The sequence below is a fragment of the Primulina tabacum genome, chromosome 12, assembly GCF_025594145.1.
Source record: "Primulina tabacum isolate GXHZ01 chromosome 12, ASM2559414v2, whole genome shotgun sequence".
In the NCBI taxonomy this organism is placed as follows: Eukaryota; Viridiplantae; Streptophyta; class Magnoliopsida; order Lamiales; family Gesneriaceae; genus Primulina; species Primulina tabacum.
This window is the reverse complement of record NC_134561.1, coordinates 20,805,446-20,877,534: the sequence shown is the minus strand read 5'-3', so window position 1 is coordinate 20,877,534 and position 72,089 is coordinate 20,805,446.

The window sequence follows — 72,089 nt, the reverse complement described above, 5'->3', positions numbered from 1 at the left end:
GAGATTTGCTCCACACATGGCCGAGAATGACGAAGCTGTTGTCGATCAGTTTATTAATGGATTGAATCCTGAGATCTTTACTGTGAGGCCCGGGGCCGAAGAGGGCGGGGGGTGATTGCCGGTGCCATCAGTTGCACGGACAATGAGCGGCTCCTGACAGGCTTCTAGGTGAAGGGAACATGAATGAACCGAACCCACACGGGAATGAGAGGGATTCCGAGACTGTTCAATGTAATGGACTGTACAGTTGAAGAGGGCTTAAAAGATTTGATTTGTACTACTCATATCACGAAGGTGCATCTTCTTTTCGGTAGCTCATCACATAAGAACTCCAAAGTTAAGCGTGCTTGACTTGGGGCAATTTTGGGATGGGTGACCTCCTGGGAAGTTTCCCAGGGTGCGTGTGAGTGAGGACATAAGCACGCTGGAAAGACTCGTCGTGGTACAGTGAGGACAGTCGTCGAATCTGGGGCGTTACAAGTGGTATCAGAGCCGACCTCTCTTAGTACGGTGTGGTTCGGGGACGAACCAAGCGGAAGCTGGTGGGCATGTGAGGCCCGGGGCCGAAGAGGGCGGGGGTGATCGCCGGTGCCATCAGTTGCACGGACAATGAGCGGCTCCTGGCAGGCTTCTAGGTGAAGGGAACATGAATGAACCGAACCCACACGGGAATGAGAGGGATTCCGAGACTGTTCAATGTAATGGACTGTACAGTTGAAGAGGGCTTAAAAGATTTGATTTGTGCTACTCATATCACGAAGATGCATTTTCTTTTCGGTAGCTCATCACATAAGAACTCCAAAGTTAAGCGTGCTTGACTTGGGGCAATTTTGGGATGGGTGACCTCCTGGGAAGTTTCCCAGGGTGCGTGTGAGTGAGGACATAAGCACGCTGGAAAGACTCGTCGTGGTACAGTGAGGACAGTCGTCGAATCTGGGGCGTTACATTTACATTGGTGAACACTGGGCGACCGAATAACTTCACTGATGCGCTAAACAGAGCCAAAGGAGTTGTAGCTGGTCTGATTAGACAGAAAGGAGCTTCGTATGTTCCTCCAGCACCGAGACCACAGCAACCTCATCCCAGATTCGAGGGTGGCAGCAGCATTGGTGGAAAGAAAGATTTTTTGAAAGCTCGAGGAAAGCAGTTCAAGAAGTCAGGGAGCAGTTCCTCTAGCTCTGGTGGTTCCCGACAGAGCCAGAGCTATACCGGGGTCTATTGCAGAAATTGCGGAGGGAGACATCCGACCGAGCAATGCCAAGGAATATCTGGTAATTGCAACATCTGCAGACAGCAGGGACACGTTTGTAGGGTGTGTCCACAGAGAGGTTCCCAGAGATCCCAGGGAGCGGAGTCATCTGGATTAGTGGCTCAGACAGGTGGACGATCGTCAGCTGTTCATTCCTTTCAGCCACCACCGACGACTCCTCAGTCACAGCAGAGGCCAGGAGGAAGCCAGAAAGTGAACCAGCCTCCTAGACAGCAGGCCAGGGTATTTGCGTTGACAGAGGAGCAGGCTCAGGAAGCACCAGACGATGTTGTTGCAGGTAACTGTTCTTTATGTGGTTACCCTGTTTATGTATTGATTGATACCGGTGCTTCTCATACATTTATTTCTGAGAGATTTGCATTGAGTCATGCATTGCCTGTTGAGTCATTATCATCTGTAGTGTCTTTCTCTTCTCCTTTGGGACATGTTTGATATCAGTGAATTTTGTGAAACATTGTATGCTACAGTATGACGGGCATGAGATTGAGTTAGACTGTATTGTGCTTGGGTTGTCTGATTTTGAATGTATTATCGGTATCGATATGCTGATCCAAGTACAGAGCTACTGTTGATTGTTTCCACAAGATTGTGAGATTCAGACCGGATATGACTGATGAGTGGAAATTCTACGGTAAGGGTTCTAGATCTAGAATTCCTTTGATATCCTTATTGTCTATGACTCGGTTGTCACCTAAAGGAGCAGATAGATTCCTTGTCTATTCAGTTGATTTACTGAAATCGAGTCCATAATTGGCTGATTTGCCAGTGGTATGCGAGTTTGCTGATGTCTTCCTAGATGAGATTCGGGTTTGCCTCCGATTCGAGAGATAGATTTCAGCATTGAATTGATGCCAGGTACAGTTCCGATTTCTAGAGCTCCGTACAGAATGGCACCGATTGAGTTGAAAGAGTTGAAAGATCAGCTGGAAGATTTACTGGCCAAGGGTTACATCAGACCGAGTGTTTCTCCTTGGGGTGCTCCAGTGTTGTTTGTGAGAAAGAAAGACAGTTCTATGAGACTCTGTATTGACTACCGGCAACTAAACAAGGCTACGGTAAAGAACAAATACCCTTTGCCTCGTATTGATGATTTAGTTGATCAGTTGCAGGGTTCTTTTGTATATTCCAAGATCGATCTGAGATCTAGATATCATCAGCTGATTGTCAGAGATTCTGATATCTCGAAGACAACATTCCGAACCAGGTATGGACATTATGAGTTTATTGTCATGCTGTTTGGGTTGATTAATGCTCCAGCTGTATTTATTGGTCTGATGAATCGTATATTTCAGAAGTATCTCGATAATTTCGTGATTATTTTTATTGATGATTTATTGATTTATTCAAAGAATATGATTAATCATGCTGAGCATCTGAGAACGGTATTGAGAATTCTGAGAGCTGAGAAACTGTATGCAAAACTGTCGAAATGTGAATTCTGGTTGAGACAGGTTGTATTTCTGGGTCACATTATATCTGGAGATGGGATTTCTGTTGATCCTAGTAAGGTTGAGGCTGTGATCAGTTGGCCTAGACCGACTTCTGTACCAGAGATACGCAGTTTTATGGGTTTGGCAGGTTATTACCGACGATTTATTAAAGACTTTTTGAGTATTGCCAAACCTATTACGCAGTTGACTCAGAAGAATGCTCCATTTATATGGTCTTAAGACTGTGAGTCCAGTTTTCTTGAATTAAAGAAGAGATTGACCAGTGCTTCGATCTTGACTATTCCATCAGGTACTGGTGATTTTGTTGTATATTGTGATGCTTCTCACAGAGGGTTGGGTTGTGTTCTGATGCACCGGGGACATGTTATTGCGTATGCCTCGAGACAGTTAAAGCCACATGAATCTCGCTACCCAATTCATGATCTTGAATTGGCAGCTATTGTATTTGGTTTGAAGATATGGCGACACTATCTATACGGTGAGAAGTTCGAAATCTATTCTGATCATAAAAGCTTGAAATATCTGTTTTCACAGTCAGAGCTGAATATGAGGCAACGAAGATGGCTTGATTTACTTAAAGAATTTGATTGTAAAATCAAGTACTATCCGGGGAAGTTCAATGCAGTAGCAGATGCACTGACTCGAAAGGTATGTTCTTTATCCTTATCGACGATTGGTGTTTCGAGTTTGATTGAAGATTGATGTTTGTCTGGATTGGTATTTGAGATAGATTGTAGAACGCTGAGATTATATGCTGTTCAAGTTGAACCAGAGCTGATTTTGAAAATTAAAGCGGCTGAGAAAGTTGATTAGAATGTTCAGAATTCTATATCGATGGTCGGAGCAGGGCATCGATCAGAGTATCCGGTACGAAATAGTGTATTGTATGTGAAAAATCGTATTGTTGTGCTAGATGTTTCCGATTTGAAACGACATATTTTGGCAGAAGCGCATAGCAGTCGATTCAGTATTCATCCTAGTGGAAAAAAATGTATAATGATTTGAAACGACAGTTTTTGTGGAAACAGATGAAAGCTGATATTGATGAATTTGTATCCAATTGTCTGAATTGCCAACAGGTGAAAGCAGAAAGAAAGAAACCAGGAAGGACTGTTATAGAGCTTATCTATCCCTGAATAGAAATGGGATCACATTTCCATGGATTTTGTAACGAAGCTACCGAGATCCTCCCGAGGTCGAGGTTGCGATGCGATTTGGGTCGTGATTGACAGATTCACCAAATCAACATGTTTTATTCCGTACAAGATGACATACAGACATGACCAAATGACAGAGATCTATGTCAGAGAGGTGGTCAGATTGCACGGAATGCCGAAGTCGATTATTTTAGACCGTGATCCTCAGGTTTACTTCGCACTTCTAGCAGAGTTTGCAGTAGGCTCTAGGTACGAAGTTACATCTGAGTACCGCATATCACCCACAGACCGACAGACAGTCAGAGCATACTATCCAGACACTGGAGGATATGCTGAGAGCTGTAGTGCTCTATTTTAGCACTAACTGGCAAGATGCATTGCCGCTTTGTGAGTTCTCGTACAACAATAGCTATCAGACGAGTATTGAGATGGAACCATTTGAAGCGTTGTACGGAAGGAAATGCAGATCCCCTATTTATTGGGACGATATCTCTGAGGTTCCTGAGATTGGACCCTATATGATCAAAGATATGACTGAGAAAGTGAAGCTGATTCATAAGAGAATGAAGGCAGCTCAAGACAGACAGGCCAAATATGCCAATGTTCGATGTAGACCGTTGGTATTTGAGTCAGGAGACGGAGTATTTCTGAAGATTTCACCTTTCAGAGGAGTTGTCAGATTTGGCAAGAAAGGGAAGTTGTCTCCACGTTATATTGGGCTATATGAGATTCTCGAGAAGATAGGAGATCGTGCCTATCGACTCGCATTATCGCCTTCTTTATCTGGGATACATGATTTCTTTCATGTATCTTTATTGAGGAAATACCTTTCAGATGCTTCACATGTCATTCAGCCAGACGAGGCAAAACTTGACGAGACACTGAGTTACTTCGAGAAGCCGATTCAAATTCTCGATCATAAAGAAAAGCAGCTCAGAACGAAGACTATTCCGCATGTGAAAGTTCAGTCGAGTCGTCATGGCATTGAAGAAGCTACCTGGGAGACTGATTCAGACATGAGACAGAGATTCCCAGAGTTATTTCACTGATGTGAGTCCTTTTTATATATCTTCTATTCTCCATTCCTTATTATATCTGATTTGATTGCTTGTAATTTCGGGGACGAAATCGGATCTTAGGGGGGAGAAATGTAATGCCCGAGATTTTGATTATTGTAATTTGAGATGATTTGTTGATAAATTGAGGTGATTATAGATTGAACGGATCGGACCGGGAAAGCCAAAAAAAAGAATTAATGTTGTGTGCGAGGATGAGCCCTCGCGCATATGCGCGACCCCGCTGGGCGCATAAGCGCCAGGTAGGCAGAATACGCATGGACCGGCGCATATGCGCGAGGGTGGCAGAGAGTTGTGAAGAACCTCACGCATATGCGCCGATTGAGGGCGCGCACATGCGCGAGTTGCTGTGATGCTACGCGCCGAGACATATTGTCTCACGTATATGCGACGAGGTAGGTCGCGCATATGTGCGAGACGTGCTGCTTAAAGAATCGTGCCACGTTTTGTAACCATGCAATGTATATATATATACATGAAGTCTTCATCCGTTTCAGAAATTACGCCTTTTCTTTTAGAAATTTGAAGTTTGCGGAAGATCCGTCAGTCCGATTTTTAATACGACTTCAGTGCCGTATTTCTATCGACGAGAGCTCCAACTGGACGTAAGTTTTATTACGTTTTGTTATGTTTTGAAAATATGATATTGAAGGAATCAGACATGATTAATATATGGTGTTCTTGACATAGTAGAAATCGTATAATCGAAACCGGAGTGAAGAATGGATATCGTATAGAATTGTTATGATTTTTTGAGTTCATTTGATTGAGATTTGATATCAGATTTGTATCGTTATGGATTATGAGTTGAGGGAATTGATATCTGTTGATGTGTATTGCTGGGTATATTGAGATTGTGCAGTTAAGCTGTGAAACATAATTTGATTCAGTTCTGATTATATCAAGTATTGATCTGAGTTGTATATTGATATGATACCCTCAATATTGTCATTGCCAAATTGAGTATTGACAGGCATTGAATCAGAGAATTCGACAGAGTCAGATTGACAGAAAGAAAGGTATTAAACATTGTTGATCCGTGATTGCACAACGCGAGTTTGATTTAACTTGAGTTTCCCAAAATCACATACTGAATTGTCATTGCCTCGATATGTTACAATGTTTGAGATTGATATGCTTATTCTATTGATTTATAGCAAAGCATGAGTTAGAGTCTTGGGCAGATGTGCCTAGTCTTTAGTAGAACCGCCAATCACTGACTTTTGGGTATATATCGAAGTGCTTAGGAGTAGATCAACTTCTATTGCAGATATTCGATATAGATAGCCAAAGTCAGGGAATAAGAACGTACCAGCATCTGGCTAGGGAAAGTATGTGGGAGAACGTTGCGTTCTTATTCAACCGAGATCCCTAGATTAGAGATGAGTCGAGTCTGAGATGACGAGTCCAGAGTTTTATTTACAGCTTTATATCGATACATGTCTTGTGATTTGATACATGATATGGATATGTGTTTCATGCTTTTATATATGCTTTTATATGACTACATGTTTACATTGTTTATACTAGGATGTATTTCTCACCGAAGTTATCCGGCTGTTGTCTAGTTTGTATGTTTGCATGACAACAGGTGGGACAGGATCAGGGTCACTAAGAGAATGAGAGATTCAAGATTAGCGTGGAGATCCGGACTTAGAGTAGATTGACTTTCAGTACTTGATGTAGTAGCTGAACTCTAGTTGCGATAAACATATGTTGTACATGATTTGTACTTTATGTTGATATTTATATCAGATTGATTATTTTATGTTTCCGCATTTGTATATAAAATAAAAATTAAAATTTAGACCTTGATTAATTAAATGATCCTAATAATGATTAAGAAGATGGATTAGGTTTGGGTCCCCACAGTATAACTTTTTGATACCTTCGATTTGATATAAAATTCGAAGTATTTGGATAAAAATTGAGTGAGTTATGGTTATTTTCGTGGGACTGCTCAAACTGCATTTTCTGAAAATATGAATTGATGCGTTCTTGAATTTTTATGGTTGCAGGCTTCGTTGGGGATTGACGGGTGATCGCTGCTACTTTTGGGTATGTGGTTAATGATGTTGGGAAGGTCATTGACGTTTTGTTTCGCGTCTTTAGGCACTTGGGATAGCAAGTAGTCGTGAAAACTATTTTGGTGTTAAAATGTGAGTTTATGGGTTTTATTGCGTTGGGTGTGGTGCGTCGTTTCTTTGGGAACGTTTGGGACGTGTTTCAGAGTCGAGTCAGCGTCATAGTGTCCTAGGACGAGTCTCGATGGATTGGTTCACGAATCGTATTTTTGGTTAAGGGTATTAAGAGGCAAATCGTGAGTTCAGTACACTCGGCGCCCGAGCGGTAATTTCTTACCGCCCGAGCGCCACTCATTCTGTCCGAGAGAAGAGCTTCAGAAAACTCGGGGCCCGAGCGGTGACATTTTACCGCCCGAGCGCTACCGTCTCTGTCGAAGAAATTATTTTTTTTAGCTCGGCGCCCGAGCGGTAATTTCTTACCGCCCGAGCGCCAATCCTTCTGTCCAAATATTTTGTTCCTTTTTCTTTCAGGCTTTAATAGTAAGTTCATGTCTTTTATTTTTGGGAAATGTTCACACATCATTTTAGAGATTGTTTGGTGTTCGATGTCATGTGTTAGTACGACGATTTAACGAGGGCAAGTTCCGAGTGATCTAGAATGTCATAAGCTATTCGTGCACTTCGATGGTGAGCTCGAGTACCTACGTCTAAGTTATGCAAGTTAAGTGTTGAATTCATGTTAGTATGTTGCAGCAACGGCTCCAAGCGAAATCCAACGAATCCCTCAACGCCAAGTAATTATGTTCGACGTGCAAAGAAAATATTTTAAGTTTTTGAGGTATGTTAAATGTCTTGTTACCAATTTATGTATGGGATTGGAAAGCGGTAAAGCATGACCAGGGACCAATCCACCCCGTTATATTATGAACTAGTTTATATCAGGATTGGAAAGCGTTAAAGCATGAACAAGGACCAATCCACCCGTTAAAGCATGAACGGGGATCACATGTATGTGGCAGTGGATTCGTCTCTGTCAGCCCAGTACTGTGGTTTAGTCTGATCAGGTGATTATGTTATGGGATCACTTGCGTTAAAACATGCATCTATGCAAAATGATGAAGTTTAAGTAAGTTCAAGTATGTACAAGTATGCAAGCACGTTTAAGAAATTTTTCATGTTATGGCACGTCTATGTATGTATGTACGTATGTTCAAGTTTATTTATGCAAGTTCAAGTTCCCGTATGTATGTTCTATTTTAAAGCTGCATTGTGATTTTCTTACGTATTACTCGTTATTCAAGTTTATACGTGTTGAGTCTTTAGACTCACTAGACTTAATCGATGCAGGTGAGGATGACTTGAAGGAGACTAGGGGTGGGGACCAAGGAGCTGGCTTGGACTGAGTGGGAGGCTAAACCCGAGGACCGCCATGTTTTAAGCTTTTTGAAATGATCAAAATACTCTGATTTATGTTACTGGATATGAGATTTTAATCAGATGCTTTTGGTGAACTTTATTTTTTAGATATTTGGTTGCAACCAATTTTGGAGATGTACAGTTTATTTTAAATCAAAATTGAGAGTTATTCTATAATCAAGAAAATTTTTATTTTTCCGCAAATTTTAATTAGTAAAAATACGGTACATTACAAGAAATGTAATGCCCGAGATTTTATTAGTGTAATCTGAAATGATTTATTGATAATTGATGTGATTATAGACGGAAAGGATTAGACCGGGAAAGACGAAAGAAGACTTGAATTATGTGCGAGGACTAAAACCCTCGCGCATATGTGCGACTGAACTGGGCTCCTATGCGCCAGGTATGCAGAGAACCTCGCGCATATGCGCGAGTATGGCAGAGAACCTCGCGCATATGCGCCGGAAGGGGGCGCGCATATGCGCGAGCTGAGGATATGAAGAAGGCCGAGACCAGTAGGTCTCGCGCATATGCGCCGATGGAGGTCGCGCATATGCGCGAGACGTGCAGCACAAGGATGAAGCCACTTGCCCTCACCATGCATGATATATATATAATAAACTTCTTTTTCTCATACTTCAGAACGAAAAAAAAAAACGGAAGAAGCTCCAGAGAATTAGCCAAGTTCCTTGAATCGTAGATTTTCAATTTTTGCAAGATCCGTCCGTCCGATTTTCAAATCCGACTTCGATACCGTAATTCTATCTACAAAGGCTTCACACGGACGCAAGTTCTATTATGTTTTTGTATGATTTGAAAATATGGTATTGAAAAAATCATGATATGACTGGTATTATTTGTTTCTGAGATTGTTGTCAGTGTATAATCGAAATCAGATTGAAGAACGGATACCGTATGGAATTGTTATGATTTTCAGAATTCATTTGATTGAGATTATACAGATTTGATATCAGATTGAGTTTGTTATCGATTATGAGTTGAGATTGATATCTGTATTGCTGGGTATATTGAGATTGTGTGGTTATGCCGTTGAAACAGAATTAGATTGAGTTCTGATTATATCCAGTATTGATTTGAGTTGTATATTGATATTGTACTCCTCAATATTGTCATTGCCAGATTGAGTATTGACATATTCGAATTCGAGACTTCGACTTCGTCAGATCGACAAGAGAAAGGTATAAATCAATGTTGAATCGAGAAGATACGACTCGAGTTTGATTTGACTTGAGTTTTCAAAAACCACATACTTTTTTTTATTGCATTGATGTTTGCAATTCATGAGATGAATATGCTTACTCTATTGATTTATAGCATAGAATGTATAGATTCATGGCCAGATGTGCCTAGTCTGTGGCAGAGCCGCCAAGACACTAGACTTTTGGTGTATCGATGTTGCTTAGAAGTAGATCGACTTCTATCGCTGAGATTCGATACAGAATGTCAAAGTCTGAGTTAGACCGGGATCCCTTGATTAGAGAAGAGTCGAGTCTGAGATTATGAGTCAAGAGTTTGATTTACAGTTTATATCGATTCAAGTCTTTCAGATGGTGATACATGTTATTGATAACTGTTTCATGCTTTTATATATGTTTATATGATTGCATGTATACGTTTTTTATATTTGGAATATATTTCTCACCGGAGTTATCCGGCTGTTGTTGTGTTTGTATGTGTGCATGACAACATGTGGAACAGGATCAGGGTCGAGAAGAGGATGAGAGATCAAGATTAGCGTGGAGATCCGGACTTAGAAGTAGAATTGGCTTTCAACACTTGATGTATAGTGGTTGAACCTTAGTTTGAAATAAATGTACTTTCTACAAGACTTGTACTTTACTTTTGATGTTTATATCAGACAGATTATCATACGTTCCGCATTTATGTATTTAAAAAAAAATTTAGATCCAGATTAATTAATTGATCTTAATGTTGATTAAGAAGACGAATTAGGTTCGGGTCCCCACAGCTTAATTCCAGTGTTATCTAGAAATTGTGAAAGATTTTGATTGACAAATTCAATCCCTAGATCACACCTTATTATGTCAATTCCAACTAATTTTCATTTAATAATCTTTTGAAAAGCTTAATCAGTTGTGCAGCAGTTTGGTCTTTTGATTTGAGAAACATAACCCAAGTAAATCTTGAAAAATCATCAATAACTACAAAGGTGTATTTCATTTACCCTAAGCTTATGACTGGTATAGGACCAAAAATATCCATATGCAATAGTTCTAAGCATATGTTGGAAGATTTACTACCCGTGTTTTTGAAGGAAGATCTTACTTGTTTGCCAAACTGACATGTTGAACAAATTTTATCTTTTGAAAAATCAATTTTAGATAGACCAGTTACAAGATCAAGGTTACTCAGATGAGCAATTGTGGGGACCCGAACGCTAATTCATGTCTTAATCATTATTAATGTCAAATATAACAATTAAGAAAAGTGGGACTAAATTTTTTTCTTTTTTTTTTAAATATAAATGCGGAAACGTAATAGTAATCCATTTGATATAGACATCAATATCAAAGTACAAGTCATGTACTACATGTCTCTCTCTCAACTAGGTTCAATGATTATACATCCAGTGCTGAATCCTATTCTGCTTCTGGGCCCGGATCTCCACGCTAACTATAATCTCTCATCCTCTTCCTGATCCTGATCTTGTCCCACCTGTTGTCATCCACACATACAAACAAGACAACAGTCGGATAACTCCGGTGAGAATTACATTCCCAGTATAAATCATGTATACATGCATTTCATATAAACAAATATAACAGCATGAAACAAATATTCATAACATGTATCAAAATCAGAAACATGAATCAATACAAACTCTGAATCACATTCCGTGATTCTTAGACTCTGACTCGACACATCCTAATCTAGGGATCCCGATATGAATAAGAACATACACCCACCTACACTCCCGACCGGGATGGTGGTACGTTCTTATTCGCGAACTTTGGCTCTTTCCATATCAAACACCAGTAATAGAAGAAATTCCATATCGAACACCAGTAATAGAAGAAACTCCAACTCTTGGCGAATCAGCCACTAACTAGGCATATCATGCCAAACCTCTGTGACAATGTGCAATGGGCCCAGTGACGATTCCATCACTATCAGGCACCCTTGTCACGAGATCAATCGTCTATGACTAGGCGTATCCGCCTATGACTCAATACATAAATCAATAGATCAAAAATATCAATCTCATTCAATTGCAAATATCAATGCAATAAGGTAAAGTATGTGATTTTGGGAAACTCAATTCAAATCAAACTTGAGTTGTGCAATCCCGCATCAACATCAATTTATACATTTCTCTTATCAGGTCTGACGAAGTCGAAGTCTCAAATTCAGATCTATCCATATCAATCTTGTAATAACAAAGGTCGAGGAGTGTAATATCAATACACCAATCAAATAAATACTTGATATAATCAGAACTTAATCAAATTCTATTTCAACGGCATAACGGTACAATCTCGAAATACCGCAATACAATATCAGTATACACAATCAACAACTCATCTGATCCAAATCTGAATAATATCAATATACCCAGCAGTACAGTATCAATCAGATATCAATCCCAACATCTCGTAATCGATAACAACACAATTCTGATATCAAATCGGTCTAATCAGAATTAAATCAACTCTAAAAATTCATAACAATTACATAAAGTATCTGTTCTTCAATCCGATTTCGATTATACGATGTCTACTATGTCAATAACAGCATATATCAATCATATATGATTCTGGCAATATCATAATTTCAAATCATATCAGAACATAAGAAAACTTATGCCCAGTTAAAGCCTGCTCGACAGAAACTCAGTACTGAATTCGGATTACAAATCAGACGGACGGATTGAAATATAAAGGCGTGAGGATTTTCTTCTTAAGCGCTTCGGTCCTTTCTTCTGAATTCTCCATGGTTGAGAGAATTGATATGTATATATATTCCAAGTTGCATGTAAAGATACGTGTCCCATTTTCACACATTTCAGGCGGCGCTCGGACGGTCATAAAGTACCGCTCGGGCGCCGAACACTCTGTTCGGTTACTCGGCTTGTTAAACATTGGCGCTCGGGCGGTCAAAAACTACAGCTCGGGCGCCAGATGTTCTGTCCGAAGGGTAGACTTATGGTGCATTGGCGCTCGGGCGGTTGTAATGTGCCACTCGGGCGCCAGATGTTTTGTCCACCATCTTGGCTTATGATGCACCGACGCCCGGCTTCTCCTTTCACATCTTATTTTAGCTCCTGAAATCTCAATTCTATAAATTAATCAATGTCTTATTACGGTGATAAAATCTCGGGCATTACATTTCTCCCCCCTAAGATCTGATTTCGTCCTCGAAATCATCGGCAATCAAATCATATCAGGAAGAAATATATCACAGAAGCTAATCAGAAAACTCACATCAGAAAATAATTGCTTGGAATCTCTGCCTCATATCAGACTCAGTTTCCCACTTAGCTTCTTCGATGTCATGACGACTCCACTTGAACTTTTACGAGCGGAATAGTCTTCGTTCGGAGTTGCTTTTACTTTCGATCGAGAATCTGAATCAATTTTTTGAAGTAACTTTGTGTCTCATCCAATTCTGCCTCGTCTAGCTGAATAACATGTGAAGTATCAGACAGATATCTCCGCAATAAAGAAACATGAAGAACCTCATGTATTTCAATTCAAAAGGCGGTAATACGAGTCGATAGGTACGATCTCCTATCTTCTCGAGAATCTCATACAGCTCGACATAACGTGGATACAACTTCCTTTTCCTTGTCTAATCTAAACTTCTTCTGAAAGGTGAAATCTTCAAAAATATTCGGTCTCCTGCCTCAAATGCAAACGGTCTACGTCAAACATTGGCATATTTGGTTTGTCTGTCTTGAGCTGTTTTCATTTTCTTCTGAATCAGCTTTACTTTCTCAGTCATATTTCTGATCATGTCAGGTCCAATCTCAGGAATCTCAGAGATATCGTCCTAATAAAGAGGGGATCTATACTCCTTACCGTACAACGCTTCGAAAAGTGTCATCTCAATATTCAATTGATAGCTACTGTTGTACGAAACTCACAGAGTGAGAATGAATCCTGTCAACTAGTGCTAAATCAAGTATTACCGCTCTAAGCGTATCTTCCTAGTGTCCGGATAGTCTGCTCCGACTATCCCTCAGTCTGTGGATGATATAGGGTACTCAGATGTAACTTTGTACCGAATTCTTGTTGTACACTCTGCCAAACGTGCAAAGTCAACCAAAGTCACTGTCTGATATAATTAACTTTCGGCACTTCGTGCAATCTGATCATTTCTTTGGCCGAAATCTCAGTAATCTAGTCATATCTGTACATCTTCATGTACGAACTAGAACCTGCAGAATTTGTCAGTCTGGTACTCCTAACTCAATCAATGCTCAGTTTCGGGAGGAATGCGGTAGCTTCATCACGATATCCCTGGAAATGTAATCTCATTTCCATTCAGGAATCAATAAGCTATATAACCAATTTCCTGGTTTCTTACTTTCTGTCTTTATCTGTCGGCAATTCAGACATGTCAGTACACATTCTGTTATATCTGCTCTCATTTGTTTCACTTAAAATCTGTCTTTTCAATCATCATACATCTTTCTATCATCAGAATAAATGTTGAATCAATTATTGTGCACTTCTGACAATACCTGTCATTTCAAATCCGAAACATCTGACACAACAAATCAGTTATTCACATACAATACAGTATTACATACCTGATTTTCTGATCGATGCCCTGTATTGACTGTTAATATCGAGTTCTGAATATTATGATCAACTTTCTGAACTGCTTTAATTCTCAAAATCAACTCTGGTTCGGACTGTACAGTATAAATTCTCCACTGTTTACTATCTGTTTCAAACACGGATTCAAAACAACATCAATATTCAATTAGATTCGAAACATCACCCATCGATACTGATCTACTAGACTGATAAAACTGTAATTTCTGACAATGCTATCGGTCTCAGCCAACTAATCACGACTTCAACTGTGCTAAAATCAACCGATATACTATCTTCGGATCTAACATGTTTCGAATACAATCTGTCTCGGCCAAGATTCACATCTCAACGATTTCTGTATACAACATTTCAATTCTCAGAATATTCTATACAATCTTCAAATGTTCGATCTGATCAGTCATATGCTTCAAATATCTCAAGATATCATAGATAAAATAATCATAGATAAAACGAGCATAAAATCATCAGAATACTTCTGAACACAGGGTTCATCAACCCACAAACATAGCTGGGGCATCCCAAATAGAAACACTCAATCAGATGTAACTCTCAGCTAGAAATCTTCTAACTAGTCTTTCAATTCCATCAGTGTCATTCTGTACAGAGTTCTAGAAATAAGATCAGTACCTGGCATTCATTCAATGCTGGAATATATCTTTCTGACTTTAAGCAACTCTGAAATCCCATCTGAGAAAACATCAGCAATTTCATATATCACTGGAAAATCAGCCAATGATGGGCTCGATTTAAGTAAATCAACTGAAAACATAAGGAATCCTTCCGTTCCTTTCCGTAATAATCGAGTCCTCAATATCGTTCATATCCAAGGAATTCTAAATCTAGAATCCTTACCGTAATTTCCATTCATCAATCATATCTATCTGAATCTTTCAATTTTCTGGAAAATCAACGGTAGTTTTGTACTTGGTCAACATATTAGTACCGATAAAAAAATCGAAATCGAACAACCCAAGTACAATATAATCTAACTCAATCTCATATCTGTCATACTGTAGCATACAAGATCTAACAGATGTCACTGATACAAAACCTCTCCCCAACAGAAAAGAGATCAATACTACAGCATATAATAACTCGATAACCAAAGCATATATCAATGCAATTCATTCAGGAATAATCGTATGGAATGCATTAGTATCTAACAATACATATGCAAATTAACCATAAAGGAAACAATTACCTGCCACTACCTCGTCAGGTGTGTCATGGCCTTAGTTGTGATTGAGAAGTCGTCGGTGGTTGGAAGGAGTGAACAACCGGTGATTGTCTATCAGGCGGTGCCACTGATCCAGATGGTTCTGCTCCCTGAGATCTTCTGGAACCTCTCTGTGGACATACTCTAACAAAATGTCCTGGCTGACGACAGACATTGCAACTACCAAACACACCTCGGCATTGATCTGTGGAATGTCTCCCTCCACACGTGCCGCAATAAACCCCGGTATAACTTTGGCTAGAACCACTGGAACTCGATGAACCACTTCCTAACTTCTTAAACTCTTTCTTGCGAGCTTTCAGGAAATCTTTCTTTCCCCAACTACTACTACCACTATCAAATCTAGACAGTGATTGCAAGAATTGAGCTGGAGATTGTTGGTTCTGTGGGTGAGCAACATACGACATTCCTCGCTGTTGATTCAGACTTGCCTAAGCTCCTTTTGCCCTGTTCAAGGCGTCAGCAAACTAATGGGGACGTTCTACATCTACAAATGTAGATATTTCAGGATTCAATCCGCTGATGAACTGATCAACTACAGCTTTATCATTCCCAGCCACCTGAGGAGAAAAACGAAGTAAAGTAGAGAATTTTGCCACGTATTCTTCAATATTTAGCTGGTCCTGTTTAAAGTTGGCAAATTCTGTACTCCTATCTTGTCGGTACGATACTGGGAGAAATCTTTTATGAAACTCGGCTTTAAATATTTTCCACGTAATCACGGTACCATGCTGTTCTAATGCTTCTTTGGTTGCGATCCACCAACTCTTTGCGACCTCGTGTAACTGGTGTCCAATCAATCTAACTCGGCGTTAATCTTGGTAATCAAGTGAATCAAACAGCACTTCAATATCATTCAGCCAACTTTCACAGTCATCAGATGTCTCAGTACCCTTCAGAATCGGCGGTTGAAATGACTGAAACCTCTTCACCATTATTTCCATCGGAGTTTCTGACACATCCATCTGATAAACCGAAGTACTACCTGGTTCTGGAATTCTTCGAGGAGGTATATCTGATTACCAAAAGAATTAGTAACCAAATACAACAACCATGTTTCAGTCTTCCTCTGATCATCTAACTGCTGATCAAGAATCGGTTCTGATTCATTCTCAAATAATACACATTATCAAATCAACTCAGATATTCAAGTAACATGTATCTTCAAAAACAGTAAACACATATTGTAATATTAGCATATACATTGTAATTCAACATTATAATAAATTACATGCTAGCAATCACACGCAAAGAAAGAAAACTCATTCTACCCTGCTCACTAGCTTCTATCGCAGTCTCAAAAACCTACAGTTCTAGACCTATTGCTCCGATATACCACCTGCTGTGTGGACCCGGATGCTAATTCATGTTTTAATCATTATTAATGTCAAATATAACAATTAAGAAAAGTGGGACTAAATTTTTTTCTTATTTTTAAATATAAATGCGGAAACGTAATAGTAATCTATTTGATATACATATCAATATCAAAGTACAAGTCATGTACTACATCTCTCAACTAGGTTCAACGACTATACATCCAGTGCTGAATCCTATTCTGCTTCTAGGCCCGGATCTCCAGGCTAACTATAATCTCTCATCCTCTTCCTGATCCTAATCCTGTCCCACCTGTTGTCATGCACACATACAAACAAGACAACAGCCGGATAACTCTGGTGAGAATTACATTCCCAGTATAAATCATGTATACATGCATTTCATATAAACAAATATAACAGCATGAAACAAATATTTATAAAATGTATCAAAAACAGAAACATGAATCAATACAAACTCTGAATCACATTCCGTGATTCTTAGACTCTGACTCGACTCATCTTAATCTAGGGGTCCTGATCTGAATAAGAACATACACCCACCTACACTCCCGATCGGGGTGGTGGTACGTTCTTACTCGCGGACTTTGGCTCTTTCTATATCGAACACCAGTAATAGAAGAAACTCCAATTCTATCCACTTCGATATAACCAAACGTCCGGCGTCTTGGCGAATCAGCCACTAACTAGGCATATCAGCCTTGGCATATCCTGCCAAACCTCTGTGACAATGTGCAATGGGCCCAGTGACGATTCCATCACTATCAGGCACCCTTGTCACGAGATCAATCGTCTACGACTAGGCGTGTCCGCCTATGACTCAATACATAAATCAATAGATCAAAAATATCAATCTCATTCAGTTGCAAATATCAATTCAATAAGGTAAAGTATATGATTTTGGGAAACTCAAGTCAAATCAAACTCGAGTTGTGCAATCCCGCATCAACATCAATTTATACCTTTCTCTTCTCGGTCTGACGAAGTCGAAGTCTCAAATTCAGATCTGTCCATATAAATCTGGTAATAACAAAGGTCGAGGAATGTAATATCAATACACCAATCAAATCAATTCTGGATATAATCAGAACATAATCAAATTCTGTTTTAACGGCATAACTGTACAATCTCGAAATACCGTCAATACAATATCAGTATACACAATCAACAACTCATCCGATCCAAATCTGAATAATATCAATATACCCAGCATTACAGTATCAATCAGATATCAATCCCAACATCTCGTAATCGATAACAACACAATTCTGATATAAAATTGGTCTAATCACAAACAAATCAACTCTGAAAATTCATAACAATTACATACGGTATCTGTTCTTCGATCCGGTTTCGATTATCAATGTCTACTATGTCAATAACAGCATATATCAATCATATCTGATTCTGGCAATATCATAATTTCAAATCATATCAGAACATAAGAAAACTTACGCCTAGTTAAAGCCTGCTCGACAGAAACTCAGTACTGAAGTCGGATTACAAATCAGACGGACGGATTGAAATATAAAGGCGTGAGGATTTTCTTCTTAAGCGCTTCGGTCCTTTCTTCTGAATTCTCCTGGGATTTAGAGAATTGATATGTATATATATTCCAAGTTGCATGTAAAGATACGTGTCTCATTTTCACACATTTCAGGCGGCGCTCGGGCCGTCATAAAGTACCGCTCGGGCGCCGAACACTCTGTTCGGTTACTCGGCTTGTTAAACATTGGCGCCCGGGCGGTCAAAAACTACCTCTCGGGCGCCAGAATTTCTGTGCAAGCCCTCATATTCTCATCCCCTGGCGCTCGGGCGGTCAAAAACTACCGCTCGGGCGCCAGATGTTCTGTCCGAAGGGTAGACTTATGGTGCATTGGCGCTCGGGCGGTTGTAATGTGCCGCTCAGGCGCCAGATGTTCTATCCACCATCTTGGCTTATGATGCACCGACGCCCGGCTTCTCCTTGCACATCTTATTTTAGCTCCTGAAATCTCAATTCTATCAATTAATCAATGTCCAATTACGGTGATAAAATCTCGGGCATTACAACAATGGACTTAAAGTTCAAATGGTTCAAACTTTTATGCCACAACCAGTTTTTAGAAGATTTTGAAGCTACAAAACATATTGGTGCATAAGGTTGTTAGTACAACTCACCTTATAGGTGTTACCATACCTATTTCCAATGATAATGATGTCATCAGTTGAGTTCTTAACAATGCACGTGTATTTGTTGAACTGAACTGAGAAGTTATTGTCGCATAACTGACTGATGCTAATTAAGTCATACTTCAAATTATCAACCAGTAAGACATCATTAATAATAATGTTACCATGGATAAGCTTACCCTTAACCACAGTTCTACCATTAGAGTTGTCTAACGTCTCGAAAAATTGAAGATCCACGTAAACCACATGCATGCAAGTTATCAATTTATTATGGATTTTAATTAAATTATTCGATACATTAAATGCATGATTTTAACATGAATAATTGTTTTAAATTCTTGGTTTATTAAAGTTTCATGCATTAGGGTTTTAACTTGTATTTCGCACTCGAACGAGGAACGGAGACCGGGGATGATTAGGAAAAATGTTTTTATTAAATAATTATTTTTAATTATTTAATATATGGTGTATTTAAATGTGATTTTCGCAAATGGGCTTTGGTTAGGTATTTTAACTGCCGAGTCATATTTTTAACTGATACGCAAAATTTAGCAAGTCGGAGGACTTTTTGAAGGTTCGGACAATTTTTTCAAAAATGTACATAAACAAAATATTTTACGGGAGTGTTTTTGGGCCAAATGGGAAAATTTTAATGTATAATGGGCCTAAAATCATACCTAACCTCAATATTTTAATTGAGGGCCCATAATACACTCAATTTTATATCTAAACCAATCATTAAAACCCTAATCTTCCAATGTCCATATTGTTGCCGCCCCCTCCATGTTCCAGCAGCTTTCTTCAAAAATCCAGCAGCTTCCCCCTTAGGTTTGCTCAAGTGTTTTTCAAAGAAATCGTTCTCCGCCTCTCCTGTGCACGTTCTACGCAAAGGTCTTAAGGTTTTCGAGCGCCCAAAATATCGTTTTTCTCATCATTCACATCATAATATGACTGTTTGTGTGTTTATGTGTGAGAAATCTTTTGATCTATTTGAAAGGGGATCAATTATCAGTGTGTAGAAAAACCCAAGCACCCCTCACTTAGTGTGTAGCACAAATAAAAACACAGAAACATACAAAGAGTGTTTTTAGAGATTTAACTATCAATCACAAAGATTGATGAAGGATCGTCTGATGGGCACCTTGAGGTGCTTATAACACAATATTCTCCAAGAGCTACAATAGCTCGTGTTCTAAGAATGTATATGTGAAGGGCCTAAAACTTCTTTCTTGAAAATTTGCGGAAAATTAAAAATTTTCTTTTTAAAAGAACTTAAATGGCCTCATTCATAAAATCACTGGTGAATCAAGTTCAATATTTCAAAATATTGCAGCGGAAGAAAATTAAAGTTTTGCCAACAACAACGATTTAAAAATATCCAACGACTGATAAAATTGTTTGCGGAATAACAACTGCTGCACTGAGGTCCTCGGGTGCCACTACTGCCGACCCAAGCTGGCTCACTGGTCCCCACCCTCGGCCCTGGCCTCATCAGTACCTACAACAATCAAGTCTAGTGAGCCTAAAGACTCAGCATGCATATATCACAGGTAACGAGTAAAAATCTGAATTAAAATATGCATGAGTTAACATATCCTGTCCTGAGGCATACTGAAAATAATCTGTACTAAGCAATTATAATACGTGCATAACTGAACTGGAAATCACTGTAAAAATATTTGATCCTTGGAGCCTGTACTGAAATATCTGGTAAAATTATCTGTTGAGATTATGTTTTACGCCTGTGGCCACTGCACTAAGCTGAACTGATCGGTAACTGGCTACCGGGGAGGCTGAAACTGAACTGAGCTGGCCGGTCACTGGCGACCGGGTGGTACCATACTGAACTGATCGGTCACTGGCGACCGTATAAAATAACACTCCCACATAGTGAATGAACCACAAGCCATATCGTATAAATCTCAAAAATAATCATTTTCTGTTTTCATGCACGTAACATAATTAACTGGCGTAATGAAAATTCCTGTAATTTTACCAACTGGATTGGATTGGATCGTTCCCAGGCTCGCTGCAACCTAACTGTGCCATGAAAAATATGCAATAGCTTAAACTTGACCAACTACGCAATTTACGTTCAAAAGATGCGACTATGACGCCTAATGACTTCGCATTTAATCATGACTCCGAGCCAACTTGAACCGACGTATAGTCATGATTAAAATACGCTGAAAAATCATAAAATAATGCTCTTAAAATGATAGGGTCGAAATCTAGGTGAAATGGAGGCCAAAACACGAAACGCTCTTTCGAGAGTCAATTTGGCACATTGCACCGTAAATTCTCGTACGACCTCAAAAATGATCCAAATGACGAACGGTTGAAAACATGACCTTCCTAACTCAATGAGGCACTGTCCAGTCCAAGGCCATGGGCTAAAAGCCAACCAAGAACTCGAACGAGCCTCTGAACCGACACAGCAACTTGCTGTAATTTCCAGCAGCTGCGCAACTACAAGACTTGCGTTGGTTTCGAGGCTATCTGCCATTAGGGGAGTGAACCACCGACCAGAGACTCTTACCAACATCCCAAGGAATGATTTGAACCATGTCTAAGGGCCCTAGGCCAGCCACAATCCGCATCACACCATAACTCAACCGAAGGGTCCAACCGAGAGCATCTTGAATGCGTGTGTAGTGTTTATGCTATGATCGATGTCTCGTGTCGTTCCAATGGCCATTTGATTGACCATGGCACGATCTAGACATCTAGGAGCATGATATGAACCGTGGCTAAGGGCCATAGGCCAACCAAGATCCACACCAAGCAAACACAAACCGAAACCAAAAGCTGTCCAACCGAAGTAGCCGAAGGGGTAAAGGGGCTGTTGTGTGTTTTTATTAAAAACTGATGAACCATGGACCAAGCCACCAAAAGGGCAACTTAGTCACGTCTTAGACTTGCTAGGGAAGTGATCCAACCATGGCTATAGGCCCTTGGGGCAGCTAAGATCAGATCCTTCCTCCATGACAAGAAACTGAATTTTTCGAACAACATTTCTGCACCTATGGGGACTTGCTGTCATTCATGAATTTCCAGCAAGCATGGGGCTGGTTTGAATGGACCAACATGGTCCTAATGCATCCTACTACATGTATACAAGCCGCCTTGGGAGCCTGGAGTTGATCCAATACCTGAAACTCACAAACCAAACGAAACCGTGAAGCTTGCCAAGGAATTCGAAAATTCTGCATGTGTGGTTTCAAAATGTTTTGACATGGATCTCGATTTTTACTTGAATAAACATGATCATGTACTGAAAAATAAATGATAATATGACTTGATTGAGGTTTGAAAGAAATCTAGACATGCCTGGTTTCGTTTCGAAAGAAACGAACGAAACAACGACGACGCGGCACGGAGGAGGTGGAGCGCTTCTCTTTTCTACCTTACCTTGCTCTCGATTTTTCTCTCTTCTTTTTGGCTAGGTACCTCACGATTTTTTTACTGAAAATGAGTGTGAATTCACTCTGAATTTTCGAAAAGGAGAGGGGGGGAAAAATGGTTATGAGGGGTGAGGAGAAGGGTGCACAATATAAGGAAGAATCTAGACCAAGTCCACTCCCCTTTGAATTTTAAATTTTGAATTGATATCAAATGAGTTGGTGGATGCTTCTAGGAGGTAGTGGCCGAAATTTTGCTTATTTTCTAGTCTAGGATATCTCCATTTATTTAATTAAATTGTGCTCCCAAAAATCCTAGAATTATCCTACTAATTACATGCAAAAAATTGGTCAAAGTTGATGAGTTGGAAAATGAATCTTCTAGCACTAAGGGTGGCCAAAAAATGCATGATAAAATAAAGGGAAATGTTGATTATCTAGTCAACTAATAATCCTTGAAAGCCTTACCAATCTTTTAAATAATTTTAGTGAGCTAACCCCTTAATTTAATAACTTAAATGAGTTCATTTCTTAATCACCTCAAATAATTAAATTAAATCCTCAAACCTACCTTTCTAACTTAAATGAACTTGGTTGCTAGCTAAATTAACTTCTGGAAATATTTCTCGAATCTTAAATTCTATCTCAAAACTCCAACTCCGGTACGGCCTCACTGAAATAACTGAAATGCTAAAAATCAAACTACTGAACTGAAATAATAAAATAATTAACTTCAAACAAATGCATTTAAAATAATCATGCAATGAAGTCAATTAAATTTAAAAAATCTAGAATTATGCATGGCTTATACGTCTACTGACTTACGGGTTCTACAATCCTTCCCCCCTTAAATAAATTTCGTCCTCGAAATTAGAACTCACCGAATAACTCAGGGTATCGGCTTCTCATCTCCGGCTCAGACTCCCACGTAGCTTCCTACTCTGAATGGTTGAGCCATTTGACTTTGACTCGCTTAACAACCTTGTTCCGAAGCTTCTTCTCCTGTCTATCTAGGATTTGCACGGGTCTCTCCTCATAAGATAAGTTCGGAGTAAGCTGCAACGGCTCGAAATTCAGTACATGCGAAGGATTTGCCATATACTTCCTCAGCATGGAGACGTGAAAGACATTGTGTACTCCGGCCAGATTCGGCGGAAGAGCCACACGATACGCTAGCGTCCCAACTCTGTCGAGGATCTCAAACGGTCCAATGAATCTCGGACTGAGCTTCCCTTTCTTGCCAAATCTCATGACACCCTTCATAGGTGCCACTTTCACGAAGACATGATCGCCCACTGCAAACTCTAACTCTCTCCTCCGCTGATCGGCATAACTCTTCTGTCGACTCTGAGCAGTCCTCATTCTATCACGGATCTTGACTACTACATCTGCTGCCTGCTGAACAATCTCTGGACCCAACTCTGCTCTCTCTCCTACTTCATCCCAATGAATAGGAGATCTACACTTGCGGCCATACAACGCTTCATACGGAGCCATACCTATAGACGACTGGAAACTGTTGTTATAGGTGAACTCTACCAATGGTAAGTTCGACTCCCAACTCCCAGAGAAATCAATGACGCAAGCACGGAGAAGATCCTCTAAGATCTGAATAACTCGCTCCGACTGTCCATCTGTCTGCGGATGGAAAGCTGTGCTAAACAGCAACTTCGTACCCATAGTCGAATGCAAACTCTTCCAAAACGAGGAAGTGAATCTGGGATCTCTGTCGGATACGATAGAAACTGGAATACCATGGAGTCGGACTATCTCTCGGATATACAGCTCTGCATACTGAACCATGGTGAAAGTCGTCTTAATAGGCAAGAAGTGCGCTGATTTGGTAAGACGATCTACAATCATCCAGATAGCATTCGATCCTCTGGCTGACCTCGGCAATCCGGTCACAAAGTCCATGGTAATGTTCTCCCACTTCCACTCGGGAATAGGAAGAGGCTTGAGCAAACCTGCTGGTCTCTGATGCTCGGCCTTCACTAACTGGCAAGTCAGGCACTCGGATACAAAACGCCTGATGTCCTTCTTCATCCCTGGCCACCAATACAATAGCTGCAGATCTTTGTACATCTTCGTACTCCCAGGGTGAATGGAGTACGGGGACGTATGGGCCTCTGATAAGATGTCTGCTCGGATAGAATCACTGCTAGGAACCCATATCCTATCTCGGTATCTCACAATACCGTCGCTGACTGAATACAAAACACTGCCCTTGGCTTCATCTCTCTTCTTCCACTGTGCCAACTGCTCATCTGCTGCCTGACCACTGCGAATACGGTCAATAAGAGAGGACTGGATAGTCAAGGTAGATAAACGAGGAACTCTACCTCGAGGATAAGTCTCAAGATCAAACCTCTGCATCTCAATCTGAAGAGGTTTCTGCATCGTCAAATGAGCCATCACTGCGACTTTCCTGCTCAAAGCATCCGCAACTACATTAGCTTTACCCGGGTGGTAGCTAATGTCACAATCGTAGTCTTTCACAAGCTCCAACCAACGCCTCTGACGCATGTTCAGCTCCTTCTGCGTAAAGAAATACTTGAGGCTCTTATGGTCGGTAAAGATCTGACACTTCTCTCCATACAGATAGTGCCTCCAAATCTTCAAAGCAAAAACTACGGCCGCTAACTCCAGATCATGGGTAGGGTAATTCTTCTCATGGATTTTCAGCTGTCGAGAAGCATACGCTATCACTCTCCCATGCTGCATCAAAACTGCACCTAAACCAAGCTTCGAAGCATCGGTATAAAGGACAAACTCGCCGGGCCCTGATGGCATGGCCAAAACTGGTGCTGAAATAAGAGCTTGCTTCAAAGTATCGAAACTCTTCTGACACTCCTCGCTCCACACAAACTTCACATTTTTCTTTGTCAGTGCTGTGAGTGGAACGGCAATGGATGAGAATCCCTGAATGAACTTCCTGTAATATCCTGCTAGCCCAAGAAAACTGCGGATCTCTGATGCATTCTGAGGCACAACCCAATCTCTGACTGCTACAACTTTTGCGGGGTCTACCTCAATACCACTGCTAGAAACAATGTGGCCCAAGAACGCTACCTTCTCTAACCAGAATTCGCACTTACTGAACTTTGCGAATAATTTGTGCTTCTGAAATGTCTGCAACACTGTGGTCAGATGCCTGCTGTGCTCCTCCCGATTCTTGGAGTAGACGAGAATGTCATCTATGAACACTATCACAAACTGGTCGAGGTACGGCTGAAATACGCGATTCATGAGATCCATGAAGATCGCTGGCGCATTCGTCAGACCGAACGGCATCACAAGGAACTCGTAGTGACCATAACGAGTCCTGAAAGCTGTCTTCGAAACATCAGCATCTCTCACCCTCAACTGGTGATAACCGGAACGCAGATCTATCTTGGAGAAAATCGAAGCTCCCTGCAACTGGTCAAACAGATCCTCAATCCTCGGCAGTGGGTATTTATTCTTCACTGTAACCCTGTTCAACTCCCGGTAGTCAATGCAAAGCCTCATCGTGCCATCCTTCTTTTTCACGAATAAGACTGGCGCGCCCCATGGAGAAAAGCTCGGGCGAATGAACTCCTTGTCAAGAAGTTCCTGAATCTGCTTCTTAAGCTCTGCCATCTCTGTCGGTGCTAGTCGGTATGGTGCTTTGGATATCGGAGCCGTACCTGGCATAAGCTCAATGGAAAACTCCACCTCTCTCTCGGGTGGCATACCAGAGACGTCTTCGGGAAAAACGTCTAAGAAATCTCTGACAATCGGAACATCTGAGGCTGACTGGCTGGGTTCCTCGGGGACAGATAAAAAGGTTGCTAGAAATGCCCGACACCCTCTATGCATGAGCTTCCTAGCCTGAACATAAGGAATAATGCGCGGTAAAGAAAAGTACCTGTCCGGCTCAAATAAGAACTGCTCCATTCCAGGCGGTCGGACAAGAACGGATCTCCGCTGGAAGTCTATCAACACTCTGTTCCTCAATAGCCAGTCCATCCCTAGGATGATGTCAAATTCCGGCATCGGTAGCACAATCAGATCCGCATAAACAAGATTACCGTGCAGCTCAAGGTCTATATCTCGGATAACATTGGTAGCTGCCATCTCCTCGCCTGACGGCAACACTACTGAAAAGGCTGTATCTAGCCCAATGGTCTGGATCTTGAGAAAGTTTGCAAAGATCTCCGAAATAAACGAGTGAGTGGCCCCTGAATCTATCAAGGCCTTGGTAGTGGAACCAGATATAAAAATTCTCCCTGAAAGAGCGGAGCTCTAAGTTGAATCCCACTACAAGATCTAAACTTATAGACATGCAAAGGTCTAGGTTCCTCTAGCTTAATTTCTCTGAAATAAATCTGAGTAGAGCATGCAATCCTATAACAGTTCTAAGTTCAAAATCTAAATCCCGATTCCCAAAACGCGGAAATTCAAATAATAACTTAAAGTTTAAAGGTACCTGTCAACAACATAGTCTTCGGGTTGGTTTCCGCGGCATGGAGAGCAAAAACTCTGCCTTGGGTAGGCAGATTCCTCTGAGGACACTGCAGCAACATGTGGTCTGGACTGCCACACTTAAAACACTTTCCTGAGCCAGCCATACATGCTCCAGGATGGCGACGTGAGCACCTGGGACAGACTGGGTGCTCCTGAGTCCTCGGGGCTGGGCGTCCCCGCTGCTGCTGCTGCTGCTGCTGGCCTCGGTTCCTGGGCGGTCCATGAAAAGGCCTCTTATTCTGCTGCTGATGCTGATGAGGAGGAGGGCGGTGCGGTGCCTGGACTGGGCGCTTGCCCTGGCGATCCCTCTCGATATCCCGCAGATCCTGCTCTGCGGCTAAGGCCTTGGAGAAGGCAACCTCATAAGTAGCAGGGTCAGATACCCTAACATCCCGGCGCAAGATCGGCCGTAAACCCACCAGGAAGTGCATCAGCTTGGCTCTGGCATCATTCGCTATCAGGGGCACAAAGTGACAGCCCCTCTCGAACTTACGGATAAACTCCGTAACCGACATATCCCCCTGTCTCAGACTCATGAACTCGGAGGTCAGCCTGGTGCGAACCTCCTCAGAAAAATACTTGGAGTAGAAAACCTCCGTAAAGCGGGTCCAAGAAAGTGTAGCCAATGTCAGGGCTACCGAAGCTCCTTCCCACCATAAGCGGGCGTCTCCAGTTAACAAGTAGGTGGCACATCGGACTCGGTCTGCGTCCCCCAGCTCCATAAAATCGAAGATAACCTCGAGTGATTTGATCCATCCCTCGGCAACCATGGGGTCAGATGCCCCAGAGAATTCCTTCGGGCGCATCTTCATGAATCGCTCATACACAGCCTCGGGCCCTGTCGGCCTGGCTGCGGCTGCGGCTACGGCTGCGGCATTGCCCCCCGCAAACTGTGCGAAGAACTGTGCCATCCTAGCTAACATCTGGGCACTCATGTCCGGTGGGGGCGGTGGAGGAGGTGGTAGGTCTCCCTCTGGTCTACGCTCCTCCCTGTCTTCTCGGCGAGGCTCCTCCTCTTTGTTGCGCTCTAAAATGCGTATAGGTGGCATACTGTTCCAACATAACCCATACGTAACTAACATGCATAATTCCATAATTTATTTTAACTGAACTCTGAAATACTGAAAATCTGGAAGCATGCTGACAAACTAATTCATGCTTTAACTAAAATGCTGAACAAAATGCTGAACTGAAAAAATTACAGACCAAAGGCGTGGCTTCGTGTGCTTCTCGCGGTCAGTAGTAGTGAAACCCTATACAGAACCACCGCTCTGATACCAACTGTGAAGGGCCTAAAACTCCTTTCTTGAAAATTTGCGGAAAATTAAAAATTTTCTTTTTAAAAGAACTTAAATGGCCTCATTCATAAAATCACTGGTGAATCAAGTTCAATATTTCAAAATATTGCAGCGGAAGAAAATTAAAGTTTTGTCAACAACAACGATTTAAAAATATCCAACGACTGATAAAATTGTTTGCGGAATAACAACTGCTGCACTGAGGTCCTCGGGTGCCACTACTGCCGACCCAAGCTGGCTCACTGGTCCCCACCCTCGGCCCTGGCCTCATCAGTACCTACAACAATCAAGTCTAGTGAGCCTAAAGACTCAGCATGCATATATCACAGGTAACGAGTAAAAATCTGAATTAAAATATGCATGAGTTAACATATCCTGTCCTGAGACATATTGAAAATAATCTGTACTAAGCAATTATAATACGTGCATAACTGAACTGGAAATCACTGTAAAAATATTTGCTCCTTGGAGCCTGTACTGAAATATCTGGTAAAATTTTCTGTTGAGATTATGTTTTACGCCTGTGGCCACTGCACTAAGCTGAACTGATCGGTAACTGGCTACCGGGGAGGCTGAAACTGAACTGAGCTGGCCGGTCACTGGCGACCGGGTGGTACCATACTGAACTGATCGGTCACTGGCGACCGTATAAAATAACACTCCCACATAGTGAATGAACCACAAGCCATATCGCATAAATCTCAAAAATAATCATTTTCTGTTTTCATGCACGTAACATAATTAACTGGCGTAATGAAAATTCCTGTAATTTTACCAACTGGATTGGATTGGATCGTTCCCAGGCTCGCTGCAACCTAACTGTGCCATGAAAAATATGCAATAGCTTAAACTTGACCAACTACGCAATTTACGTTCAAAAGATGCGACTATGACGCCTAATGACTTCGCATTTAATCATGACTCCGAGCCAACTTGAACCGACACTGAACCGACGTATAGTCATGATTAAAATACGCTGAAAAATCATAAAATAATGCTCTTAAAATGATAGAGTCGAAATCTAGGTGAAATGGAGGCCAAAACACGAAACGCTCTTTCGAGAGTCAATTTGGCACATTGCACCGTAAATTCTCATACGACCTCAAAAATTATCCAAATGACGAACGGTTGAAAACATGACCTTCCCAACTCAATGAGGCACTGTCCAGTCCAAGGCCATGGGATAAAAGCCAACCAAGAACTCGAACGAGCCTCTGAACCGACACAGCAACTTGCGGTAATTTCCAGCAGCTGCGAAACTACAAGACTTGCGTTGGTTTCGAGACTATCTGCCATTAGGGGAGTGAACCACCGACCAGAGACTCTTACCAACATCCCAAGGAATGATTTGAACCATGGCTAAGGGCCATAGGCCAGCCACAATCCGCATCACACCATAACTCAAACGAAGGGTCCAACCGAGAGCATCTTGAATGCGTGTGTAGTGTTTATGCTATGATCGATGTCTCGTGTCGTTCCAATGGCCATTTGATTGACCATGGCACGATCTAGACATCTAGGAGCATGATATGAACCGTGGCTAAGGGCCATAGGCCAACCAAGATCCACACCAAGCAAACACAAACCGAAACCAAAATCTGTCCAACCGAAGTAGCCGAAGGGGTAAAGGGGCTGTTGTGATGTTTTTATTAAAAACCGATGAACCATGGACCAAGCCACCAAAAGGGCAACTTAGTCATGTCTTAGACTTGCTAGGGATGTGATCCAACCATGGCTATAGGCCCTTGGGGCAGCTAAGATCAGATCCTTCCTCCATGACAAGAAACTGAATTTTTCGAACAACATTTCTGCACCTATGGGGACTTGCTGTCATTCTGAATTTCCAGCAAGCATGGGGCTGGTTTGAATGGACCAACATGGTCCTAATGCATCCTACTACATGTATACAAGCCGCCTTGGGAGCCTGGAGTCGATCCAATACCTGAAACTCACAAACCAAACGAAACCGTGAAGCTTGCCAAGGAATTCGAAAATTCTGCATGTGTGGTTTCAAAATGTTTTTACATGGATCTCGATTTTTACTTGAATAAACATGATCATGTACTGAAAAATAAATGATAATATGACTTGATTGAGGTTTGAAAGAAATCTAGACATGCCTGGTTTCGTTTCGAAAGAAACGAACGAAACAACGACGACGCGGCACGGAGGAGGTGGAGCGCTTCTCTTATTTACCTTACCTTGCTCTCGATTTTTCTCTCTTCTTTTTGGCTAGGTACCTCACGATTTTTTTACTGAAAATGAGTGTGAATTCACTCTGAATTTTCGAAAAGGAGAGGGGGGGAAAAATGGTTATGAGGGGTGAGGAGAAGGGTGCACAATATAAGGAAGAATCAAGACCAAGTCCACTCCCCTTTGAATTTTAAATTTTGAATTGATATCAAATGAGTTGGTGGATGCTTCTAGGAGGTAGTGGCCGAAATTTTGCTTATTTTCTAGTCTAGGATATCTCCATTTATTTAATTAAATTGTGCTCCCAAAAATCCTAGAATTATCCTACTAATTACATGTAAAGAATTGGTCAAAGTTGATGAGTTGGAAAATGAATCTTCTAGCACTAAGGGTGGCCAAAAAATGCATGATAAAATAAAGGGAAATGTTAATTATCTAGTCAACTAATAATCCTTGAAAGCCTTACTAATCCTTTAAATAATTTTAGTGAGCTAACCCCTTAATTTAATAACTTAAATGAGTTCATTTCTTAATCACCTCAAATAATTAAATTAAATCCTCAAACCTCCATTTCTAACTTAAATGAACTTGGTTGCTAGCTAAATTAACTTCTGGAAATATTTCTCGAATCTTAAATTCTATCTCAAAACTCCAACTCCGGTACGGCCTCACTGAAATAACTGAAATGCTAAAAATCAAACTACTGAACTGAAATAATAAAATAATTAACTTCAAACAAATGCATTTAAAATAATCATGCAATGAAGTCAATTAAATTTAAAAAATCTAGAATTATGCATGGCTTATACGTCTACTGACTTACGGGTTCTACAATATACACCGATGAATTATATCGAGTTTGGTATTAAACCAAGTGGAAAACACTCGAAATAATTCTTCGTTAAGGAACACTGATATATTTTATATCATGTGTAACTAAATAACTGAAAATAACATGAATCATTTGTGACATATATCAGTACAGTTATGGTAAAAAACTGAACTGACTTATGCTCTTATAGATCAAATCAGTTTGAAAAAAATAGTTAAACAATTAAATACCCAAAATATGTTTATGGATGTTCGGAGACTTCAACTACTCCTACGTCACCCCTTCTACCACCTCGGGTAGGATCCACTAGAAGACTTTGATTAATTACAACAAGTGTAATAACCCACCCAACTTAAGACATACCCACTGCCTAACTGAACTCTTAGACTACATAGAAGGCAACACCTTCCAGTCAACACTTGTTTAATGTATGTGTGTCAAAGACTAAATGCACATGTTTCTTGTCTTTGTACAAGACTGTATTTGGGGGGGGTGTGTGTCTGTGAGAGAGAGAACTGAACAATGAACGCAACTGGAAAGTGTTCTCACACACTGAGGGAATTGTGCTTATAAAATAAGCTTGATAACACGATGAAGTGTTCACTCTGGGAAAATTTCTTCTAGTAAGCTGATATGCAATATGCGTATCCTTTCTCTGTATCTTTACACACTTGTTGTTGTTCTTAATGTGTATGTTGGTCTTCATTGATCTTCTATTTATAGGCGGGAAACTGATTGTACAGTGAGACTCAACAACTCTATCTGTTGCATCTTGAATGTGTTTCTTGAGATTTGTGTCTCGACTTTATCGAAATATATGCTGGAACATTTTGTCTTTAAGCTTTGCTCCAACGTCCATTATTGTATCTTTGATCCTACAGATACTTTTGTACCCTTTTGCGTAGCTGAAATCCACTCAGGCAAGCTTCTCTTGAATTACAACTGATTGAATCATAACTGATGCACCTATCATCTAACTGATCTTCAGTTTGGCTTATGAAATCAATTGACTCGTCAGTTGAACTAATTTTACTCTTTCGGTTGAACTGGTCTGATGTGTTCTTAATCAGTTGAACTCTTCATCGGCTGGCCGAGCTTCTGAAGGTCTTCTGCTGAACCACCTATCAGCTGGACAATCAATTGAACTGTTCTTTGATATATCAGTTGAGTTGATTGAGTTTGGTCGATCAGTTGGTGTTTTCAGTTTGCCTCTCGATAATTTCAGTTTTGGCTCGATAACTGATCCGTTCGAAGCATGATCGGTTCCAGCTCACTGCTCACTTAGGTAATCAATAGAAACAAAATAACAAGTTTTGTTAACATGAAAATCAAGATTGCGAACATGAAATGTTCCAACAGTATCCCCATTTTTTATGATCACAAAACTTGAATAGTTAAAGCGATTTTATAGCAGAAAGAAAAGCTTCCCCTCAACAACTGAATAAAAACGATTCGAAAACAATTTTTCAGTTCGAGGGATAATTCTAAAAAAAACACCCCCTCAGATGAAAGCAGATCGGTTACGTTGCACGGATATGCAACAGAAGTTTCAAAAATATTTTTTCAAGAAGAAAACCGAGTACCTCACAATGATGTGTAGAAAATAACATAAAACACAAAATATCATACATAGGGTGTCTTAAAAATTTACCTATCAATCACAAAGAATTGATGACGGCTCCAACTAAGTGGTTAAACAACTTAGCTCTTCAATGGGTAGACAATCTACAAACGTCCTTTGAGCGCTTCTTGCTCAAAAATTAAGCCCACCACCAACTAGGAAGATCACCTCTAATTTTGCACTAGAAAAATTAGAGGATTTTTGTTTTGAGAAGGTTGTGCGATCCTCAACAATTGAAGATGCATAAAAATGGGAGAGAAATGGAGGATATTTTCTTGGTTGTGTAAAAAAGTTAAAAGTGTAAAGTTGCATGTGCATGCCATGCCATTAACTCAAAAGTTACATCCAACCCTTCACCTTCCAAGCATGCAATTTGATTTGGGCTTGTAACAATTACAAGGCCCATGGACTTTTATTTAAATATCTCAAACACATTTGACACCATTTAAACTTTACGTGATTTACTGAAGCCCACTAGTTGAACAATTATTTCTAATTGGGCTCTACAAGGCCCAATGTTATTTAAATATTTCAACACTTGAATTAATTTAATTATTTGGACTCTACTAGGTCCACTAGTGTTTAATTAATTCAACACTTGAATTAATTTAATTAGTCCATAATAATGTTTATGAAAATCACAATTTTCGAATACATTATTTATTTGGCCAACTTTTAATTTAGAACTTCTTCCACAAAATAAAAGTCACATTCCCCATAACCCACTTATTCATACTTATATTTTTGTTAGCGCTTATAAACTCCTTTATAAGCCGTTCAACACATTAAACTATTTTTCTTCTCAACGGGATCTACAAAGCTAGTACTTGTGTTGCCCTCAATAGTTCAATGATACAACTAGCTGTGGGTTCACTTCTCAATGTGATTCAAGACTAAACATGTCCTTATATTAGCATACCGAAAATGCTCCATTCTTACTTATCAACTCCTTGATAATAAGAACGTCAGAACTCAAGTCTGATAATACCCAACCAATCATGTTAAACGCCTACCAGCATCGCTTACATGATTACCAAGGTATCAAATGATAGTGCCTGCAAAAACCAATCTATTATGATTAGCGTATTGTACGGTCCCTTCATCTCATATATCCCAACCGATTCGACAACTATTGGTATATCGAGAGCTGTCAATGAATCGATACTATGTGTCATGTCGTAGTTGCATCGATGGTGTAATCTATGAAACCCATTTCATAATTACCACCAACACTCTGATCAGAGATTTCAAACTACATACACATGAGATCACATAGGATATCTATACCCGAAGGTAAGTGGTGAATCCACAACTACAATGCATCGACTCCTATATGTTTCGACAAAACACCCAACCTTGCCATTTGATGACTCCATGAGAGTCGGTAAACAAGTCAAAGTGCAATGCAAGCATATAAAGTCTCAATGTTGTCCCATGTCATAAGGACCAATGGTGTACAACTATAAACTATGACGTTTCCACTTGATAAGTGTAAACAACTTGGAAAGTCCTTTATGGAGGGTTGTTCAGTGCATTCTACAAGGATCACTTATCTACATGCTCGGACATCACAATGTCCCCTACCATTGAAACATGGTACTGACATCGCAGATACTAGTCTCAAACTCGAGCGGCCTTTATTCTTCTTAGTGGCGGCTGAATCGACTAGCAACTGTTAAGAATACACAGTATTCCAAATATGAGTTTCATGATACTCATCATATGAGTATCTCATATTCTTTCTACTATTTATATATTCAAGGACTTTATCTATGCAACAAACATGTGTATACAGATAAAGATGTGCCAAAACAATAATTTCAAATATTATTAAAATAAAGATTGTTTATGCATAGAGTTTCAATGTGAACCCTCGGCCTACACTTGGCTCGACGGGCACCTACTCTAACATCAGAAACTGAATTAAAAAATTCCCTTCTAAAATATAATCATTTACATGATTAATGAAGTTTTAAGATAGCAGTTCAGTTATATGAAGGCTAACTTGATGAACATGATGTTTATTTGATCAAATAAGTGTCTCTTGTATCATACATTTACGCACACCAGCAAGTGTAAGGGAAATTGCTACTACATTAGCATACTTTAAATTACATCAAATATCAGTTAGATTACACATAATAGAACTGGATATACTAACAATTGGTCGTCTTGAATGCTTTGAATGATGCGTTTATTTTGATTTTTTTTTTCCTGAAGAGCAGCTAATTTGCCTTGGAATTGATCTCTGTGCTGGCTAATTGGTCGAGCTGACTCAAACTGGACTCAACTGATGCTGAATCGCATTGATCATTGATAGGATCAATTAAAGGTGGAGAAGTATTTAGAAGGGGGGGTTGAATAAACACTTACGATTTTCAAAACCTTTTACGACTGATTAGTCAGTTTAGTGATAAAATGATACTCGGAAATGTTAGGCCTGAGATTTATTAGTATTCATTGATGCGATATTCAAAGATATGAGAATGCATGACATGTAATGAGAAGCAATAAATGAGATGGGGGAACGAGAGACAAGAAAAATTAGAATTTTGAATGAAGGGCAGACCGCACCCGCACCATGAAGGATACCGCACCCCCGGTGCATGGAAAGAAAATTGGTCATTTTTACAGTAAGGTCACCGCATCCGCGGTTCAAGAAAGAGTGCACCCGCGGTTGATGGACAGAGAGTTGAAAATTATTTACAGAAATGACACCGCACCCGCGGTGCAGAACTGACCGCACCCGCGGTCGACGTTTATGCAAATGTGGATAGACCGCCGAAGCTTGAGCGCACCCGCGGTTCATGAACTACCGCACCCGCGGTCATACGTGTTACTTGAAAAATATTACACTTGCCCCTCAACATGCAAGATATATATATGACTTGTACGTCCTTTCTTCATTCTCCAGCTGCAAGGAATGAGAGCAAGGTTCAGAATTCCTCAACTCTCATTATAACTTAGATTTTGAATTGCGAAAGATCGAGCCACCCGAATTTCGATCCGACTTCGGTTCCGTACTCCTCTTGTTACCATCTACAAAAGGATGTAGTATTTCTACATTTCAACATGTTTTGAAGTTGAGATATTGGAAGAAATCAGATATGATTATTATTAGATGTTTTTGAGATTATAAGCAACGTATATTCGCAACCGGATTGAAGAACGGACATCTTATGATATTGTTATTATTTTTCAGCACATATATGAATGAGATTTTACAGATTTCGAGGTTAAGGAACATATTAGTGATGATTATGAGTTATTGTTATGATTATTGATGTTTGAGATGACCGGTATCGCAAGATTACGCCGTTATGCAGTTGAAATGTACCGAGATTGAATATTGATCCGTATGTGTATTGAATTGAGTTAGAGATTGATAGAATGCATCTTGAATATGTCATTTCAGATTGATATTGACAGATTCGACAACGAGACTTCGACTGATACGAACGACAAGAAGGTATAATTCATGTTTTGTTTGGGGAAGACACAACTCAAATGAGATTCAATTTGAGTTTCCCAACCAAATCACATACTAGAATTGTTGTCTATCTTTTGATATGATTTTGATTTCTCTATAGAATTATATTTAAATCTCTTGATATGATGATGCCTTGTTTATAGAGTTATATTCAAGCATTTGAGATAGGAGAGTCATTGGCAGACTTGCAAAACTAGACGTTCGGTGGTATCGATGCTTCGGATTAGATTCAATCCGATTGTAGACATTCGATACAGACAGGGCCGAAGTCTAGGAATAAGAAGTACAGTTACCCCGATCAGGAGGGTAGGTGACAGACAGTGACGTCTTATTCACACCGGGATCCCTAGAATAGAGTCGAGTCGAGTCAAGACATGATTTTATTTGAATTGCTATGCTCATATAGATTGGTTTCATAGACTATGGAACCCATTGTTATTGCTTCATGCATGAATTATGATTATGTATTACTATGTATACATGTTTTATACTGGGATTTGTTCTCACCGGAGTTTCCGGCTGTTGTTATGTCTGTATGTGTGCATAACAAAAGGTGGGGCAAGATCTGGGTCACGACAGAAATGAGTTCAAGATAGCGTGGTGACTTCGGGCGCAGAAGATTACTAGTTGTTTCTCACTAGACTCTTACTACTTGTGGTTGTAGTTTGTATTAAACACTGGTTTATATGAATGTATTAGAACAAGACATGTAATTATGTTTATTGAAATAAAATTAAGAACTATCTTGTGCGGTTTATATACATTTGAATTAATGTTAAAAAGCAAAACTTTGACCCACATTTTTGAATAAAGATCCGATCAATCCCGAAAAGAATTGAGTTAGAGCCCGGGTCCCCACAACAGGTGGTATCAGAGCCGTAGTTTCTGTAGACTGAGATAGAATAGAATGAGCGGGGTAGATCGAGTCTCCTTCCTTGCTTTTGAGGTGCTAGCATGATTTATTGCTTTCCCTATTACATGTTGTATTGTTATCTGAATTGATTTACAGCATGTACTTGTAAAGACTGAATCAGAACCGATTCTGGATCAGAGGTATATGATCAGAGGAGGGCTGAGACAGATTGTATAGATTGTATACTAATCTGTTTGATAGTCAGATATGCCGCCTTGAAGAATACAACAACCAGCTGCAGGTCAAGTGCTAGAACAAGGTAGTACATCTGGTACTCAGATGGATGTTACTGCGACACCAATGGAGACTTTGTTGAAGAGGTTTCAATCATTCCATCCACCTACCTTGAAGGGCACGGAAAATGTAGTGGATTGTGAGAGCTGGTTAGACGATATAGAGATGATGTTTGAATCTCTGGCTTATACAGACGAACGGAGAGTGAAGTTAATTGGGCATCAATTACATGAAGTGGCAAAAAGTTGGTGGCTTACAAGGAAACGAGCCCTGGAGCATAGAGGTATCGATATTACTTGGAAAGTATTTAAAGATTAATTTTATCAACGTTTCTTTCCAGTCTCCTATCGAAAAGACAAACGAGCCGAATTTGCCAACTTGAGACAGGGGCAGTGGAACATAGAAGAATATGTTGCAAAGTTTTCTTCTTTGCTCCGATTTGCGCCACACGTGGCAGGAAATGACGAAGCGGTCGCCGATCAATTCATCAATGGTTTGAATCCGGACATTTTTACTTTGGTGAACACGGGACGACCTAACACCTTTTCTGATGCACTGAACCGAGCAAAGGGAGCAGAAGCTGGCTTGATCAGACAGCGAGGAGCTTCTTATAGTGCTCAGAGTCAGAGACCGCCACAGCCTGCCGCCCAGTTTCCACCACCTCCTCCTAGATTTGATAGTGGAAGCAGTAGTAGTGGCAAGAAGGATTCTTTGAAAGTTAAGGGTAAGAAGTTTAAGAGATCAGGGAGCAGTTCGTCGAGCTCCAGTGGGTCACGACAGAGAGGTCTTGGCCAGAGTACCGAGTATACTGGTGTTTATTGAAGTTCTTGTGGTGGCAGGCATGCCACTACGCAGTGTCAGGGAATTATGGGCCGATGCAATATTTGTAAACAGCAGGGACACTTTGCCAGAGTCTGTCCACAGAGAGGTGCACAGCAAGCTCAAAGTATTGGGGCGTCTGGTTCAGTATCTCAGCCGGAGCGGCAAGCATCATCTGTTCATTCCTTCCAGCCGCCACCTGCACCGTCCCAATCCCGAGCCAGAGGTAGCCAGACAGTGAGCCAACCTCCCAGACAGCAGGCTCGAGTGTTCGCACTGACAGAGGAGCAGGCCCAGGATGCGCCAGATGATGTGATTGCAGATAACTGTTTTCTTTGCGGTTATCCTGCATATGTGTTGATAGACACCGGCGCATCCCATACATTCATATCTGAGCATTTTGTATTATTGCATTCATTACCTGTCGAGTCATTGTCTACTGTAGTATCTATTTCTTCTCCGTTGGGAAGTGGTCTGATATCTGTGACTTCAGTTAGACATTGTATACTACAGTTTGAAGGGCATGAGATTGATTTAGACTGTGTTGTACTTGTCTTATCTGATTTTGATTGTATTGTCGGGATTGACATGTTAACTAAGTACAGAGCCACCGTAGACTGTTTTCACAAGATTGTCAGATTCAGACCTGAAATGACAGAAGAATGGAAATTCTACGGTAAGGGTTCCAGATCTCGGATTCCCTTAGTGTCTGCTTTGACTATGAGTAGATTGCTGCAGAAAGGAGCAGAGGGGTTCCTTATTTATTCTGTAGACCTACAGAAATCGAGCCCGGCATTGGCAGATTTGCCAGTAGTACGGGAGTTTGCAGATGTATTTCCAGATGAGATCCCAGGGTTACCCCCAGACCGAGAGATAGATTTCAGCACAGATCTTGTGCCGGGTACTGTTCCTATATCTCGAGCTCCGTAAAAGATGGCGCCAATAGAGTTGAAAGAATTGATAGCACAATTAGAAGATCTTCTGACCAAGGGATACATTAGACCGAGTGTGTCTCCTTGGGGCGCTCCAGTACTTTTTGTACGAAAGAAAGACGGTTCGATGAGATTGTGTATCGACTATCGGCAACTGAATAAGGCAACGATAAAGAACAAGTATCCTTTACCTCGTATCGACGACCTATTTGATCAGTTGCAGGGATCTTCTATCTGTTCCAAGATTGATTTGCGATCGGGATATCACCAGCTCAGAGTTCGAGATGTTGATATACCGAAGACAGCATTCCGAACCAGGTATGGACATTATGAGTTTGTTGTCATGCCTTTTAGTTTAACGAATGCTCCAGCGGTGTTTATGGGGTTGATGAACCATGTCTTTCAGAGGTATTTAGATGAGTTTGTGATTGTTTTTATCGATGATATTTTGGTGTATTCCAAGAGTATGACTGAGCACGCCGATCATTTGAGAATTGTGTTGCAAACGTTCAGAAATGAAAGACTATTTGCTAAACTGTCGAAGTGTGTGTTTTGGCTGAGACAGGTTGTCTTCTTGGGTCATATCATATCTGGAGACGGTATTTCTGTAGATCCGAGTAAAGTTGAAGCTGTGATCGGTTGGCCAAGACCGACTTCTGTGCCAGAGATACGCAGTTTCATGGGTCTTGCAGGGTACTATCGACGATTCATTAAAGATTTCTCCAGTATTGCGAAGCCGATTACCCAGTTGACACAGAAGAATGCGCCATTTGTGTGGTCTGCGGATTGTGAGTCTAGCTTTCTAGAGTCGAAGAAGAGGCTGACCAGTGCACCTGTCTTGATGATTCCTTCAGGTACTGGCGAGTTCGTTGTATATTGTGATGCATCCCACAGAGGGCTAGGATGTGTTCTTATGCAGCGAGGTCATGTGATTGCTTATGCCTCTAGACAACTGAAGCCACACGAGACCCGATATCCAATTCATGATCTTGAATTGGTGGCTATTGTTTTTGCATTGAAGATATGGCGTCACTATCTTTATGGCGAGAAATATGAGATCTACTCTGATCACAAGAGTCTGAAGTACCTGTTTTCTCAATCAGAATTGAATATGAGACAACGTAGATGGCTCGATTAGTTGAAAGATTTTGATTGCGAGATCAAGTACTATCCAGGGAAGTCAAATGCCGCAGCAGATGCCTTGAGTCGAAAGATATGTGCCCTATCCTTATCGATGATAGGTGTTTCGAATTTAGTTGAGGATTGCTGTTTGTCTGGTTTAGCATTTGACACAGATAGTAGACCGCTGAGACTTGCTTCGATTCAAGTTGAGCCGGATTTGATTTTGAGGATTAAAGGGGCACAAAGAACTGATCAGAATGTGCAGAAGTCGATTCAGATGGTCAGATCAGGACATCAGTCTGAATATCAGGTACATGATTTTGTTCTGTATGTGAATAACCGTCTTGTAGTGCCAGATTTTTCAGACTTGAAATAACAGATTTTGTCAGAAGCACACTGTAGTCAGTTCAGTATTCATCCTGGTGGCAGGAAGATGTACAATGATCTAAAGACATAGTTCTGGTGGAAACAGATGAAGTCAGACATTGCCGAATTTGTGTCTAAGTGGTTAAATTGCCAACAGGTGAAAGCTGAAAGAAAGAAGCCCGGAGGTTTACTTCAGAGTTTGTCTATTCCAGAGTGGAAATGGGATCACATTTCCATGGATTTCGTGACAAAGTTACCACGATCATCCCGGGGCTGTGACGCGATTTGGGTCATTATTGACAGATTGACCAAATCGGCTTGTTTTATTCCATATAGAATGACATACAGACACGATCAGATGGCCGAGACATATATCAGATAAGTAGTCAGATTGCATGGTGTGCCGAAGTCTATCGTATCAGATCGTGACCCGATTCACTTCACACTTTTGGCACAGTTTGCAGCAGGCCTTAGGTACGACATTACACCTGAGTACTGCTTATCATCCTCAGACCGACGAACAGTCAGAGCGGACTATCCAGACTTTAGAGGACATGTTGAGAGCTGTAGTTCTAGATTTCGGCACTAGTTGGCAAGATTCACTACCGTTGTGTGAATTCTCGTACAACAACAGCTATCAAACGAGCATAGAGATGGCACCGTTTGAAGCATTATATGGCAAGAAGTGCAGATCTCCTCTATACAGGGATGATATATCTGAGGTACCAGAACTTGGGCCTGATATGATTCGTGAAATGACTGAGAAGGTAAAGATAATTCAGAAGAGGATGAAGACAATACAGGATAGGCAAGCCAAGTATGCCAATATTAGACGTAGACAGCTAGTATTTGAACAAGGAGACAAAGTGTTTTTGAAGATTTCTCCTTTCAGAGGCATTGTCAGATTTGGCAAACGCAGGGAAATTGTCTCCTAGATACATCGGTCCTTATGAGACAATTGAAAAGATTGGCGATCGAGCCTATCGACTAGTTCTTCCTCCTTCTCTATCTGGAATACATGACGTATTTCATGTATCAATGCTGAGTAGATATATGCCTGATGCTTCTCATGTCATTCAGCCTGACGAAGCTGAGCTTGATCAGACTTTGAGTTATACTGAACAACCGATACAGATTCTCGATCAGAAAGAAAAATAGCTCAAAACGAAGACTATTCCACTAGTGAAAGTCCAGTGGAGTCGTCATGGCACTGAAGAAGCGACTTGGGAGACAGAATCAGATATGAGACAGAGATATCCCGAGTTGTTTACATGATGTGAGTATTTATTCAGCTTTTGATTATATTGTTTTTCATTTATAATATGATTGATGGCCTGTGATTTCGAGGACGAAATCATTTCTTATAGGGTGAGAAATGTAAGGCCTCAGATTTATTAGTCTTCATTGATGCGATATTCAAAGATATGAGAATGCATGACATGTAATGAGAAGCAATAAATGAGATAGGGGAAGGAGAGACATGAAAAATTGGAATTTTGAATGAAGGGCAGACCACACCCGCACCATGAAAGATACCGCACCCGCGGTGCATGGACAGAAAATTGGTCATTTTTACAGTAGGGTCACCGCACCCGCGGTCCAAGAAAGAGTGGTGCACCCGCGGTTGATGGACAGAGAGTTGAAAATTATTTACAGAAATGACACCGCACCCGCGGTGCAGAACTGACCGCACCCGCGGTCGACGTTTATGCAAATGTGGATGGACCTCCGAAGCTTGAGCGCAGCCGCGGTTCATGAACTACCGCACCCGTGGTCATACGTGTTACTTGAAAAATATGACACTTGCCACTCAACATGCAAGATATATATATGACTTGTACGTCCTTTCTTCATTCTCCAGCTGCAAGGAATGAGAGCAGGGTTCAGAATTCCTCAACTCTCATTATAACTTAGATTTTGAATTGCGAAAGATCGAGCCACCCGAATTTCAATCCGACTTCGGTTCCGTACTCCTCTTGTTACAATCTACAAAAGGATGTAAGTATTTCTACATTTCAACATGTTTTGAAGTTGAGATATTTGAAGAAATCAGATATGATTATTATTAGATGTTCTTGAGATTATAAGCAACGTATATTCGCAACCGGATTGAAGAACGGACATCTTATGATATTGTTATTATTTTTCAGCACATATATGAATGAGATTTTACAGATTTTGAGGTTAAGGAACATATTAGTGATGATTATGAGTTATTGTTATGATTATTGATGTTTGAGATGACCGGTATCGCAAGATTACGCCATTATGCCGTTGAAATGTACCGAGATTGAATATTGATCCGTATGTGTATTGAATTGAGTTAGAGATTGATAGAATGCATCTTGAATATGTCATTTCAGATTGATATTGACAGATTTGACAACGAGACTTCGACTGCTACGAACGACAAGAAGGTATAATTCATGTTTTGTTTGGGGAAGACACAACTCAAATGAGATTCAATTTGAGTTTCCCAACCAAATCACATACTAGAATTGTTGTCTATCTTTTGATATGATTTTGATATGTCTATAGAATTATATTTAAATCTCTTGATATGATGATGCCTTGTTTATAGAGTTATATTCAAGCATTTGAGATAGGAGAGTCATTGGCAGACTTGCCAAACTAGACGTTCGGTGGTATCGATGCTTCGGATCAGATTCAATCCGATTGTAGATATTCGATACAGGCAGGGCCAAAGTCTAGGAATAAGACGTACAGTTACCCCGATTGGGAGGGTAGGTGACAGACAGTGACGTCTTATTCACATCGGGATCCCTAGAATAGAGTCGAGTCGAGTCAAGACATGATTTGATTTGAATTGCATGCTCATATAGATTGGTTTCATAGACTATGGAACCCATTGTTATTGCTTCATGCATGAATTATGATTATGTATTAGTATGTATGCATGTTTTATACTGGGATTTGCTCTCACCGGAGTTTCCGGCTCTTTTTATGTCTGTATGTGTGCATAACAACAGGTGGGGCAGCATCTGGGTCACGACAGAGATGAGTTCGAGATAGCGTTGTGACTTCGGGCGCAGAAGATTACTAGTTGTTTCTCACTAGACTTGTACTACTTGTGGTTGTAGTTTGTATTAACACTGGTTTAAATGAATGTATTAGAACAAGATATGTAATTATGTTTATTGAAATAAAATGAAGAACTATCTTGTGCGGTTTATATACATTTGAATTAATGTTAAAAAGCAAAATTTTGACCCACATTTTTGAATAAATATCCGATTAATCCCGAAAAGAATTGAGTTAGAGCCCGGGTCCCCACAGAAAATCATATAAGTCAATATCAATCAGTTAACAAATAGTATGCGGAAACAAACTGACTGATAGATAGAATATAAACTGAAATACGAGGACACAAGATTTTATTGATGTTCGAAGATTTCAAATGCTCCTACGTCACCCCTTATATCTCAAGGATAGGATATACACTAAAAGACTTTGATCGTTACAATCAGTTGTACAGACCCACTTCAGTTTTGGACTTAACAATTCCAAACTGAAATTCTTAGTAACAAACTTGTTTATAGTACACAAAAGAACTGAAATAATCTAACACAACTGATCTCTTCAAGATCGAGTAATACATCTTGTGTTTGAAAGCTCGAGATATAGCCTGAAAGCTATGATTGTATGAAATAAGCGTGAGCTTTGATATCTGTAAGGATTTCAGTAGAGTAACTGATTTGTAAATCGATAGTTGTTCAAGGATTCAAAAGTTCAAGAGTTTCAATAGTTTCTTCAGCTGCTCTTCTCTGCTATTTATAGGCTTCCCTCCAATGGTAATATTAAATAAAATTTGAACATTTCTATCCATTGCTTGCTACGTCAACATTATTCTCACAGTCGTACACTGCAGCTTTTCTGAGATGATGCGATCCCACTACTTGTTGCAGTCAGCTTTTGTCGGTTGAATGTCTTAACTGATGACGTGTACAGCCGAGAGATCAGGTGATTGATAGTAGTCGATAAACTCACAACTGTTTGTAGTAACTGATTAGTTCCAACTGATCAGTGAGTTGTCTGCGTAGTCTAGTTTAGTTGCTGGTTCAGTTGCCTTCCGATAGTTGCATAAATTTGATCAGTTTCTATCATTCTTTTAAATCAGTTAGATGTAACAGTTTGTCAAACATCCGAAATTCAGTTTCCAACAATCATCTATATTGATCTAATTTGGCAATGAAACGGCAGCATTTCTTATGATTAAGCTCCACTTAACTCATCAGTTTCAGCTTGTAGTTCGGTTTCTTCTATTGATCAGTTGAACTGGTAGACTGCAACTGAAATATTGTCCGCTGATCTGATGTCAGCTTGGACTCAACACCCTGCAAGTTGCTAAAACAACAAAATTAAGGAGTCGAGAGAAGTGGGTACAACGTTAGTTGCAGGGCCAAGACCTTCTCTATTCCAACGGTAAGTCCATCAAAAATTTTTAAGAGGATTTTAAAATCCATTTTAAATAATATTTTGAAACATATTTTAAAATACCAGTTTTCAAATGTCCTTCTTAGAACAGATAACTCTGATATCAGTTGAAGGATCATGTGCTGGGCACCTTGAGGTGCTTTAAACACAATATTCTCCAAGAGCTGCAATAGCTCGTGTCCTAAGAATGTATACACCGATTAATTAGATCGAGTTTGGTATTAAACCAAGCGGCAAACACTAGAAATAATCCTTCATTAAGAAACACTAATATATTTTATATCATGTGTAACTGAATAACTGAAAATAACAGGAATCAGTTGTGACATATCAGTTCATTTATGTGAAAAACTAAACCGACGGATTCTCTTAATGCACAAATCAGTTTGAAAACAATAGTTAAAAATTAAATACAGAAGATATGTTTATGGATGTTCGGAGACTTTAACTGCTCCAACGTCACCCCTTCTACCATCTCGAGTAGGATCCACTAGAAGACTTTGATTAATTACAACAAGTGTAATAACCCACCAAGCTTAGGACTTCCTCACTGCCTAACTGAACTCCTAGAATACACTAAAGGCAGCACCTTTCAGTCAACACTTTTTTAACGTCTGTGTGTCAAAGACTACATACACAAGTTTATTGTCTTCGTGCAAGACTTTATTTGGGTGGTGGTGGTTGTGTGTGTTTGTAAACTGAAAAATGAACACTACAAGAAAGTGTTCTCACACACGGAAGGAATTGTGCTTCTAAAATATGTTTGATAACACGATGACGTGTTCCAACTAGGCAAATTGTTTCTAGTAAGCTGATATGAAATACGCGTGCCCTTTCTCCGTATCTTCACACACTTTTTCTTGTTCTTAATGTGTATGTTGGTCTTCACTGATATTGTAATTATAGGCGGAAAATTGATCATAAGGATCCACTAGAAGACTTTCATTAATTACAACAAGTGTAATAACCCACCCAGCTTAGGACTTCCCCACTGCCTAACTGAACTCCTAGAATACACTGAAGGCAGCACCTTCAAGTCAACACTTGTTTAACGTATGTGTGTCAAAGACTACATACACAAGTTTATTGTCTTCGTGCAACACTTTATTTGGGTGGTGGTGGTGGTTTGTGTGAACTGAACAATGAACATTACAAGAAAGTGTTCTCACACACGGAAGGAATTGTGCTTCTAAAATATTTTTGATAACACGATGACGTGTTCCCTCTAAGAAAATTGTTTCTAGTAAGCTGATATGCAATACGCGTGCCCTTTATCTATATCTTCACACACTTGTTCTTGTTCTTATTGTGTATGTTGGTCTTCAATGATATTGTAATTATAGGCAGAAAACTGATCGTACAGTGATACTCAACAATTGTATCTGTTGCAGATTGAATGTGTTCCTTGAGATTCGTGTCTTGACTTTTCCAAAATTTATGCCGGAACATTTTGTCTTTAATCTTTGCATCAACGTCCAATATTATAGCTTTGATCGTACAGATGCTTTTGTACCCTTATACGTAGCTGGAATCAACTTAGGTAAGTTTGTCTTGAATTACAACTAATTTAATCCTAACTGATGCACCTAACTGATCATCTGAACTGATCTTCATTTGGGCTAGTGAAATCAGTTGACTCGTTAATTGAACTAATTTTACTCTTTCGGTTGAACAGGTCAGATGTGTTCTAAATCAGTTGAACTCTTCATCAGTTGGCCGAGCTTTTGAAGGTCTTCTGCTGAACCACCTACCGGCTGGACAATCAGTTGAACTGTTCTTTGATATATCAGTTGAGATGATTCAGTTTGGTCGTTCAGTTGGTGTTTTCAGTTTGCATCTCGATAGCTTCAGTTGTGGCTCGATAATTTATCAGTTCGAAGCTTGATCAGTTCCATCTTCCCGCGCACTTAGCTAAATCATTAGAAACAAAATAACAAGTTTTGTTAACATCAAAATCAAGATTGCGAACATAAAAATGTTCCAAAAATTGACGATGGCTCGAACTAAGTTGTTAAACAACTTAGCTCTTGAATAGTAGAAAAATATACAAGCCTCCCTTGAGCACTCCTTGCTCAAAATAAAACCCACCACCAACAAGCTAGAACCACTTTACAATTGCACTAGGAAATGCAAGGCATTTTCATTGAGAAGTTTTCCTTTTAATTCATCAAATGAATAAGAAAAATTTTTAAGAAAAATTGGAAGGAAGTTTCTGCCAAGGTATGGAGGAGAGAAGGGCAAGAAATATTTTTCTTGGTGCTTACAAAAGGTAAAGTGCATGTGAGAGACATGTCTTGTTTATTGAAAATGTTGTCTCTCATACCTTCACCTCCTCATGCATGTTATTTGTGTTTGTAATATATACAATGTCCATGGACTATTTTAATATCTCAAAAACATTTGAGATTGTGGGGATCCGGATGTTAACTCATCTTTTCAATCATCATTGGGATTAAATTGATCAATTAAATAAACTAGGTCGAAATTTTGTTTTTTTTTAAAGTTGAACATCTCATAAGCAAGTGTACAAAATACTACAACAAGTTATGCTCTTTCTTATTTAGTTACAAGACCAAGTGCCATCTACAACCTGATCAAAGGTACAAAACTGTTCAAAATAAAATCATAACAAACTAGTGTTTATTAACTACATGTCATGTGAAGGCCCTAGAACTCCTTGCTTGGAAATTTGCGGAAAATTAAAAATTTTCTTTTTAAAAGAACTTAAATGGCCTCATTGATAAAATCACTGGTGAATCAAGTTCAATGTTTCAAAATATTGCAGCGGAAGAAAATCAAAGTTTTGCCAACAACAACGATTTAAAAATATCCAACAACTGATAAAAATTGTTTGCGAAGAAAATAACAACTGCTGCTCTGAGGTCCTCGGGTGCCACTACTTCCGACTCAAGCTGGCTCACTGGTCCCCGCCCTCGGCCCTGGCCTCATCAGTACCTACAACAATCAAGTCTAGTGAGCCTAAAGACTCAGCATGCATAAATCGCAGGTAACGAGTAAAAATCTGAATTTAAAATATGCATGTGATAAAATATCCTGTCCTGAGGCATACTGAAAATAATCTGTACTGAGCAATTATAATACGTGCATAACTGAACTCGAAGTCACTGTAAAAATATTTGCTCCTTGGAGCCTTTACTGAAATATCTGGTAAAATTTTCTGTTGAGATTATGTTTTACGCCTGTGGCCACTGCACTAAGCTGAACTGATCGGTAACTGGCTACCGGGGAGGCTGAAACTGAACTGAGCTGGCCGGTCACTGGCGATCGGGTGGTACCATACTGAACTGATCGGTCACTGGCGACCGTATAAAATAACACTCCCACATAGTGAATGAACCACAAGCCATATCGCATAAATCTCAAAAATAATCATTTTCTGTTTAATGCACGTAAAATAATTAACTGGCATAATGAAAATTCCTGTAATTTTACCAACTGGATTGGATTGGATCGTTCCCAGGCTCGCTGCAACCTAACTGTGCCATGAAAAATATGCAATAGCTTAAACTTGACCAACTATGCAATTTACGTTCAAAAGATGCGACTATGACGCCTAATGACTTCGCATTTAATCATGACTCCGAGCCAACCTGAACCGACACTGAACCGACGTATAGTCATGATTAAAATACGCTGAAAATTCATAAAATAATGTTCCTAAAATGATAGGGTCGAAATCTAGGTGGAATGGAGGCCAAAACACGAAACGCTCTTTCGAGAGTCAATTTGGCACATTGCACCGTAAATTCTCGTACGACCTCAAAAATGATCCAAATGACAAACGGTCAAAAACATGACCTTCCTAACTCAATGAGGCACTGTCCAGTTCAAGGCCATGGGCTAAAAGCCAACCAAGAACTCGAACGAGCCTCTGAACCGACACAGCAACTTGCTGAAATTTCCAGCAGCTGCGCAACTACAAGACTTGCGTTGGTTTCGAGACTATCGGCCATTAGGGGAGTGAACCACCAACCAGAGACTCTTACCAACATCCCAAGGAATGATTTGAACCATGGCTAAGGGCCCTAGGCCAGCCACAATCCGCATCACACCAAATCTTAACCGAAGGGTCCAACCGAGAGCAACGTGCATGCGTGTGTAGTGTTTATGCTATGATCGATGTCTTGCGTCGTTCCAGTGGCCATTTGATTGACCATGGCACGATCTAGACATCTAGGAGCATGATATGAACCATGGCTAAGGGCCATAGGCCAACCAAGATCCACACCAAGCCACAAAAGAAACGAACCATATGCTGAAAAATGGAAGGGCCGAATGGGGAAAGGGGCTGTTCTTGTTGATTATTTAAAAACCGATGAGCCATGGACCAAGCCACCAAAAGGGAGACTTAGTCACGTCTTAGACATTCTAGGGAAGTGATACAACCATGGCTATAGGCCCTTGGGGCAGCCAAGATCAGATCCAACCCCTTGACAAGAAACTGAATTTTCGAACCACATTTTTCTGCACCTAAGGGACTTGCTGTCATTCTGAATTTCCAGCAAGCATGGGGCTGGTTTGAATGGACCAACATGGTCCTAATGCATCCTAATACATGTATACAAGCCGCCTTGGGAGCCTGGAATCGAACCAATCACCTGAAACCACAAAACTCAGAAAAACGTGAAGCTTGTCATGAAAGGGCCGAAATTCTGCATGTGTGTTCCAAAAATATTTTGACATGTATCTCGGTTTTTGCTTGCTAAAACATGATCATGTACTGAAAAATAAATGATAATATGACTTGATTGAGGTTTGAAAGAAATCTAGACATGCCTGGTTTCGTTTCGAAAGAAAACGAAAAGAAGAGACGAGACGGCGCGGAGGAGACGGAGTGGCTTGCTTCTCTACCTTTCTGGGCTCTCGATTTTTCTCCCTTTCTCCCTAGCTGCTATCCACGTTTTTTCTACTGAAAAGGGGTCTTATTTTCGGTGGAGGTGGAGGGGGGAGTGATGGTTATGAAGGTGAGGAGAAGGGTGCACAAAATAGGATCATATCAAGACCAAGTCCACTCCCCTTTTGAATTTGAATTTTGAATTGATATCAAATGAGTTGGTGGATGCTTCTAGGAGGTGGTGGCCGAAATTTAGCTTGATTCTAGACTAGGATATGTCCATTTATTTACTTAAATTGTGCTCCCAAAAATCCTAGAATTATCCTACTAATTACATGCAAAGAATTGGTCAAAGTTGGTGAGTTGGAAAATGAATCTTCTAGCACTAAGGGTGGCCGAAAAATGCATGATAAAATAAAGGGAAATGTTGATTATCTTGTCAACTAATAATCCTTGAAAGCCTTACTAATCCTTTAAATAATTTAGTGAGCTAACCCCTTAATTTAATAACTTAAATGAGTTCATTTCTTAATCACCTCAAATAATTAAATTAAATCTTCAAACCTTCCTTTCTAACTTAAATGAACTTAGTTACTAGCTAAATTAACTTCTGGAAATATTTCTCAAATCTTAAATTCTATCTCAAAACTCCAACCCCGGTCCGGCCTCACTGAAAAATACTGAAATGCTAAAAATCAAACTGCTGAACTGAAATAATAAATAATTAACTTCAAATAAATGCATTTAAAATAATCATGCAATGAAGTCAATCAAATTTAAAAATCTAGAATTATGCATGGCTTATACGTCTACTGACTTACGGGTTCTACATGTCATGTGTTGAACAACAGCTCTACTTCTAAGCCCGGATCACCACTCTAATCTCGATCTTTCATGCTCTTCTCGACCCTGATCCTGTCACACCTGTTGTCATGCACACATACAAACACAACAACAGCCGGATAACTCCGGTGAGAAACATATTTCTCAGTATAAACAACATACACATGCATTTCATATAAACATATACAAAAACATATAACAATTGTAACACAATATATATCGTAATCTACGAAAACATAAATCAAGACAAAGCTATATATCAAACTCTTAAAATCTTAATCTTGACTCGAATCTTATCTAGGGATCCTGGTTTGAATAAGAACGTAACTAGTCTCCCACCTACTCTTCCCAGCTAGGCGGTGGTACATTCTTATTCCCAGGCTTTGGCCCACTATATCGAATCTCTACAATAGGAGTCGATCTTCTCCTAAACACATCAATATAAACAAAATGTCCAGTGACTTGGCACCTCTGCAAAAGACTCATAATACATGCTTTGCTATAACTCAATAGACTAAGCATATCAATCTCAAGAATTGCAAACACATCAAAGCAATAACAATATAGTATGTAGTTTTGGAAAACTAAAGTTATCTCTTACTCGAGTTCTCTTCCGGTTTAACATTGATTTATACCTTTCTTTTCTCGGGGTTTGGCTTTGGCTCGTTCTTTTATCGATTTCGAAGTTGAATTCTCGAGTTCGAAGTCTTCAATACCAATCTGGAATAACATTAGAGAAGTACAATATCACATACAACTGAAAGCAAGTCTTGATTTGATCAATCTCAATCTAGTTAACTTTCGACGGCATAACGGCGCAATCTCAAGATACCCCGGCAACTCAATATCAATAGGTACCAATTATAAATCATAATCATTAACAAATACAAGCTAGAATTCTCAAAATCTGCATAGTCTCAATCACATATAAGCTGGAAAATGATAACAATTGCATACGGTGTCCATTCTTCGATCCGGTTTCAATTATACGATTACCATAATCTCAAGAACACATAATATCAATCATATCATGATTCCTCCAACATCAAACTTTCGAACCATAAAGGAAAGTAATAAAACTTTCATCCATTCGAAGCTCTTGACGAGAGAAGCACGGAAATAAACTTGGATTGAAAATCGGATGGCCAGATCTTGAACAATCAACAATTTAAGAAATAATGAAACTTGATGATTTCTTAGGCATTGAGTCTCGTTTTCTGTTGCAATTCTGAAGGAAATGAAGATTGTTTACTTCTTAACATGCATAGCAAGACATGTGGCTCAATATTCATTCAGCATGTCTCGCGCATATGCGCGTCCCACACTAGCGCATATGCGCGAGACTCTCGGTCTCGGCACTTGGCCATTTATCTTCTCGCGCATATGCGCGAGACCTACTGTCTCAACGCTTATAGACTCATATGCTCGCGCATATGCGCGAGGTCTTCTGCCTCAGCATTGGCAGCTCGCGCACATGCGCACCTCGTCTCCGCGCATATGCGCGTGGTCTTCTGGCCTCACACATAATCATATGCTTTTCCCACGTCGTCCTCGGTCTTTTCCTTCCATAATCACATCAATTCATAAATCAATAATCTCGGATTAACATAATATAATCTCGGGCATTACAATTCTCCCCCTCTGAGACATGATTTTGTCCCCAAAATCGCAGGCAATCAAATCACAGAAACAAGCAGATATAATAGAAGCTAAATAAGAAACTTACATCAATGAAATAACTTGGGAAATTTCTGTCTCATGTATGATTCAGTTTCCAAGGCAGCTTCTTCAATACCATGACGACTCCACTGAACTTTCACAAGCGGAATAGTCTTCGTTCGGAGCTGCTTTTCTTTACGATCTAGAATCTAGATCGGTTTTTCAAAATAACTCAAAGTTTCATTAAGTTCGACCTCTTCAGGTTGAAGAACATGAGAAGCATCAGGAAGATATTTCTGCAGCATAGACACACGAAAAAAGACATGTATCCCAGATAGAGAAGGAGGAATAGCGAGCCGATAGGCATGAGTACCTATCTTCTCAAGAATCTCATAAGGACCAATATAACGTGGAGACAATTTTCCCCGCATGCCAAATCTGACAACGCCTCTGAAAGGAGAAATCTTCAAAAATACTCTTTCTCCTTGCTCAAACTCTAAAGGTCGACGTCGAATATCTGCATATTTGGCCTGTCTATCCTGAGCTGTCTTCATTTTTTGCTGAATCAGTTTTAATTTCTCAATCATATCTCGAATCATATAAGGTCAAAGTTCAGGTACCTCGGATATCTCATCCCAATAGAGAGGGGATCTGCACTTCTTGCCGTACAATGCTTCAAACAGAGCCATCTCTATACTCGTCTGATAGCTGTTGTTGTACGTAAATTCACAAAGTGGTAACGAATCTTGCCAACTAGTGCCAAAGTCTAGCACTACAGCTCTAAACATATCTTCCAACGTCTGGATAATCCTTTCTGATTGTCCGTCTGTCTGAGGATGATATGCAGTACTCAGATGTAATTTCGTACCTAGTGCTCGTTGCAAACTGTGCGAAAAGTGCGAATTAAATCGAGGATCATGATCTGATACAATGGACTTTGGCACACCAGGCAATCTAAACACTTATTTAACATAAATCTTTGCCATCTGATCGTGTCTGTACATCATTCTGCAAGGAATAAAACACGCTGATTTGGTTAATCTGTCAATAATGACTCAAATTGCATCGCAACCTCGGGAGGATCGTGGTAGCTTGGTAACAAAATCCATGGAAATGTGATCCCATTTCCATTCTGGAAAATATAAGCTATGCAACAGACCTCCTGGTTTCTTCCTTTCTGCTTTCACCTGTTGGCAATTCAAACATCTGGACACAAAATCTGCAATATCTGATTACATCTGTTTCCACCAAAACCGTTTCTTCAGATCATTATACATCTTTCTGCCACCAGGATGAATACTAAAACGACTACAGTGTGCTTCTGTCAAAATCTGTTGTTTCAAGTCTGAAACATCAGGCACAACAAGACAATTATTCACATATAACACATTATCACGAACCTAATATTCTGATCGATGCCCTGATTTGTCTATCGCAATCGAATTCTAAACATTTTGATCGACTTTATGTGTTTCTTTGAATCTTAAAATCAGCTCTTGTTCAACTTGAATGGTATAAAGTCTCAGAGGTTGAAAATCGGTCTCAAATACCAATCCAGAAAGACAGCAATCTTCAATAAAATTTGAGACACCAATCGTCGATAAGGATAAAGAACATACCTTTCGACTCAGTGCGTCAGCTGCTGCATTTGATTTTCCCGGATAATATTTGATTTCACAATCAAAATCTTTCAATAAATCAAGCCATCTACGTTGCCTCATATTCAGTTCTGACTGTGAAAATAGATATTTCAAACTCTTGTGATCAGAATAAATTTCGAATTTCTAACCATATTGGTATTTTCGCCAGATCTTCAATGCACATACGATGGCATCAAATTCAAGATCATGGAATCGGGTAGCGAGTCTCATGTGGTTTCAATTGTCTCGAGGAATAAGCAATAACATGTCCTCGCTGCATCAAAACACAACCTAGTCCTCTGTGAGAAGCATCACAATAAACAACAAAATCACCAGTACCTGACGAAATAGTCAACACCGGAGCACCGGTTAATCTCTTCTTCAACTCCAGAAAACTAGATTCACATGCCTCTGACCAAACAAACGGGGCATTCTTCTGGGTCAGTTTAGTAATCGGCTTAGCAATATTGGAGAAATCTTTAATGAATCGACGATTGTAGCCCGCTAACCCCATAAAACTGCGTATCTCTTGTACTGATGTCGGTCTAGGAAAACTGATCACAGCCTCGACTTTGCTAGGATCAACAGAAATACCATTTCCAGATATAATGTGCCCCAGAAGTACAACTTGATTCAGCCAAAACTCACATTTCGTTAACTTTGCATATAGTTTCTTAGCCCTCAGAATATTCAATACAATTCTCAAATGCTCAGCATGATCAATCAGATTCTTGGAATAAATCAGAATATCATCAATAAAGATAATCACAAAATCATCAAGATATCTCTTAAATATATGGTTCATCAAACCCATAAATGCAGCTGGAGCATTTGTTAAACCAAACGGCATGACTATAAATTCATAGTGACCATACCTTGTTCTGAAAGCTGTCTTCGATATATCAGAATCTCTGACTCTCAACTGATGATATCCAGATCTCAGATCGATCTTGGAATAAACAGAAGAACCCTGCAACTGATCAAATAGATCGTCAATACGAGGCAAAGGATATTTATTCTTTATCGTAGCCTTGTTCAATTGGCGATAGTCAATGCAGAGTCTCATTGAACCGTCTTTATTTCTAACAAATAGTAATGGAGAGCCCCAAGGAGAAAAACTCGGTCTAATGTAACCCTTGGCTAATAAATCCTCTAGCTTATCTTTTAATTCTTTCAGTTCAATGGGTGCCATTCTATATGGAGTTTTAGAAATAGCTATTGTACCTGGTATCAGTTCAATGCTGAAGTATTTCTCGGACTGGAGGTAAACCCGGAATTTCATCTGGAAAGACGTCAGCAAACACACATACCACTGGCAAATCTGCCAATGAAGGGCTCGACTGTTAGAGTAGGTGCCCGTCGAGCCAAGTGTTGGCCGAGTGTTCACAATGAAACTCTATGTATAAACAATCTTTATTTTAATAATATTTGAAATTATTATTGGCACATCTTTATCTGAATACCCATGCTAGTTGCATAGATAAAGCCCTTGAATATACAAATAGTAGAAAGAATATGAGATGCTCATATGATGAGTATCATGAAACTCATATTTGGAATAGTGTATATTCTAAACAGTTCCTAGTCGATTCAGCCGCCACTAAGAAGGATATAGGCCGCTCGAGTTCGAGACTAGTATCTGCGATGTGAGTACCATGTTTCATTGGTAGGGGACATTGTGATGTCCGAGCATGCAGATAGGTGCTCCTGGTAGAGAGCACTGAACAACCCTCCATAAAGGACTTTCCAAGTGGTTCTCAGTTATCGAGTGAAAAAGTCCTAGTTTATGGTTGTACACCATTAGTCCTTATGATCCGGGACAACATTGAGACTCTATGTGCTAGAATTACACTTTGACTTGTTTACCGACTCTCATGGGGTCATCAGGTGGCAAGGTTGGGTGTTCTGTCGAAACATATAGGAGTCGATGCATTGTAGTCGGGGATTCACCGCTTACCTTCGGGTATGGATATCCTATGTGTTCTCATGTGTATGTAGGTTGAAATATCTGATCAGAGTATGGTGGTAATTATGAAAGGGGTTTCATAGATTACACCATCGATGCAACTACGACATGACACATAGTATCGATTCATTGACAACTCTCGATATACCAATTGTTGTCGAATCGATCGGGATATATGAGTTGAAGGGACCGTACTGTACGCTAACCATAATTGAATGGTTCTTGCAGGCACTATCATTTGATAGCTAGGGAATCATGTAAGCAATGCTGCTAGGCAGTTTAACATGATTGGTTGGGTACTATCAGACTTGAGTTCTGACGTTCTTATTATCAAGGAGTTGATAAGTAAGAATGGAGCAATTGGGGTATGCTCGTATAAGGACATGTTTAGTACGAAGCACATGGAGATGTGAACCCACGGCTAGTTGTATCAATTACCATTGAGGGCCACACAAGTGCTAGCTTTCTAGATCCCATTGAGAAGTTAAAATAGTTCAATGTGTTGAACGGCTTATAAAGAAGTTTATAAGTGTTAATAAAAATAGAAGTATGACTTCTATAAGGAGAATATAACTTTTAATTTGAGGAAGTGTTCCTAAATTAAAAGTTGGCCAAACGAGTAATGTATTTGAAAATTGTGATTTTCATATACATTATTATGGACTAAATTAAATTAATTCAAGTGTTGAGTTAATTAAACACTAGTGGGCCTAGTAGAGTCCAAATAATTAAATTAATTCAAGTGTTGAATTAATTAAACATCATTGGACCTTGTAGAGCCCAATTAGAAATAATTATTAAACTAGTGGGCTTGAGTAAAATCAAGTAAACTTTAAATGGTCTCAAATGTGTTTGAGACATTTAAATAAAAGTCCATGTGTAAAGGGCCTAAAACTCCTTTCTTGAAAATTTGCGGAAAATTAAAAATTTTTCTTATTAAAAGAACTTAAATGGCCTCATTCATAAAATCACTGGGGAATCAAGTTCAATGTTTAAAATAATAGCAGCGGAAGAAAATAAAGTTTTGCCAACAATAACAATTTAAAAATATCCAACGACTGATAAAAATTGTTTGCGGAATAAAATAACAACTGCTGCACTGAGGTCCTCGGGTGCCACTACTGCCGACCCAAGCTGGCTCACTGGTCCCCGCCCTCGGCCCTGGCCTCATCAGTACCTACAACAATCAAGTCTAGTGAGCCTAAAGACTCAGCATGCATAAATCGCATCTAACGAGTAAAAATCTGAATTTAAAATCTGCATGAGTTAACATATCCTGTCCTAAGGCATACTGAAAAATAATCTAAACTGAGCAATTATAATACGTGCATAAATGAACTGATAATCACAGTAAAAATGTTTGCTCCTTGGAGCCTGTACTGAAATAACTGGTAAAATTTTCTGTTAAGATTATGTTTTACGCCTGTGGCCACTGCACTAAGCTGAACTGATCGGTAACTGGCTACCGGGGAGGCTGAAACTGAACTGAGCTGGCCGGTCACTGGCGACCGGGTGGTACCATACTGAACTGATCGGTCACTGACGACCGTATAAAATAACACTCCCACATAGTGAATGACCCACAAGCCATATCGCATAAATCTCAAAAATAATCATTTTCTATTTAATGCACGTAAAATAATTAACTGGCGTAATGAAAATTCCTGTAATTTTACCAACTGGATTGGATTAGATCGTCCCCAGGCTCGCTGCAACCTAACTGTGCTATGAAAAATATGCAATAGCTTAAACATGACCAACTACGCAATTTAGTTCAAAAGATGCGACTATGACGCCTAATGACTTCGCATTTAATCATGACTCCGAGCCAACCTGAACCGACACCAAACCGACGTATAGTCATGATTAAAATACGCTGAAAAATCATAAAATAATGCTCCTAAAATGATAGGGTCGAAATCTAGGTGGAATGGAGGCCAAAACACGAAACGCTCTTTCGAGAGTCAATTTGGCACATTGCACCGTAAATTCTCGTACGACCTCGAAAATGATCCGAATGACAAACGGTCAAAAACATGACCTTCCCAACTCAATGAGGCACTGTCCAGTCCAAGTCCATGGGCTAAAAGCCAACCAAGAACTCAAACGAGCCTTCTAAACGACACAGCAACATGCGGTAATTTCCAGCAGCTGCGCAACTACAAGACTTGCGTTGGTTTCGATACTATCGGCCATTAGGGGCGTGAACCACCGACCAGAGACTCTTACCAACATCCCAAGGAATGATTTGAACTATGGCTAAGGGCCCTAGGCCAGCCACAATCCGCATCACACCAAAACTCAACCGAAGGGTCCAACCGAGAGCAACGTGCATGCGTGTGTAGTATTTCGCTTAGATCGATGTCTTGCGTCGTTCCAGTGGCCATTTGATTGACCATGGCACGATCTAGACATCTAGGAGCATGATATGAACCGTGGCTAAGGGCCATAGGCCAACCAAGATCCACACCAAGCAAACACAAACCGAAACCATATGCTGAACAAAGGAAGAAGCCGAATGGGGAAAGGGCTGTTCTTGTTGATTATTTAAAAACCGATGAGCCATGGACCAAGCCACCAAAAGGGCGACTTCGTCACGTCTTAGACTTGCCAGGGAAGTGATCTAACCATGGCTATAGGCCCTTGGGGCAGCCAAGATCGGATCCACAACCCTTGACACAAAACTGAAATTTCGAAACACCAATCGGCGCCTATGGGAACTTGCTGTCATTCTGAATTTCCAGCAAGCATGGGGGCTGAATGAATGGGCCAACATGGTCCTAATGCATCCTAATACATGTATATAAGCCGCATTGGGAGCCTGGAGTCGAACCAATCACCTGAAACTCACAAACCAAGAAAAACGTGAAGCTTGCCAAGGAAAAACGAAAATTCTGCATGTGTTGTTCCAATATGTTTTGACATGTATCTCGGTTTTTGCTTGAATAAACATGATCATGTACTGAAAAATAAATGATAATATGACTTGATTGAGGTTTGAAAGAAATCTAGACATGCCTGGTTTCGTTTCAAAAGAAAACGAACGTAACGACGACGACGCGGCACGGAGGAGATGGAGCGCTTCTTGTCTACCTTTCTTGCTCTCGATTTTTCTTGCCTTCCCTCTAGCTAAGACTCACGATTTTTCTACACTGAAAATGGATCTGAATGATGAGGTATTTCGGTGGTGAGGGAGGGGGAGTGATGGTTATGAAGGTGAGGAGAAGGGTGCACAATAATAGGATCATATCAAGACCAAGTCTTCCCAAATTTGAATTTTGAATTATGGTTTGATGTCAAATGAGTTGGTGGATGCTTGTAGGAGGTAGTGGCCGATTATTAGCTTGTTTTCTAGTCTAGGATATGTCTATTAATTAATTAAATTGTGCTCCCAAAAATCCTAGAATTATCCTACAACTTACATGCAAAGAAATGGTCAAAAGGTTGGTGAGTTGGCAATTGTGTTGCCTAGCAACTAAGGGGCCGAAATTATGCTAATAAAATGAGTGGGAAGTGATGGTTATCTAGTCAACTAATAATCCTTGAAAGCCTTACTAATCCTTTAAATAATTTAGTGAGCTAACCCCTTAATTAAATAACTTAAATGAGCTCATTTCTTAATCACCTCAAATAATTAAATTAAATCCTCAAACCTCCCTTACTAACTTAAATTAACTTACTTGCTAGCTAAATTAACTTCTGGAAATATTTCTCGAATCTTAAATTCTACCTCAAAACTACGACTCTGGTCCGGCCTCACTGAAATAACTGAAATGCTAAAAACAAACTACTGAACTGAAATAATGAATAATTAACTTCAAATAAATGCATTTAAAATAATCATGCAATGAAGTCAATTAAATTTAAAAATCTAGAATTATGCATGGCTTATACGTCTACTGATTTACGGGTGCTACACCATGGGCCTTGTAATTGTTACAAGCCCAAATAGAATGTGCATAGGGAGGTGAAGAGTTGGGGGACAACTTTTTCCATGTCCAAGGCATGGCATGCTTTTGGGATAACACAACACCTTTTTCACACTCCAAGAAAACTCTCTCCTTCCCTCCCACACATGGATGGCCGAAATTTTCATCTTTCTCCTCCATTTTTTTAAATTTTTGGTTGAGGAAAGCTTAGACTTCTCAATGAAAATTCCTCTTATTTTTCTAGTGCAAAATAAGAGGGGTTCTAGCTAGTTGGTGGTGGGCCTAATTTTGGAGCAAGGAGAGCTTGAAGATTGTCTTGCCATCAAGAGATAAGGTGTTTATACCTTAGTTGGAGCCATAACATCAGTCTTTGAGATTGATAGATAAAGATTTCTAAACACCCTATGTATGACATCTTGGTGTTTTTGTATTTGCTACACATCTTAGTAGAGGTGTTCGGTTTTCTCTTCTTGAAAATAAAATTTTGAACTTCTGTTGCGTATTTGAAGACCTAAAATCGATTCCTTTCAAGTGGTATCAGAGCTATAAATACTATTTTGTGTAGCATATACATAATATTATTTTGAGGTCAATTTCTAACCGCATGAGACAAATTTTCGCATCAAATCGTGGCCGGTTTTGGGGATGACTTTGGGCAGCAAGTTGCTGCCCATTTCGGGCACCTCGGGCTGCCCTCCCTTTCCCTTTGGGGCTGCCCGAACAGCCCCTATTTTCAAATAAAAAAAAATTTTTTGTTGGCCGGAATCTGGCGACGGAGCTCCAGCGACGGCGATGACGACTAGGGTTTCCAAAAGTGTTTTGGATTATCAAAGTGTCATGGCCCTTGAAGTTGTTGGGCCATGAGATGGCTAACATATTTGTGGAATTTAAATGGGCCAAAATGTTTTTGGTGAAAAATGATTTTTTGGGCCCTTAAGTTTAAATTTACAAAAGTTGCGAATATTTTCTAATGAAATAAATAATTGAAGTTAGACTTTAATTATTTATAGTAAATTGTGATTTACAAGAAATTTGGTTATAAATAAATTAATTAGAAAGTAGACAAAGGTGTTTGTATACTTTGTTAATTTAGTTTATAATCGTGGCGGTTAGTGATTTGATCAAGATATATAATATTGTATCAATTAATTATTGTGATAATTAATTGATGGTGTATGATATGTGATATTATGCATGAAGGATGATCAAAAGCCCAAGCCCAATTTGCTAGGTGTATGCTAGGATATTTTGTGTTGAATGATTGTAATAATTATCAAATTTAAAGTGGGCTTGGTTTATGGCGTGTTCCCACCCCATTAGATGTATCCCTATTTGCCATGGATATTTATTTGTAAATATTAGTATAGTGGAAGCTCAAGATTGGAAGATGGTGGCCTTGATGATTATGAAGATCGCAGACATGTAAATATTGGAAGCTTCTGTAATAGTTGCATTTACATCCCATGCATTTCCCTAGGATTGGACCTAGGCCCGTGCTTAGCTCACACGGGCCATTAGTATTGAGGCGATTGATCATCCTTTTTTGTTTACTGTTTATAATATATGCATGATATGTTATAAATAATGAGTATGTGCGTTATTATTATGATAATAACAAAGTTGCATGAATCCGGCAAACATACGATCAAACATGGCGAGCTTTTAAATAAAATTAATGATGAGACCTTTCAAAATTAAAAAACCCTCATTTTGAATAAGATTCAAAATTAATATCAAGCCCGAAAAGGGGAATTATAAATTTGTTTATAATTTCCATGTCTTCCATCGACAATGGGTGCATGATGAACGCTACCCGTACTCGGGGCTCGGCTCATATTATTGGGGGGGCCCTGGGTGCCGGAAAGTTGTAACATCCATTGACATGGTGATGTGAACTACGTGGAACTCCCATGATTTCGGCTCATATTATTGGGGGAACTCATGGCGACCGTCCATTAAGGTTCAACATCGATGGGTAAGGCTTGACACGTGAAGATGAACGACGTCATATTATCGGGTCCTAATCAAACTTGAGACAAAAGTTTACGTAGAGGGTTGCATTGTGATGCAATTGGAAACTACCTTTTAGGAATTGTGATTGGAGGATATTATTCGGGATCATGATTCGCTAATTGGACCTTGCGTACCTACTGAGGAAAGGAGTTTCCCGTTTTCACTAGAGGGTAGTGAAAGATGTCAAAACAATGGGAGTAAACATTTATAAAGTAAAAGTCCATACTTTATATCTTACTAAATATTTTAAAATATTAATTAACATTTATCTGTTTTACTTTTCAATACTTTCTGACAATGTCTTCGATTCGCAATCCGCTATCTGTAATACTCGACAAACACGTATTAACCAGACCTAATTACCTCAATTGGCTAAGAAATCTGAAAAATTTTCTTGAATTCGGAAAGGATAGCGTATACACTTACTGAGTCGCCCCCTGTTGAGGCTCCGACTGACTGCACTCCTGAGGAATTGCAGACTTACAAGGAATGGTGTGACCATGACTTGAAAGCCAATTGTTATATGAAGGCTTTTATGAATGATGAGAAGTCAGTTCTTTATGTGGGCTCTTCATCTGGTACGAAGACTGGTCCACATGGGAAGGGAAAGAAGCCTTCTTTCCAACGTCCCAAGAAGAACGTACCCTTGAAGAGGCTAGCTCCGAGTCCCGTTGTGGCAGCCATACCAGTCAAGGCTGACAAGACTGTTTATATTTGTCATCACTGCAAGAAGCCTGGACATTGGATGCGTAACTGCAGAGAATATCTTGCCCAGAAAGGTTCTGGAAATGGTATGTTCTACATTGCAGTAAACATTTTAATTAACTCTACTTCTTGGGTATTTGATACCGGCTGTGGCTCACATCTCTGTAATGAGTTATAAGAGGATGGGAAGAAGTAGGAGACTTAAAGAAGGTGAGACCTTCTTGAGGTTGGGCAATGGAGCAAGAGTTGCTGCTAAGGCCGTAGGAAATGTTTACTTATTGTTGAACAATGATTTTAAGTTGATTTTAAGAGATGTTTTGTTTGTACCTGATTTGGTAAAAAAACATTGTTTCCATTTATATGCTAGATAAAGATGGATATTCTTGTTTATTTAGCAAAGATATTTGCAACATTTACAAGAATGAATGTTTAATTGGTACTGGAGAACTTGAAAACGATCTCTATAACTTAAAATTTAAAGATATTCCACTAAACAATGTCCAAGCTATAACAACAACAAACAAGCGAAAACAAGATACTCTAAATTCGGCACAATTGTGGCATGCTCGATTAGGACATATTTTCCTAAGAAGGATGAACAAGCTAGTGCGAGTGGGCATGTTTGATATGTCTGATATTAATGCTCTCACGACTTGTGATCCTGTCTACAAGGAAAGATGATCAAGATTCCCTTTAAGGGCCACGTGGAGCGAGCCAAAGGGTTTTTGGATTTGATCCATACCGATGTGTGCGGTCCGCTTAGCATCACCACTAAGCATGGACATGCCTACTTCATCACCTTTATCGATGACTTTTCGAGGTATGGGTATGTGTATTTGTTGAAATACAAGTCTAAAGCCTTTGAAAGGTTCAAAGAATTCAGATGCGAAGTAGAGAAGCAGTTGGGACGAATTGGATTCTCTCGCAGTGGACTCCGCCCGCTACACCACAGTTGAATGGTTTTTTTGGAGCGTCGTAACCGGACTTTGATGGACATGGTTCGGTCTATGATGGGGTTCACGGAGTTGCCGCCATCCTTTTGGGGATATGCGCTTGAGACAGCGGCACTGTTGTTGAACAATGTCCATTCAAAGGCAGTTGACAAGACACCATATGAGATATGGATGGGTAAGGCTCCCAAATATTCTTATCTTAGAATATGGGGGTGCCCTGCTTATGTGAAGCAGGTAGTGGGAGATAAATTGGATAGTCGATCCATTTTATGTTACTTTGTGAGATATCCAAAGAATTCGGTTGGATACTACTTCTATCATCCCCAAGAAACAAAAGTGTTTGTTTTTAGGAATGCAACCTTTTTGGAAAAGGAATTTCTATTGGATAGAAAATCGGAGATGATAGAACTCAAAGAGGTTCGATAGACACACACAATTATAGAACCCACACCCGAAGAGCCCAGAGAGGATATACAAACTCCTAGAAGATACGAGAGAGTCTCGAAACAACCTATGAGGTATGGTCTGCTTCTTGAAGAGGGCCATGATGAGCCTAACCATGGATTTGATCTAAGGACCTTCAAGGAAGCGTTATTTGATGCCGATTCATCCAAGTGGCTTGAAGCAATGGAATCTGAGATGAATTCCATGCATTCGAACCAAGTGTTGAATCTCGTGGATCCACCTGAGGGAATTGTTCCCATAGGGTGTAAATGGATTTATAAGAGGAAACTTGGGGCGGATGGGAAGGTATTGACCTTCAAAGCGCGATTGGTGGCAAAAGGATATACTCAAAGACAAGGAGTTGACTTTTAGGAAACCTTTTCTCCAGTTGCAATGTTCAAGTCTATAATGATATTGCTAGCCATAGCTGCATGGTATGACTATGAGATATGGCAGATGGATGTCAAGACAACATTTCTTAATGGGGATATTAAAAAAGAAATTTACATGTCTCAACCTGAAGGGTTTACATCTATCGGAAGTGAGCATATGGTATGCAAACTTCAGAGATCTATTTATGGTCTAAAGCAGGCATCTAGGAGTTGGAACCTCAGATTCGATAGTACAATCAAAGAGTTTGGTTTTACTAAGAATCCTGAGGAACCTTGTGTGTATGAGAAGGTCAGTGGGAGTGTTGTTACATTCTTTGTACTTTATGTTGATGACATTTTACTCATTGGGAATGATGTAGGGATATTGCAATCAACTAAGATATGGTTAGCGAGTAAGTTCTCGATGCAGGACTTGGGTGAAGCATCTTTTATATTGGGAATATAAATCTATAGAGATAGATCAAGAAGATTGCTTGGTCTCACCCAGTCCACATACATTGATACCATCGTGAAGCGGTTCTCGATGGATGAGTCCAAGAGAGGACATCTACCAATGTGTCATGGCGTGTCCCTATCCAAGTCTATGTCTCCCAAGACTGATGCAGAGATAGTGGCGATGACATGCATTCCGTATGCTTCTACAATTGGTAGCATCATGTATGGGATGATATCTACACGTCCTGACGTGGCTTTTGCACTAAGTGTAGTGAGTATATATCAATCGAACCCTGGTCTTCCACATTGGAAAGCCGTGAAAGACAACCTCAAGTATTTGAGAAGGACCAATAAGTTGTTCTTGGTCTATGGGGTGGAGAACTTAAATTGGAAGGCTATACCGACTCTAGCTTCCAAAGCGATATCGATGACTCGAAGTCAACCTCTGGGTTCGTATTAATGCTCAATGGTGCTGCTGTTTCTTTGAAGTGTTCCAAGCAAGACAGTACTGCGGATTCCACCACTGAGGCCGAATACATTGCTGCATCAGATGCAGGAAAGGAGGCTGTTTGGATAAGGAATTTTGTCCAAGAGTTGGACCTCATTCCTAATGGAGTTGCTCCTGTCCCGGTGTTGTGTGACAACACGGGAGCCATTGCTCAAGCAAAGGATCCGAGGTCTCATCAGAAGTCCAAACACGTATTGAGAAAGTACCACATCTTCAGAGAGTTCGTGGAAAGAGAAGATGTCTCAATTGACAAAGTCGGCTCCACAGATAATGTTGCTGATCCACTAACTAAGCCTTTACCTGGACCATTATTTGAGTAGCATCGCGAATTAATGGGTTTGAAGCATATGGGTAGTTGGCTCTAGTGCAAGTGGGAGATTGTTAGAGTAGGTGCCCGTCGAGCCAAGTGTTGGCCGAGTGTTCACAATGAAACTCTATGTATAAACAATCTTTATTTTAATAATATTTGAAATTATTATTGGCACATCTTTATCTGAATATCTATGCTAGTTGCATAGATAAAGCCCTTGAATATACAAATAGTAGAAAGAATATGAGATGCTCATATGATGAGTATCATGAAACTCATATTTGGAATAGTGTATATTCTAAACAGTTCCTAGTCGATTCAGCCGCCACTAAGAAGGATATAGGCCGCTCGAGTTCGAGACTAGTATCTACGATGTGAGTACCATGTTTCATTGGTAGGGGACATTGTGATGTCTGAGCATGCAGATAGGTGCTCCTGGTAGAGTGCACTGAACAACCCTCCATAAAGGACTTTCCAAGTGGTTCTCACTTATCGAGTGGAAAAGTCCTAGTTTATGGTTGTACACCATTAGTCCTTATGACCCGGGACAACATTGAGACTCTATGTGCTAGAATTACACTTTGACTTGTTTACCGACTCTCATGGGGTCATCAGGTGGCAAGGTTGGGTGTTCTGTCGAAACATATAGGAGTCGATGCATTGTAGTCGGGGATTCACCGCTTACCTTCAGGTATGGATATTCTATGTGTTCTCATGTGTATGCAGGTTGAAATCTCTGATCAAAGTATGATGGTAATTATGAAAGGGGTTTCATAGATTACACCATCGATGCAAATACGAAATGACACATAGTATCGATTCATTGACAACTCTCGATATACCAATGGTTGTCGAATCAGTCGGGATATATGAATTGAAGGGACCGTACTGTATGCTAACCATAATTGAATGGTTCTTGCAGGCACTATCATTTGATACCTAGGGAATCATGTAAGCGATGCTGCTAGGCATTTAACATGATTGGTTGGGTAATATCAGACTTGAGTTTTGACGTTCTTATTATCAAGGAGTTGATAAGTAATAATGGAGCAATTGGGGTATGCTCGTATAAGAACAAGTTTAGTCCGAATCACATGGAGATGTGAACCCACGGCTAGTTGTATCAATGAACCATTTAAGGCCACACAAGTGCTACCTTTCTAGATCCCATTGAGAAGTTAAAATAGTTCAATGTGTTGAACGGCTTATAAAGGAATTTATAAGCGTTAATAAAAATAGAAGTATGACCTCTATAAGGAGAATATAACTTTTAATTTGAGGAAGTGTTCCAAAATTAAAAGTTGACCAAACGAGTAATGTATTTGAAAATTTTATTTTCATTAACATTATTATGGACTAAATTAAATTCATTCAAGTGTTGAATTAATTAAACACTAGTGGGCCTAGTAGAGTCCAAATAATTAAATTAATTCAAGTGTTGAATTAATTAAACATCATTGGACCTTGTAGAGCCCAATTAGAAATAATTATTAAACTAGTGGGCTTGAGTAAAATCAAGTAAACTTTAAATGGTCTCAAATGTGTTTGAGACATTTAAATAAAAGTACATGGGCCTTGTAATTGTTACAAGCCCAAATAGAATGTGCATGGGGAGGTGAAGAGTTGGGGGACAACTTTTTCACTGTCCAAGGCATGGCATGCTTTTGGGACAACACAACACCTTTTTCACACTCCAAGAAAACTCTCCCCTTCCCTCCCACACATGGATGGCCGAAATTTTCATCTTTTCTCCGCCATTTTTTTCAATTTTTGGTTGAGGAAAGCTTAGACTTCTTAATGAAAATTCCTCTTATTTTTCTAGTGCAAAATAAGAGGGGTTCTAACTAGTTGGTGGTGGGCCTAATTTTGGAGCAAGGAGAGCTTGAAGATTGTCTTGCCATCAAGAGCTAAGGTGTTTACACCTTAGTTGGAGCCATAACATCAATCTTTGAGATTGATAGGTAAATATTTCTAAACACCCTATGTATGACATCTTGGTGTTTTTGTATTTGCTACACATCTTAGTAAAGGTGTTCGGTTTTCTCTTCTTGAAAATAAAATTTTGAACTTCCGTTGCGTATTTGAACACCTAAAATCGATCCCTTTCATCGACTACAGTACATCTACTGAATACACAAGGAATCCCTTTGCTCCCTTCTGTAATAATCGAGTCATAGACAAAACACATATCAAAGGAATTCGAGCTCTGGAACCCTTACCGTAAAATTTCCAATCAGCAGTCATCTCAGGTCTGAATCTTACAATTTTCCGGAAACAATCTACGGTAGCTCTGTACTTGGTCAGCATATCGATACCAATAATGCAGTCAAAATCAGACAAATCGAGTACAATACAATCTAATTCTATCTCATTACCATCATACTGCAGCGTACAATGTCTAACAGACTTCACTGATATAAGACATCTCCTCAAAGGTGAAGAGACAGATACTACAGCAGATAATGACTCAACAGGCAAAGCATGTATCAATGCAAATCGTTCAGAAATAAAAGTATGGGATGCACCTGTATCTATCAACACATAGGCAGGGTAACAACAAAGAGAACAGTTACTTGCAACCACATCATCAGGTGCTTCCTGGGTCTGTTCCTCAGTCAATGCAAACACTCTTGCCTACTGTCTCGGAGGCTGGCTAACAGTCTGAATTCTTCTTGGCCTCGGCTGTGACTGAGTAGTGGGTGGCTGGAAAGAGTTAACAGCAGATGATCGTCTATCAGCCTGAGCCACTGATCCAGATGATTCTGCTCCTTGGGATCGTTGAGAACTTCGCTGTGGACAGACTCTGGTAAAATCTCCCTGCTGTCGACAGATATTGGAACAACCAAGCACTCCTTGGCATTGCTCTGTTAGATGTCTTCTTCCAGATGACCCTGTTTCAGGTTGGCAAACTCTGCACCCTTGTCCTTTCTGTACGATACTGGGAAAAATCGTTGATAAATTCAGCTTTAAATATCTTCCAAGTGATAACCGTACCTCGATGCTCCAATGTTCTCTTGGTTGTGAGCCACCAGCTTTTTGCAACCTCGTGTAACTGGTGCCCAATCAGTCTAACTCTTCGCTCATCTGTGTAGTCAAGTGAATCAAACACCATCTCAATATCAAGCCAGCTCTCACAATCGACATAATTTTCAGTGCTTTTCAAAGTCGACGGTTTGAATGATTGAAATCTCTTCAACAATGTTTCCATGGGTGTCGCTGTAACATCCATCGGATTATTTGAAGTACTACCGTGTTCTGGGATTCTTTGAGGAGGCATATCTGATTATCAAAATGGTTATAGTAATCAAATCTAACAAATCTGTTTCAATCCTCCTCTGATCATCATACCTCTGATCAAGAATCGGTTCTGATTCATTTTCCAATAATACACGTTTCCAATCAAATCAGATAGTCAGGTAAACATGTATTTTCTAAAGCAAAAAAACATGCTAGCACCACAAAAGCACGAAATAAAAATCAATGTACCCTGCTCACTCGCTCCTATTTCAGTCTAAGCAACGTATAACTCTGATACCACCTGCTGTGGGGACCCCAACGCTAACTCATATTTTCAATCATCATTTGGAATAAATGGATCAATTAAATAAACAAGGTCGAAATTTTTTTTTTAAAGTTGAACATCTCATAAGAAAGTGTACAAAATACTACAACAAGTTATGCTCTTTCTTATTTAGTTACAAGACCAAGTGTCACCTACAACCTGATCAAAGGTACAAAACTGTTCAAAATAAAATAATAACAAACTAGTGTTTATAAACTACATGTCATGTGTTGAACAACAGCTCTACTTCTAAGCCCGGATCACCACTCTAATCTCGATCTTTCATGCTCTTCTCGACCCTGATCATGTCCCACCTGTTGTCATACACACATACAAACACAACAATAGCCGGATAACTCCGGTGAGAAACATATTTCCCAGTATAAACAACGTATACATGGATTTCATATAAACATATAAAAAAGCATATAACAATTGTAACACAATATATAGCGTAATCTACGAAAACATAAATCAATACAAATCTATAAATCAAACTCTCAATCTTGACTCGACTCTTATCTAGGGATCCTGATTTGAATAAGAACGTAACTAGTCTCCCACCTATTCTTCCCAGCTAGGCGGTGGTGCATTCTTATTTCCAGACTTTGGCCCACTATATCGAATCTCTACAATAGGAGTCGATCTTCTCCTAAGCGCATCGATATGAACCAAACGTCCAGTGACTTGGCACCTCTGCCAAAGACTCATAATACATGATTTTCTATAACTCAATAGACTAAGCATATCAATTTCAAGAATTGCAAACACGTCAAAGCAATAACAATATAGTATGTGGTTTTGGGAAACTCAAGTTATCTCTTACTCGAGTTATCTCTCCCGGTTTAACATTGATTTATACCTTTCTTTTCTCGGGGTTTGGCTTTGGCTCGTTTTTCTATCGATTTCGAAGTTGAATTCTGGAGTTCGAAGTCTTCAATATCAATCTGGAATAACATTTGAGAAGTACAATATCACATACAACTCAAAGCAAAACTTGATATGATCAATCTCGATCTAGTTAACTTTCGACGGCATAACAGCGCAATCTCGAAATACCCCGGCAACTCAATATCAATAGATACCAATTACAACTCATAACCAATAACAAATACAAGCTAGAATTCTCAAAATCTGCATAGTCTCAATCACAGTTAAGCTGGAAAATTATAACAATTGCATATGGTGTCCGTTCTTCGATCCGATTTCAATTATACGATTACCATAATCTCAAGAACACATAATATCAATCATATCATGATTCCTCCAACATCAAACTTTCGAACCATACATGAAAGTAATAAAACTTACATCCCTTCGAAGCTCTTGACGAGAGAAGCACGGAACTAAACTTGGATTGAAAATCGGACGGCCGGAGATCTTGCACAATCAACAATTTATGAAATAATGAAACTTGATGATTTCTTAGGCATGGAGTCTCCTTTTCTGCTGCAATTCTGAAGGAAATATAGATTGTTTACTTCTTAACATGCATGGCAAGACATGTGGCTCAATATTTATTCAGCACGTCTCGCGCATATGCGCGTCCCACACTGACGCATATGCGCGAGACTCCTGTCTCGGCACTTGGCCATTTATCTTCTCGCGCATATGCGCGTCCAATGCTCGTGCATATGCGCGAGACCTACTGTCTCAACGCTTATAGACTCATCTGCTCGCGCATATGCGTGAGGTCTTCTGCCTCGGCATTGGCAGCTCGCGCATATGCGCGCCTCGTCTCCGCGCCTTAAGCATAATCATATGCGCGAGGTCTTTTGGCCTCGCACATAATCATATGCTTTTCCCACGTCGTCCTCGATCTTTTCCTTTTACAATCACATTCATTCATAAATCAATAATCTCGGATAAACATAATATAATATCGGGCATTACAGAGATAAATAAAATCTTACTTGAATTTATTCAAGCCGACTAGGTGAATAATTATTTTCATTTGGGCTCTACAAGACCCAATGTTATTTAGTTAACTCAACACTTGAATTAATTTAATTATATGGACTCTACTAGGTCCACTAGTGTTTAATTAATTCAAGTGTTGAATTAATTTAATTAAGTCAATAACAATGTTTATGAAAATCACAATTTTCAAATACATTATTTATTTGGTCAACTTTTAATTTTGGAATACTTCCACAAATTAAAAGTTACATTCCCCGTATGGAAGTCATACTTCTAATTTTCCTTGTGCTTATAAACTATTTTATAATCCGTTCAACACATTGAACTAATTTACTTCTCAACGGGATCTAGAACGCTAGTACTAGTGTTTCCCATAATGGTTCAATATTGATACAACTAGCAGTGGGTTCAAATCTCAATGTGATTCAGGACTAAACATGTCCTCATATAAATATACCCCAGTTGCTCCATTCTTCCTTATCAATTCCTTGATAAAAAAAACGTTAGAACTCAAGTTTGATACTACCCAACCAATCATGTTAAATGCCTAGCAGCATTGCTTACATGATTCCCTAGGTATAAAATGACAGTGCTCCCAAGAACCATTTCATTATGGTTAGCGTATAGTACTGTCACTTCATCTCATATATCCCGACCGATTCGATAACTATTGGCATATCGAGATTTGCCAAAGAATCGATACTATGTGTCATGTTGTAGGAATCGATGATGTAATCTATGAAACCTCATTCATAATTACCACCTGAAACGACTCTCTCCTATGACATTTAGTTTTTAAAAGAAATAACATGCGCGGAAGATT